The sequence below is a fragment of the Ailuropoda melanoleuca genome, chromosome 3, assembly GCF_002007445.2.
Source record: "Ailuropoda melanoleuca isolate Jingjing chromosome 3, ASM200744v2, whole genome shotgun sequence".
Lineage (NCBI taxonomy): Eukaryota > Metazoa > Chordata > Mammalia > Carnivora > Ursidae > Ailuropoda > Ailuropoda melanoleuca.
This window is the reverse complement of record NC_048220.1, coordinates 68861964-68934052: the sequence shown is the minus strand read 5'-3', so window position 1 is coordinate 68934052 and position 72089 is coordinate 68861964. Positions and strand designations below refer to the sequence as shown.

Below are 72089 nucleotides of genomic sequence, written 5' to 3'. Positions count from 1 at the left end.
GAAGTAGGAAACATTATTTTCCTCCTGTTATAGGAGAGAAAACTAAGGCCCAGAGAGGTTGAATAATTTATCCTGGGTTACACAGCTGCTAAGTGACAGTATTAGCGTTTGAATGAGATGGTTTAGTGCTTCTAAGGACTTCTCTGTATTTATTCTTTGCTACATACTAAACAAAATTTGTCATGGAATTTGGAGTGGAATGTTTGCGTATGGATGGCATGTATGATGCCTTGGGATGGGGGATTGAGATTATATTTTTTTTATTTTTTTTAATGCTTTTTTATTATATTATGTTAGTCACCATACAGTACATCCCCGGTTTCCGATGTAAAGTTCGATGATTCATTAGTTGCGTATAACACCCAGTGCACCATGCAATACGTGCCCTCCTTACTATCCATCCCCAGTCTATCCCATTCCCCCACCCCCCTCCCCTCTGAAGCCCTCAGTTTGTTTCTCAGAGTCCATAGTCTCTAATGCTTCATTCCCCCTTCTGATTACCCCCCCTTTCTTTATCCTTTTCTTCCCCTACCGATCTTCCTAGTTCTTATGTTCCATAGATGAGAGAAATCATATGATAATTGTCTTTCTCTGCTTGACTTATTTCACTTAGCATAGGTTGTGGTCCATATATACAATGGAATATTACTCAGCTATCAGAAAGAACGAATTCTCAACATTTGCTGCAACATGGACGGCACTGGAGGAGATAATGCTAAGTTATTATATTTTTAAATGAGTGATTTAATATCTGGAGTGATGAAAGTGAATCTGAGGTACCTTAGCTATCTGTTCTTCAGCCTGTGCTGGAGAATTTAAAAATAATACTAGTCAGTTACAAAATAATACTAGTCGTTGATATGAAATGTCAGAATAGGCAAATCGGTAGAGACAGAAAGTAGGGGCACGTGAGTGGCTCAGCCAGTTAAGCGGCTGCCTTCAGCTCAGGTCATGATCTCAGGGTCCTGGGATGGAGCCCCGCATCAGGCACCCTGCTCGATGGGCAACCTGCTTCTCCCCTCTCCACTGCTTGTGCCTCTCTCTCTCTCTTGCAAATAAATAAAAGATCTTTTTTAAAAAAGGCAGTGTGAAGAATCTATATATGGCATTCTAGTATTATGTAAAAATAAAAAAGATATATATTTTATGAACTTTCTATATAAACACATATGTATTTCTTGTGCCGGCTATTTCTGAAATGATACACAAAAAATTACAAATAGTGCTTGCCTTTAGGGAGGAACTTGGGAGATTAGGGATGTGAAGTGTGGAGGACAGTTACCTTTCACTTCTTTTTTTATTGTTCTACTCAGTTTATTTTTAAACACATACATAGTATTTCTTGTTCAACTGCAGTTCTAGATAACCAATAAATAAATATTATATATTAAATGCGTAACTTACAGATTAAACTTTATCACTTAGAATTCCTAAAATTTATTTATTTCTTGATTTTTGCAAGAGAGAGTGAGCACGAATGGGAGGGAGGGGTAGAGAGAGAAGCAGACTCCCCACAGAGAAGGGAGCCCAATGCCGGCTGGATCCCAGGACCCCAGAATCATGACCTGAGCCAAAGGCAGATGCTCATCCGACTGAGACACCCAGGCACCCAGAATTTCTAAAGTTTTTAACTTTGCTTTCTTGAAATAAATTATGTTTCTAGAAATCGCTTTCCAGAACTATAGGAGGGGGAGGGAAAGCTTAACTGGTGCCCAAACTCTCTGTTGTGAACTAGTCAAAGAAAAGTTGCACTAAACATACTGTCCCCTCTCCCACCATTTTCTCCCAGTAGACTATTTTTGTTTTTGTGACTGGTTTGGCTTTGCCACTGGAGGCAGCGGCCATGCTTGTGATGGGGTAGGTGAAGGGGACATTGGTTTGTTGCTGCCTGGTGCCGTATATGGAACCGTGAAGGAAGATCAACAACGCTGTTAACACCTCAGTTCTCCATACTGCAGGCTCAAAGGTACCCTTCTCATTTCGTGTCGTTATGTTGTGTGTGTCCGGTTCAGACTCCAAAGGCCTTGGTTGCACAAAATCATACACTGAGGGGGATTGTTATTCAAATCGACATAACATAGTTTTCACACAGGGAGAACGCCTTGTGTGGACATGCTGCCGTAAGCTGAGGAGCTGGGGAGAAGCTAGGACAGCCTCACACAAATGCTCCCCCGGCACCTTCAGAATGAGTGCGGCCCTGCTGATACACTGCTTTTGGACGTGTAGCCTGCAGAAATGTGACATAATAAATTTCTGGTGTTCTAAGCCAGCCTTAGCTAAAGTTGTGGCCACTCTAGCAAACTAATACACTCAGAATGGGGAATATTAAGACACGGGTAGAAAAGACCCCAGTTCAAAGTGAGCTCAGGCCTTCTCCAGTTTCTTCCTACACTAGGAAACATCCCTGGCAAATGTGAATTCCGATTGTGACATTTGGTCTAGAAAGGATAACTACCTTTTTTTTTTTTTTTTAAAGATTTTATTTATTTATTCGACAGAGATAGAGACAGCCAGCGAGAGAGGGAACACAAGCAGGGGGAGTGGGAGAGGAAGAAGCAGGCTCATAGCAGAGGAGCCTGATGTGGGGCTCGATCCCATAACGCCGGGATCACGCCCTGAGCCGAAGGCAGACGCTTAACCGCTGTGCCACCCAGGCGCCCCGGATAACTACCTTTTTGATTTAGAGTGTGTTTCCACAACATTCCTAGGAAGAAAGGCTAAAAATATCACTTTTCTCTGTGAAGGCTAATCTACCTTTTCGGTTATATTTCCCACGTGCTCAGTTTGGATTCTCTTATGAAAGTTGTTTCTTCTTCCCCTCTTTCAAAACTCACTTTCAGAACTTGTCTGAAGACTCACTTCCTCATTGGTCCTTCCAGGCTAACTCTTACAGAATACCGTCACTTGGCCACATTTGTGAAGGCCCTACAGTGTCAAGTTTATGTTTATGGTCCTGACCTAACAAAACTATTTATTTCTCACTGTGTATTGAAGCTTTAGCACTTAAGTTAGAATATTTGTATATTATTTTTCTTGAAATGGTAAAATCTTTGAAGGAGGTTTCCTTCAATAAGTGTTAATAAATGTAACAGGTGCAATTTATAGAGTACTTATTCTGTACTTCTCTGCCCTGCAAACCGGGGAAAGAAGACACACACGCACACACACACACACACGTTCATGGTCACACAGAACACAGAGCGAAGAATTCATCACAGGTCGGGGTGCCTGGGTGGCACAGCGGTTAAGCGTCTGCCTTGGGCTCAGGGCGTGATCCTCGCGTTATGGGATCGAGCCCCACATCAGGCTCCTCCGCTATGAGCCTGCTTCTTCCTCTCCCACTCCCCCAGCTTGTGTTCCCTCTCTCCGCTGGCTGTCTCTATCTCTGTCAAATAAATAAATAAAATCTTAAAAAAAAAAAAAAAAGAATTCATCACAGGTCACACTGACTCTGCAGCCTTGGCTCTGGGAATCATACTCACTGAAGCTGGCCTGTTAAGCCAAGTCTGACTCATCCAGTAGTGACTTCACCTCTCTTGCTCACTGATCTCTCCCCAGGGCCCAGAAGCGTGTCAGCACTTGGTCTTCATATTTTTGTTGCCGGAGTTGGTGGTACTGCCGTACAAGTATGGCTATGCTGTAGGAATAGAGGCAATCACAGGGGAAGAAGCCCCTTACTCTAATTAGTAGGTTGAACCATCTAAAATTGCCTATATTCAAAATTGTTGACCTACAGCGATGGCAATTTCATACAGTTTAATCTTACACAATTGCTAAAAGGATTTAAAGTTGATAGAAGTTTCAGCCTTCTGCTGCTTCGTTTGTTTTTAAAAACGGTTTGTGTGTTTCTCCTCAGCAAGCCTCAGTCGCCCCTGTAGCCCTTGGCTGCTGGCAAGAACAATGCATGACTGTGTTTCTTTCACTATGTATTCCTGACCTCAGTGGCTGTCCGATATTGCAACATTTTGTTTCAATAGGCATGGTTAAAGTTCTTCTCCCATGAAAGGTCACTGGTGCTTGGGACTGGGAATGTAGCCTCTCCCAGGATGCATTGTTTATCATGTCTCTTAAATGAAGTCTAGGGGCCAGATAGCTAACTCCTTCTCCCTCTGATCTGCTTTGTGGCTTAGATCAAGCCACCTTTGCCATCTTGGTTTCTGCCTTGATAAGTCAGTCTAAGGCCAGTGGATGATTGTGTCTGAAAAGTCCTGAGAACTGTATTATTTGATTCTATCTCCCCGCTGTTGCATGTCCTGAATTGATCCTCTAATTTTCTTATCCTCTCTCCAGCATCCTCTCTGTGAGTCTCCCATCTCATCTGAGGTTGGAAAGGTGTAGTTACCACTCTGTGTGAGGTGGAAGAAAGGGACTGAGTCACTAACCGCCACCTATGATTTTCCCCCACCTCCCTCTGTTCAGCCCATGTCCCAGCTCCAAACCCTGAAGCTACAAAGCGACATTCTGCCTGGCACACTGGTCGGTAACTTCTCTGCAGGACTGCAGGGTGCCCCTCCCCAGGCTGTGAGAGTCACTTTCCATCATTCCACCACTTGCTATTTCCCACGAATGGGTCGGTCTCAGATCTGTTCATTGTCTCCTGTTCCATTCTCTTTAACCTCGGGGGTTTATAACTTGCCTATTTGTTTTAAATTCATTTATTCTTCTTTCAGTGGGGTTTCCGGAGGGAGAAGAAATAAAGACATATGTTCAATCTCTTTGTAGATCAGGTCACTGTAACCCATTTTTAAAAATAATAGCCCTGCAAGGTATGGATTAGTGGGCTCGTTTTACAGATAAAGATACTGAGTCTCAGAGAGATTCCGTAAATTGCCTAACAGCTCACAGCTAGGTATCACAGCTGTGATTCAGACCTATATTTAACTGAGTCTAGAGCCCATGTGCTTCAGCAATACAGAATCCTGCCTGCCCTAGTCACTTGACCAGAGGTCACATGACCACTGCCAGGGATGGTCCTAAGAAGACACACCATTCAGGTCATGCAAGATCTAGACAACCTCGAGGTCTCTTCCATCTCTTGTAATGTTTCCTCTTGCTTTGTTTGACAATCAAAGCAACTGGAACACAGAGATATTTTTAAGCAAAGATAATTGGCTTAATATCATTTTAGCTGAAGCATTTCACAGTGCTCAATTAAAACCCTGGAGGAGACACATAAAACCGAAGACTGAACTGAGTGACCTAGAGTGCCTGATTACAAATCGAGCTACAGATACAACTAGCCCACAGTCACATACAAGGAGGAAAATACATGTTTAGGTGACTCCTCTCCGAAGCGTCCACTTAATGCCCTGCATCACGGAGCCTGCTGATTTATAGCATTCGGCCAAAATCACTGAAGGAATGAATTATTTATCATTTATTTATATTAAGATTCACACTGAATCAGCATGGCTTGGACATGTGATCATCTCGCTTTTATTAAAATGATAAAATGGAAACTATAAGATGTGATACTTGAACTGTTCAGAAGAAAAAAGCTGGGGACAGAAATGGTGGTCGCACGGACTCCAACGACGAAAGGTTGAATATTGCATCTTTCAAGAGTGCACACAGTTAAACATAGTAGAAACTCTTGTATGACTTTACTCAGATGTCTTCAAGAGTAAGTTAATTAATAACTTCTCATTATAGCAGAAATAAGGGAAAAGAAAAATGAAAAGTAAGAAAAAATAAGAAAGGATGACCTGAATCTTCAAGTATATCACAATATATTTGAAAAGAGAAGCTAACCTGAATAAATGAGAAGAGAACAGTTCAAGAGGACTCAAATTATGGAAGTCCTTAAAAGCCAGATCAAGGAGCTTAGACTTCTCCTCATATTATTTTTATTTTACGTTTTGTGTTTATTGTAAAAATAAGAAAACATAAACCAGGAAAATAAAACTGAAGTACAATCACCCCCAAATCCCAACACACAGTTAATTTATTGATATATAGTTTTACTGATAGTTCTGTAATGTACATGCTATTTTGTAAACACGTTTTCCACATAACATGGGATCTTGACCACGTTTCAAGGACAGTAGATATGTAGTAGAAATATTTCAAGGAGGGGCGCCTGGGTGGCACAGCGGTTAAGCATGTGCCTTCCGCTCAGGGCGTGATCCTGGCGTTATGGGATCGAGCCCCACATCAGGCTCCTCTGCTATGAGCCTGCTTTCCTCTCCCACTCCCCCTGCTTGTGTTCCCTCTCTCGCTGGCTGTCTCTATCTCTGTCGAATAAATAAAATCTTTAAAAAAAAATATTTCAAGGAGATCAGAAAAGGAAGAGGAAAAGTGTTGGGAAGTGATTGGCCAGTTCTCACAGTATGTGGGGTTATGCTGGGCCAGGAGAGTGTGCAGGGTTTAGAGAGTGAGGGGATGAGACTTCACAGAAAGAATGACAATGTGGAAAAGTGCCGGGAAGGGAAAAGAGCATGGTTCACACATGGCCCAGCGGGAAGACCTCCGCTGAGGAGACAGCTGGTTTGCAATGGAGAAGGGTGGGTAAGGCTAGGAAGGCAGGCAAAGGGAAGGTTTAGGACAACTTTCCTTCCTCTCCTCTGAACATCAAACAGGGAGGAAAGGGTTTGAATGGTAGCCCACAGCCAAATGGGGATGCCTTTCCCCATTAGGAGAATTGGTGAAAGTGACGTGTAGTAATGAGAGGAGGGGATTTTTAGTTATGCTATGAATTTGTCGAGATTCTCTTGTTGTTAAGCAAGAGAAAAAGCCCACTGTTCTAGGTAAAACAGAAAGAAGGGCAATCAGTTCCAAGGATAAAAGGGGCCTCCCAGAACTAGAGCTGAATGCAGCTGGACCTTACTTGGAACGGCAACTCATTGCTAGAGGGCTACAAGCAAGCTGGCCCTCCTCTATCTCTGTCTCACCTCTCCGCGTCCCTCGTGGGCCTGCAGCCTCTGTCTCTGCATGCTGGCCTGCTGGAATGTCAGCTCCCACAGTGAATCCTTCTTAATGCCACTTAATAGGAAGTTTTTCTCTGTCTCCTTCTTAATTTCTTTATCTGGTCCCTGCCTCCCAGTGAGGAAGGCAAACCCATTTGGGTCAGTTCAGGTCAGGTCTACCTTTGGTCCAGTCAACTGTGGGGTGGGAGGAAGAAGCCAAGTGACGGAGCCCTACTGGCCCCTGGGATTCCATTCCAGAGGAGGAAGAACTGGACTGGGTGGGGAGAATGCTCTGTGTGTGTGCTCTCAACTCTCCTCTCTCCAGAAATTATGGATCTCTTATGTACTGAATTAAAAAAAAAAAATCAGGATTATGCAAGTGCCCAGAATGACTTTGAGTATTATAACCAAAGAGATACTTTTTCTCCACAAAAGGAAATCTGGATGTACGTTGAGCTCCCAGGCCATTGAAGAGCCTCTCGGAAGGAGTACATTGCGCTCACGTGCCTATCTGAGTCTGAAACAGCAGAAACGTAGAGAAAAACAAAAATAGAACTAAACCCAACACCATTAACTATGTAATGTGAAGTGAACTGCAACAAGCAGATCACCAAAGACGACCAAAGAGAGATGGCATTAGGGACTCGATGATACACAAAATCTTGCTCTGCACGATGGCTTTACTTGCTTGATTAAACCTAATCCAAGTATCCGTCCTATCGTGGGGTTTGGGTGTGGTGGTAGAAGTCTGGGTGAGTCACGTTGATGACCAATTTTGTGGTTTTTTCCTCTGTAGTGAAGAAATATGGCTTGCTCAGCATATCAGCGCAGTCTAAATACCTTCAGGCTATGCTCCCAGGGGCAGTTATTAATGGGTGAGAGACATGCGGAGAGAAGAAATGAAGGCAAGGCCTGAGGACATTTCAGATGACTCCTTTCTGAGTGGGAGGGCTGGACTGGATACGTGGAAAGGATAAGATCGATTATCACAAGCATGTGCTACCTCTTATAAGGTTGATTCCCATGAGCCACTTAGTGTGGGTAAATTCCAGACAGAAACAACACATTAGAAGGATTAATCTGGCTGTGTTAAGCATTTGAAGTGGACGGTTTGGTGTGCAGACAATTGGGCTGCTAAGACTTCTGTGTAGACAATTAACTCAATAAAGTGGTATTTGTGCAGGGGAGAAGAGTGGAAGAGAAAAGTAGCCAGAGTTCGTAGTATAATTCGATTTTTAGAGATACACTTGCCAGGCAGAATATTAGATTGTATGACTCAGCTTCCTGTGTCGCATTCAGGTCTGAGGGGCCATAATGAACATGTCACTATCCTAGGATGAAAACAGCTATAGGACGTTGGGTCTGGCATATTTATTACCATGAGTACATCACCCCAAACTTGTTTTCTTTGTTCCCCAGCAAAAGCTGGAATTTTTTCAAATAACCGGCCTTCCTCTCAGCACAAACACACATGAAACAAATATCTCAATCACATTCAGACTTCCTAAGGAAATGGGGAAAGTACCCATCTTAGGGAACAAGCACATCAGGGTAAATTCTGGCTTCCCACTCAGTCAGAGATGTGGGTGTGGATCAGGGCTTCCCCAGAGCGCTGCTCAGCCTCGGAGCACACTAGCTCTGGGGAATGTCTGGAATCTGGCTGAAGGGGAAGAGATCGAAGACATTCATCTACTGGATAAGGAGTAAGAGCCAGCCAAAAATGGTTTTCCCTGTCCAGTGGATACTCTGGGGTAAGTAATCTCTACACCCAACATGGGGCTTGAACTCACATCCTCGAGATCAAGAGTCACATGCTCCACCAACTGAGCCAGCCAGGAGCTCCGGGAGTTCAAAATTTGTAAATCAATAGCAATAATAAATACATTATAATAATTGCATTTAAATGCAATATAATAAGGGTGCCTGGATGGCTCAGTCGGTTAAACATTCGACTCCTGATTTCAACTCAGGTCATGACCTCAGGGTCCTGAAATCAAGCCCTGCGTGGGGCTCCATGCTGGGCGTGGAGCCTGCTTGAGATTCTCTCCCTTCTCCCTCTGCCCCTCCCCTTCCACTATATCTCTCTTTAAAAACATTAAAATTTTAAAAAATTAAATTAAATAAAAAATATTTAAATGCAATATAATAATTGTAACCAGCACACTAATCATACAGGAGGTGCTATGCTAAGTGCTTTAATACATCGTTTCATTCAGCTTCAGAATAACCCTAGGAAGTACATACTCAGTTTTATTATCCACAGGTAACAGATAAGGGAACTGAGTTTCAGGGTGATTGAGTAACTCGCTCAAGGTTACATAGTCAATAAGTGGCAGAGCTGGGATTTGAACCCAGCTATGTGGCTCTAAAGCTTGATGCTTTACCCAAAATACGATGGCCTCCAGAGAATGAAAGTGATATTCACCTTGGTGTTTACTTGGCTCTGTTCTTTACTTCTCTATAGGAATTCTGATTCAAGTTTGTATTTATATAAAAGTATACTCCTAATTCTTTTTTAAAAATAAGTTTTAAATTTTAGAACAGTTTCAAATTTATACAAAAGTTGCAGAGATAGTATAGAGTTCTCATTAGTCTGCTCTAGTTTCCCCTATTGTTAACATCGTATATATATTATCATGGTCCGTCTGTCATACCTGATGAACCAACACTGATGTGTCACTATTAACTAAACTCCATACTTTATTCTTATTTCAATTTAGTTCTCCTTTGATGTCCTTTTTCTGTTCCAGGACTCCTTCCAGGATACCACATTGTGTGTGGTCATCACATCTCATTAGGCTCCTCTGTACTCTGACAGCTTTTCAGACTTTTCTTACATCTGATGACCTTGACACTTTTAAGGAATACTGCTCAGATATTTATAGAATTTCCCTCATTTTGGGTTTGTCTGATGATGTTTTTCTAGTCTGAGGGTTATGGATTTGGGAGAGGAAGGACCATAGAAGTGAAGGATCATTCTTAGAACATCATATCAAGGACATATAGTATCAACATGATTTATCACTGAGGAAGGTAATCTTATTCATCTGGCCATTGCAGTGCTAGTTTCCCCTGCTGTGAAGTTACTTTTTTACTCTTTTCCATATGCTTTGGAAGCAAGCCACTAGATACAGCCAACACTCGAAGGGATGAAGAGTTCACATCCTTGAAGAGGGACTATCTCTATAAATTAGCTGGAGTTCTTTTGTATGCTTCCTGTCTTCTTTATTTACTTATTTAATCATATATGTATATCAGTATGGGATTACGGATTTTTATTTTATATTTTGTGTTATAATCTACTACTGCATTATTTATTTTGTTGCTCTGATTTTTCCAGCTTTGGCCATTGGGAGTTCTTTCAGGTCATCTCCTGTTTCCCTTTGAACACTCCCTTACTTTCTGGCAATACAAAATGCTCCAGCCTCATCTTGTGTATGCCCTGTCCCAGCAGTAGAATTATTCATTTCTTCAAGGAGTTCTGATTCCTTTTACTGGAAAGTGCTATTAGAAACCAAGATTTGGGTGCTGGGTTTGATCATTGGTACTGGGGTATCATGGCTTCTAGGACAGAGCTCAAAGGATAGAGCTGGGAAATACATGTATGAATATGAACCCATGTTTACTCATGTAACTATAATTTTTACTGTATCCATCCATCTGTGTATTAAGCTTAACATGAGTTCGTACTCATGTCTCCAACTCTAATCCATACCACAAGTTTCATTCTAGACTTCTTTGCTTATCCGTAATTTTCCACATCAAAAGTGAAAAAACTGGCTCCTATCATCTGCTACTGTTTATTTATTCAATTCCAGTTTATACATACAGTAGTTTCAGAATTCTTAATCTTTACTACTGTGAGAAACAACTTTATCAACAGTACAGTGTTTATGTGAAGTTCCCTTTGTCTTTATTCTTAGAATCTCTAACTCTTTGGTTCTTCTTTCCTTCTCTTTCTCTATGGATGTGTGTGTGTGTATATATATATATACACATATATATGTGTATATATATATATGTATACACATATATATGTGTATATATATATTACATATATATATACACACACATATATATCAGTAAACTTATTTATATATGTATATGTATATATGTATATATATATATATATCAATACAGTTATTTATATATGTTATCTCTCTACTTGTAGTTCTCTCCATAAATGTGTATTTCTGTATATCTTTTTAAGCATCAAAGGAGCAATGAGTTAACAGTGACCATACAGGAGATTTAGAAATGATTCTACCCCCAAATCTTATGCTAAAACTTGATAAATAGAAAATAGTTCTAGTATATTTCAGTGGAGCTAAAATATTTCTAATGCATTTCTCTCTGGTGATATAAATTTGTATAACAATAGAGCTTATGTCCTTTAAGTTGTCTAGATATCAGACTAATATCTATTAATAGGGACTGAATAGCACTCACATCAAGACGATTCTGTCTACAGAATGCTGTAAGGGCAACTATCCTGCTGTATTGATCAAAAAGGATCCCTAAGCTGTAGATACCCAAATGTCAGGCAGCAGGGAGAGCATACTTCTGTAAGAATTTTGGCTCCTGGTATGTGCTTGCTCACAGATGAGGAAAACCCACTAACCCGAAAAGGTAGACTACGGAGGAAACTCCGACATGGATTCTCAAACATGGTTTCATATGTCCTTAAACACATCAATGAATGTCTGTCTGAGATTTTAAATCTCTATTACATAGAGTATAAAAGAAGTCACTGTGACCTCTATCATTTTAGGGATATATCCTAGTGCTTGACTACTTGGATCACAGGGGTGGGTTCAGAAGCTTCCCGGTAAATCCTTCACTTTACTTATACTCTCATTGACTTAGAATGATTTTCACCTTTTCAAGATGAATAGGATGTATAGGTCCAGAAATAGGAGCTGTATAATGTTAGTATTAATCTATTGATGCTAGACATGAAGCAGGACCAAGAGTCAAGATGTGGTTTGAAAACCAAAAGATGAAAAAGCTCCCAAGACACGAGCCACCTCCCAGGCCCAGTGTGTCTAGTGGCGGGCTATTACTTTTTGGTAATAATTCCTGTAGATGCTTTAGTAAAAGGGAGATGAAACGGAGAAGGGATTAAAAAATGCTGCAGTGGTAAAAGGTGTGTCTGCAACTTATGTATGCTTTACTTGGAAAGGCTCTTGGAATTAGATGGAGCTGATATAAAATATTGAACCCCATGCGCCCAAGAGGCCCATGGAAGGTGAAAGTCTCACTTAGTGTTGCTGATAATGGCCATGAATAGGTCCCTGTTGGCAGATGTAAGTGTCCTCATTGTGTTCTCATTGTGCTTCTTGTGTTCTTTTTGGGTATGCCAGAAGAGAGTGGTTTGAGCTCACTGGTCAGAAGATAAAGGAAAGAGGAAATGTAAGCTGCCTTGCATAACCCCAACCTGGTACACTCTGGCACAAAATACCCAAGGTATTTAGGGAGATCTCAAGGGTCTTCTGAAGGGGGTCAAAGGCTTTTCCAAAGAAAGAGAAGCAGTTGAGGTGAAGGGCCCAGGAAGGCCATTGCCTATAGCGGTGCGTTTTGTACAGGGCATACAAATAGCCAGACGAGGAGGCCTACCTCTCCTTTGCCAATGCTTTTGCCCTGCCTGAGACTTCATCCACTCATAGAAAATGGATTTTTCTAGTTGGGTCTCCCAGAGAGGAAGCTTTACCAAAATTTGCATTAAGGCTTTATTAAAAATAGTGGTGGCCCAGGGGTTCAGCCATTTTTCTCCAAGGCCAAGTCACACTTCTCCTCACACTGTGAACCCTGTATATAAGGCCAATCTTTAAATCTTAAATTTACTTAGATGAACAGAATATTATGTATTTCTTGCATTACAATATTTTGCTTATATAGCAACATTTATTTACATGGCAAGGTACATTATTTTATCAAAAAGAATGTTGACTAGTTACTAATAAAATTTTATTTATTTATTTATTTATTTTAAAGATTTTATTTATTTGTCAGAGAGAGAGAGAGAGCACACAAGCAGGGGGAGCAGCAGGCAGAGGGAGAGGGAGAAGCAGACTCCCCGACGAGCAGGGAGTCCGATGCGGGACTCGATCCTGGGACCCTGAGATCATGATCCCAGCCGAAGGCAAACACCCAACTGACTGAGCCACCCAGGCAACCCAAATTTTTTTGTATTTAATTGAGAAAACAGCTCTTTTTCTTTTATTGGTTTTATTTAAAACAAATTTTTTTTAAGATTTTATTTTTTTAAGTAATCTCTTCACCAATGTGGAGCTTGAACTCACAACCCAGAGATTAAGAGTCTCAAGCTCCATTGACTGAGCCAGGCAGGCAACCCTACTGCGTTTGTTTTTAAAGTTATTCTGGGGAGATACCTATGCCCTAAGTCTCAAGGGTTCATAAAGCCAGGCCAGTCTTCATCTGTTTAATGGTACTAAAATTCCTCTGGTTACTGATCCTACATCAGTTCACCTAGGTAAGTTATTTGCAAAATGTGTCCCAAAACGCTGAATTCATTTACTCATGGACGGGGATTACTTAAAATGGAACTGGGGAATGCTGGAAAGCCATATTCCAGAGAGGTAATATAAATTTGTGGTTATATACGACACTCTGGAGTTCAAAAAATCCCCGAGTAGCCGTGTGAATGTACCAGCTGAGTCCACTTAGGCAAGCTACCTGGCCTCCCTGTGCCTCAGTTCATCATTTGTGAAACAGAACTTACCGTATACAATTGCCATGAAGATTAACTGAGAAAAGAACTGGAAAATGTTTAGGCTTGCACCTGACACACAGTAAATATGTATAAAACTACGTTCATCTTACCACAACTAATGTTGGGTTGACCTAAGACAGAAGTGGCCAAGCGTTCAGCTTCTTTTAAAGATGACTTTGTTCACTTCTGCAAAAGTTCATCATTTGCATAAAGAAAGATGCTCATCTTTATACTGGAGAGAGAAAGGGCATTTATTTACTTTAATAAACTGCAATATAATTTTGGCTTTTTTATTTTACATTTTGATTCTCATTAACTGAAAGTTTATAAAAAACAGTATAAGTAATTCCTAGCAAATGAAAAGATGGCTCCTTTGCACTTATAATATGAAAAATTAAAATTAAAATTATGCTTCATTACAATTTTCTACCTCTCAGAACTGGTAAATGTTATGAATTGTATGATATGAATTGTAATTGATGAAAGGTGGAAAAACAATCAAATAATCATCAATATCTATAAAAATTGCAAATGTACGTAACTTTTGACCCAGCAAAAACATCCAGAAATGTATATGACAGACATATGTGCTCATATACAAAATGGTCTATGAGCAAGGCCATTGTTTTTAATTGAAGTATTGCTTTTAATAAGAACATTTTGGAAACAACCTAAATTTCTATCAATAGGGCATTCATTAAATAAATTTTGCTACATGCAATCATAAAAAAGAGTGAGGACTCTCTTTCTGTATTACTATATAATGCTTTTCATGGTATATTCAATAAAAAGCAAAATAATGGTATTTGGCTAACAGGACAAAAAAGAAATGTACATGCTTGAATATGTATCAAGTACCTATGGAAGATGCCCAGGAAACCAGTCACATTGGCTGTCTTTAGAGGAGGAACAGGTGGCTGGAGGATGAGAGGAAGAGCTTTTGCTGTATTTTCCTCACCTTTTTTGAATCTTTAATATGTAAATGACTAGCATATTTAAAAAATAAATAATTTAAAATATACCTCATTGGTCAAGAGATGATCCTTACTCATCCCCAATTTTGGTGGTAGTTTTAAATTTAGTTTTAAATTTGATGAAATAATAAAAAATATCTACATTTCTTGAACTGTAAGATTTTAGGTAGAAATGATTTCACATTGAACTTTTTTAACATAACATGAAACTAAAAGTTCTTACTATTTAAAACGTTCCCCATGATTATTATTTTTATTTAGTTATTTGTTTATTTGTTTATTTATTTTTGGAGAGACAGACCATGAGTGGGGGTGGGGGGAGGGGCAGGAGGAGAGGGAGAGAGAGAATCTTAAGCAGGCTCCACAGGGTGTAGAGCCCGTCGTGGAACTCAATCCCAGGACCCTGAGACCATGACCTGAGACGAGATCAAGAGTCAGACACTTAATGGACTGAGCCACCCAGGCATCCCTCTCATGATTCTTCTTGTTGGGATTTGAGCAGCCTTTCAACATTGAGAAGGAGAAAGAAATGTGTATTCCATATGCATCATGTCTAAAACTTTTAGAAAGAATATTCATGAACTTGATGTCAGTAGCCACAAATTCATCTACCCACTAAGAATCAGGCGTCCTCTGGGGCTCAGGAGGGAGAATCTGCCCACTGCCTCAGAATTGCTATTTCCTGTCCTAGTGCCACATCTGACCTGAGCCTGCAACACGTGTATATTCATAGCTCCAGCCTTGTACACAGAGAGAGGCAAATGATAGGAAGGCCCAGAGGAGGATTCTGATCTCTTCCGGGGCTGGCCCCTCCCAAGATGCGGCTGAAGCTGAGCCTTCCAAGAGTGACCTGTTGTTTGGGCATGGCCACTCTGCTCCAGAGTGGAGAACGTGTCGTTGCTCACACTTGCGCAAATATCTTACGGGGATGCCAGCCGCCATACTGGCTCCTTCTTCCTACTGGCCACAATCACCACTGCCCCAAGGTTGTACATAAAACTCTTCCTTGTAAATTCACATTTGAAAGCATTTCCAAATGCTATCCAGTCTTTCATTCCTTCAACATTTCTCTTCACTATTTTTCTTTTTTCATAGTTTGTTTTTATTTCCTTCATCCCAAATCCAACAAAATATCTTAATATTAGTTAGGGGGTTAGCAGCAATAATCTTAAGATAACTGAAGAATTCTCTCTCTTTTTTTTTTAATTCTTGCCAAACAAACTCTGCTGGGCACATTGAGGAATTAAAGAAAGCTTTAGAGAAAAATGGGAAATGCCTGTCTTTAAATCGGTTTTTGAGCCTAAATTCAGAATCATTTCCTTCAGTACAATGTAAGAATGGACAAGCTTTCACAAGTACCTGATTTCTCCTGTTAAGAATAATGCCATTCACTGAGTCCCACTGTGTTTTATTCACTTTTGTACCATGATACTCATGATCAGATGAAGAAACAGACTCAGAAAGGTTAAGTCACAGAGCTTACTTTGATGGGGGTGAGACTTGAAATAGTGAGTAATAACTATTATAGAGTGCTTACTTTGCAACAATCTCGGGGGGGGGGAGTACTTTGCATAATTTCCACACAGCAAACCTAGCAAGGTTAGTACTATTATTATCCTTTTGCAGATAAGGAAACCTGAGTCACAGAGAGATCAAGTTGGGAATCTAGGTCTGTTTGACTCTTAAACTCCTGCTCCTTCCAGATGGCTATAGACCTGGACCAAGTGGAAATTAACATTTCTAAGATTAAATGTTAGTTGTGGAAAGAAACTGCAGTTTTAAGAACCAGTAGGGAGATGGAGTTGTGATAGGGAAAAGTAGAGGGCACTTAGCCATCTAAATTGTTTATTATGAACCACACCAAAGAATCTATAAAATAACCTGAAGCAGAAACAATTTTCTAACTAAGCACAGAAGAGGGTCATTTAATGTTTGAAAGAGGCATCTGAATGGCAGTAGCCTGGTCTTGGAGTAACTAGTGAAGTTGGTGGCGAGCGTCTGTTCCTGATATCCACTAGGACAGAACAGGTGCTTGGGACTTAAGTCACAAGGAGAGATACTTCAGTGCACCGATGTGAAGGTTGCTTTGGAATTGAAAAGTTACCAAGGAGAGATTACAGACTCTCTATCCAGAAACTTTAAAATATAGCTTTAAATCAGTCTAGGATGGTTTGCACTGTATCCTGCCTCAGCCCAGAGAGCTGGAGTCTAACCATTCAAAATCCTGTCCAACCTCTTGATTCTATATATAATCCCCAATTCCCAATCAATTCTGAGAGCGATTGTATCTAAGCTTTCCTTCCATGGGTGCATAGCAGCATTTATTCCTTCCAGGCTTTCTCATCTCTCCCCCTCAAATTTTGGACTTGGAAACAAAGAGAAAAGCAAAGTCCATGCAATTTGTTCGTACGTTCTATTATTTCTCCTTATTTCCCCAAAACGCCCCAACACAATGCCTCCATCTGGTCAAGAAGTTTTAAACGTCCTCACCCTGTTGAACGTCCAGACCTATTTCTAGGTACATAGTCTGCTCACCGGGCTCTTCCTTGCCTGGGATGCTCTTTGTCTCAGGAATTCCACCAGCTACTGTGTCGGAGCCCACTCAATACACAAGGTCTCTCTCTAGTCATAAAGCCTCTGAAGGTCATCCTCTCGTCAGAATCTCTAGGATACTCAAAGTCTGAACCAGGACGTTCAGTGCTGAATCACCTTGTGATTCTTTGGCATTATGTAATATCTACCCTTCCCACTAGCTTGGGAGTTCTTTAAGTAAAGAAACCTTGCCTAATGCTTTTCTGAATCCCCAAGATCGCTGAATAGTCAGAATGCAAATATTTGTTTGTTTTTAATCACCAATAATTTTGTAAGCTTACTTTCACCCTTGTGGCCTGAGCTTAAAATCTCGAATAGATTAAAAAATGCTGGCCTGGTAGAGTATATTAGACGTGGTCAAAATGCAAACTACATTGGGCACAATTCGGAAGGAGCACTACTCAATGCTTTTTACCAATGGGATTTGGAATAGAGGTGCCCTTGACACTCAGGAAATGAGGCTGCTTCCATTCTCTCCAATCCCGGATCTCTGGTCCCTTATTTCAAGATAAGAGTCTATTCTGCTTGACTCCGTTTACCTGAAGTTTATCTGTGGAAAGCATGCCCTATACTGAAAAAGAGAGCAGAGGAGGAGAACTAACATGTCGAACATCTATTTGGCAGGGACGTTAGGTTCATAATTTCACATAATCTTCATAACAACCCTTTACTGTAGATACTGAATTTCATGAAAATTAGATAATGTACACAAGTCAATGAATAAAAGAACGAAGAACTGAACCCCTTCTACTCTCTTTGATCCCTATGGTAAAGGTTAAACTGATCTAAAAGCACAGTAAAGAGCAATATGGAATATGCATTCTCTGCTAAAGAACTGGGCACATGCTTCCGATAGCAAATCATTGCTTCATGTCCTTACAAAAGGTTATTAAGTACATAGCAGAGTCAGTTAACAGAATTATAGTATACACAGCATAAAATTTGATTTGCTCAAGGAATTTATACTAACAGGGTAGCCTGAACTCAGAAACTTATTAAGAAAATAAAGAAATAATTTCTCCCTCTTTATAAAACTGTTTGGGGGAATTAGGGGGACTCATGAGTTGTTCTAAATGTTTGGAAAATGAGAGAAGAGATATACACTGGCTGTGATACAAAGGAACAGATTTTAAGAGAGGAAAGATTGAGATATTCTCTCCCAGGGTGACCAGTGGAGAGTATGCTTCTGAGTCAAGTTGAGCCTTTTGCTACGATTACCAAGAAGACATCAGACTTTCATTTCCAGCTCCACTCCCAGAGTTTGCTACTTCTGTCCACGCTCTTGGCCTCTCAAAACTGAAACATTTAAAAGGATTTCCGCCTCTTCTTCAAATTTAAAGAGCCACTAAGTTCCAAGAATTCTAAAGTCCTAACACCTCTCACGACTCTTCCTTCTTTCCCTTTTCCACATATATTTACCTACGTCAGATTCAGTTCCTCACAACCATACCGTAGCAAGTTCCAGGTGGGAACTCTCTAGGCCTACATCTTCCCAGTCCAAATCACTTATCGCTCTTCTTCCAACATAGGTGAAATTATCCTCATGGTGCTACTCCCCTGAGTGCGGACAGGGAAATACCAGCTCTACTCTCTGCTTTACCTCTATCTCCGGCCTTATTCCCCGCCCCTCCCCCTCCCTGGCATTCCTAGCTGATAGTCTCAGTCTTACTGAAAACCCTCAGCGGTGGCAATTACTTCTTCCTTTATCTGTTCCACAAACATTTACGGGGCCCCTACTGTGTGAGCGCCCCTCAGTCATAGGGACAAAAAAAGATAAATAGAACACAGCCTCTGCCCACAAATAAGAGAAATCGACATTACACAGATTTAGGCTTTTTGGTATATTGTGGTGGGTATTAATAATAGAGGTCTCTGCCTGGGGGAGAGAGGACGTTGAATGAAGAGTTACCAGTTCTCACTTGGGTCACGGAGTTTTACATAAGAGAAAACGCTTCCTCCAAAAATCGAAAACAATTCCATTTACAATAGCATCAGTACAGAAAGAAATACAAGAAAAAAATTCAACCAAAGAACTACAAAGCTCATATACAGAAACTACAAAACATTGTTAAAAGAAATTAAAGATCTAAATAAATGAAAAGATATCCTATGCTTATGTATTGGAAGATTTACTATTATTGTTAGGGCAATACTATTGAAACGATCTACATGTTCAACGCAATCCCTCTGAAATTTCCAACTGCAAGGATACAGAATAGCCAAAACAATCCTGAAAAAGAAGACCATAGTTGAAGAACTCACATTTCCCAACTTCAAACTGACAAGTCTATAGTAATCCAGGAAATGTGGCACCGGCATACAGATAGAAATATACATGAATGGAAGAGAATTGAGAGTCCAGAAATAAGCCCATACATTTATGGTCAACTGGTTTTGACAAGAGTGATAAAGACATTCAATGAGGGAAAGAAAAATCTTTTTTTTTTTTTTTTTTTTTTTTACAAATGGTCAGGATCAACTGATTATCCACATGCAACAGAATGCCTGTGTGCTTCCTTCTCGCACTATAGAAATGTAAGTCCTCTTTAGGAAATGCAAAACCATGATATTACTTACCACCCACTAGGATGTCTATAATATACTTTAAAAAAAGGCATTAGAAAGTATTGGCAAGGATGTGGAGAAATTGAAATATTCATACGCTGCTCCTGGGGATTTAAAATGGTGCAGCTTCTGTGAAAAACACCTTGTCAGCTTCTCAAAATTTTAAATACAGAATTACCATGTGACCCAGCAATTCTACTCCTAAATATAAAGCTGAGAGAATGCTGACAGGTGTTCACAGATGTTCGCTTGTATACAAAGGTTCATAGCAGCATTATTCACAATAGTCAGGAAGCAGAAGCAATCTAAACGTCTATCAGCTGATGAATAGATAAAATTTCGTATATATACACACTGGAATATTATTTAGTCACAAAGAAAAGTAAGGTATGGATCCATGCTACAACATATATGAACCTTGAAAACATTATGCTAAATGAAAGAAGCCAGACACAAAAAGCCACCGATTGTATGCCCTCAGTTCTATGCAATGTCCAGAACAGGCAAATCCAGGCAGACAGAAGGTAGATGAGTGGTCACCAGGGGATGGGGGGGGAGGAGAACTGAGACTAACTGGTAATCGGTACTAGTGTTCTTTTTGGAGTCGTGAAAATGTTTTGGAATTGGATCATGGCGATGTTTAGTATATTCAAAACATAGTGAATATACTAAAAACCACAAAAGTATATACTTTGAAGTGGTGAATTTTATGTCATGGGAAGCTAATCTCATTTTTTTAAGTGTTCTTAAAAAAAAGAGAAGATGTTTTAAGTAAATCTTGAAGAAGTAGCAAGGAAAAGCCCTAAGAGTGGAGAGTGGAGAAATAAGTTTTAGGCTGAGGGGATCAAATGTATAACAGCAGATTCACGAAGTAATATATTCAGTTCAGGTCTCTACACGCGGTTATAAAAACAAACCAACCAACCCAACCCATAAAACCACTTGTAGGCCACAACAAACAAAACTTTTAAAGTTTTTCTTTGTAAGTCAAAATGACACTTCATTTCTTATGTGATCAGAAGTTGATTTTCTTCCCTCCTGCCTTGTGGTCCTCACCTTGGAAGTAACTTAGTTGATCAATAAATGCAGAACGTGTGGGCATTCGTCCTCTGCCTCAAATGCCCTTTCCCTGACTCTCCATGGCTCATGATTTCTTTTTTGTCAGGCCCAACTTGAGTGTCTTTTTCTGGAGAGGACTTTCCTGACCGCACCATCTAAGTGGGTTCCCATTTCTCACCTTTATTTTCCATCACTGCATTCTGTTAGTAACCTGCACAGGCAATTATTTTCGCTGGCTGGTTTTTTGGATTCTTTTCTTTTTAAAGATTTATTTATTTATTTTAGAGACTGGGGGAGGGGCTGAGGGAGAGAGAGTCTCAAGCAAACTCCACACGGAATGTGGAGCCTGACACAGGGCTTGATCCTATAATCCCAAGATCATGACCTGATTGAAATCATGACTTGGATGCTTAACTAACAGCACCACCCCGGGGCCCCGTGGTTTGTTGGATTTTTATTTCTCACCCTAGACAGTACGCTCTGAGGACAGGGAACAGGATTGTTTTATTCAGGGATATGTCCCCAGTGCTAGGACAGTGCTTCATTACTACGAGTCAAAGGTAGGAAGCTGTGATAGGCAGTGCAGACATCCTCAGGTTACAGGCCCAGAGCAGTCTGGCATTGTCTTGTTCTGAAGCTGACACTGTCAAGAGCCCAGTCCACAATATCCCAGGCTGAGGTGGTCTAGGGCTTGGCTGTGGTTTAACTCTGTGTTTGCAAAATTTATAACACTTGATAGCAGAGAAATTCATCCCTGCCAGAGTCAACAATTCATCCCGATGACTCATAGCTCAGCCCATGTTAGTCAAGGTTGGGCAGAACGGGCTTGAAAGGGCATCTCTCTAAGGCAACAGAGGATTGGGTTGAAAAGTTGGGAAGTGAGTAAACACACTGCTTGAGTGAAAGACCTGTGGGAGGCGTGTGGGGGATGAGGTTGGAACGCAAGATTGGCCCAAGTTAGAGTGTAAAATCTAACTCTGGGCAACCCTTCTATTTAGCTCTGTGTGAACTGCCAGACAGAAATTGGGCAAAGGGTCAACTCACAGTTATGAGGAAGGAGTGAGGCTTTTAGTTGCAGGCTTGGTTCTCCGAAGGAGATGCTGAGACAGAGTTTGTGGCAGGAGATATTTATAAGGAGTAACACTTGTGGCAGAAGAAGCCTTGAGCAGTGGGAGAAACTGGACTGCAATGGAGGCTTGGCCAAGCATTTGCCAACCCAGGGCGGGGGTGTTCGGGAGGAGAAATGTCAGGCAGAGTTGTCACATATCCTGTCAAATGATGGGGGCTTTATTACAGTCCCACCCTCATTCAGTGGCCTCATACAAGCTGCCCAATAAAGACATGACCGCAGGTAAAGCGATTCTCGGCAGCCGAGGCCACCGAATGGAGCTGCCAGCCGGGAGCAAGTCCTTGCTTGAAGGGATCTGCTCCATGTGTCACAGCCTTCAACCACATGAGCCCACCTCAGTGTTGGAAGTCCTGTGGAACAGGGCTTCCTTCTTTCTTTGCTTTCTTTCACTGTAGACATTGCCCATAGGCTAGTCTTCCCTCCTATCTTAGCCCATAAGAAATATTATCAAATTCTTCCTCATGAAACAAGAAGTACTAAGGAGCAGAACTACCGATCTTAACTCTTGCTAAGATGTTGTCAGGCCAAAGATTACATTTTTCTACCCCTAACCTAGGTTTTGTTTTTGAAATATAAATTTTTGGTTTTTGATTTTTAAAATCATTTAGGCTTTCAAAACCATCAACTGATAAAGAGAGACTAATGTTTCTCCATTTGGCCGGAAGCTATTTAATTCTACCTTTATTGTTACAATATTCAAGGAAAAAAAAGAAAAAAGGAAGGGGGAAATGAACTTCATTGAAGCCCAGTACCAGGCTCTTTGAGTTGACTTTTCCATATTTTATGCCATTCAATTAGGAGGAACTGTCTGTCAAAGACAGGTCACTGATTTCAAGGACTCAAAGACATTGGCTGTCTCTTACGCCTAGGGACAAGGATTATTTGTTATAAATGCTTAATTCCTCTGGTTACTTCAGGAAGAGATATGCAGTACAGAATTCCAGTTCGCCAAGAATCTCCTTCCGCAGTGATATCCTGGCCATTCCAGGGCTAAGAAGGGCCAGCTCAGATAAAAAGCAGTTGTGTAATCTTATGACAGTTTCTTTCAGCGATGAGGTCTTTGTTAATTGCTTATGTTCTAAATGCTCAGGAAACATACTTGCTTCCTGATCTGGGCTCTGAAGGTTAAACTAATTGAATAGCTTTGAGAAAGGCACGTAACTTCCCAGGTCTCTGTGACTTACATTATCTCAGAATATTATTATCCTCCCTTTACAGATAAGGAAGCAGAGTGGTGAGTGATGAATGACATCCTAAGGCTTCACAGCTGGCAAGTGGCAGAGCCAAGCTTGGGGCAGATCTGTCTGCCTGGCTCTAAACCTACATTTTTTTTTTTTTTTTTGGAGAGAGAGCAAGCAAGCACGAGCCCGGGGGTGGGGGGAGGGGTTGGGGGCAGAGGGAGAGAGAGAATCTTCAGCAGGCTCAATGTTCAGTGCGGAGCTCATGACCCTGAGATCATGACCTGAGCTGAAATCAAGAGTCAGACACTTAATGGACTGAGCCACCCAGGCACCGCAAACCTACACACTTGGAACAGCATCACCCAATCTCCTACAGAGAGGTTGGGGGTATGATTTCTGTATTTCCTTCCATTTTAAAAGTTTCATGTGCTATCGGGGCATACTTATCAAACAGAAAGAGAAACCTTATTCAGTTTATATACACAGTATTAATGCTATGTGTTTACAGAGAGGTTAAAAATGATTCTTTGAGGGTGTTTCCTCTGAGCAGCAAGATATTAGGTGACACTCTCTGATTTTCAAACATTTTAGCCATGGGAGACTCTGATATGCTAAACCAGTTTATTAACTTCCTCTTTTATAGAGCGTTTTTAAAAAAAAACAAGTTAAGGAAACCTGCCAAAACGTTTTAGTGCATACTATTACAAGTGGGGCCTTTGTGTGGTGATGGTGTTCGGTAAGTCTTTTTGGTATTTGGTAAGATAGTATTTGGTAAGTTTCTATAAAAAGATAAGTGGAGAAAAGTTTTTGTGCACTGAAATGGTCACTTTGAAAGGATGCTTTAAAAAAATCAACAATTCTTAAAAGGATTTATTTCCTTTCTAAATGTTTGTATAAGAAAGGGTAACCTTATTTCCCACTTTCAAGTAGGATTCTCCTCTAACAGAATCGCCGATGGCAATCAACTCAGCAACTAATCTTTCCTCTTCACCTTGTAAGGTAAGCGACATGTCCAGTGAACTGAAAATGAAAGTTTGGCTAAAAGGTAAGTCCCGTCTTTAGAGTTCATTCACTTTATGACCAGGACGGTCTGGTGCCTGAGGCCTGGGATTTGAAGAGGGTCCCAACGCCTCCTAGTGGTGTAAAGGGGCAGATGATCTCCTGGTTCCTCTCTTCTCTCTTCCTTTCAGAGAACCACAGGAAGCATTGGACAGCGTGGACATTTACATTTCTGGGCGCTGAGCATACCCTTCCCTTTGGAAGTTACCTCAAGAATATTCTGTGTTAAAAAAAAAGAATATTCTGTGTTTTTTTAAAAAAATATTCTGTATTTAATTAAGAAGACAGTAACATCACATTTTTTTTTTTAGTTTTGTAGCTTTCTGAGCATTTTCAGATGGTGGATTACAAATTTTGGGGTTTCACGGGCTAGTAAAATTACCAAAAAAAAAAAAGAGGAATAATAACATAGATTGTCCAACTTTGTATTTTGTCAAATAATTGATATCTCAGAGAGAAAAAAACTTATCAAATATTATCACCACCACTGATGAAAGAAAGAACATGATCTTAGCAAAGGAGCAAAGAAGTAATTTCATATTTTTAAAAAAGTCCTTTAAATAGCCTAAAATGGACTTTTTGGAAAACTTACTATACTATCTTGAATTTTCTCATTCTTCTGCAGAGCAGTGAAAACTTTGTCACAGACTTTCACAACCAACATCTGAAGGAGGCGAAGCAGGTATTAACGTTCCTCTTACCTGTCGAGAAGCATGCGCCAAGAGATGTGGAGTAAGATGGCCTGGCGAGGCTGACATTACTCATGCCCAAACCATGCTTGGGCCATTGAGGCCCTCCACTCCAGGCTAGAATCCTGGTTTAGAGACTTAAAGCTAGGAAAGCTTGGGACATTTAGTAACACCTGTAGGCCCCAGAAAAAGATTGTAATCAGCTTGACCTAAGGGGCTGGCTTTACTGTAGGGCCAAAGAGCAGATGAGTTTTGGTCAGTTCAGTTGCTTCTCCTTGGCTCACTGGCAGATTAGAGTGACCTCCTCAAGGCCAAGGCGGCTAACTAAGTGTTTTTCCTGGATTTCCCAGATTACATGTGGGGACTGGTTTGCTCAGCCAGCAGAATCCAGTTTCTGTCTCCTATTTTCCCCATTGATTTGTAGTCCCAGACAAACACAGTGTGAGTAGGCATTGCTCTTCAGAGACCACGGCCATCTTGGCAGGCCTAGGAGCTCACTGGTATCCTTTCATAATCTCCTTTTCTCCTTAAAAAAATGCTAGGGAGAGTAAAAGAATAGAGAGGGATGTTCTTTATTCGGAAAATCTAAAACTATATCCCTGAATGTCTGGGTGGCCTTGGTGGGTACAAATTTAATGGACATCAGATAAGCCGGCTTGTACCTCCCACAGTGGCATGGACTTTTTTTTTTTTTTTTTTTTTTTTGCTGGGAATACATTGCTTGAACCTAAAGTAAACAGTAATCTGAAAATTCTTTAGGGGTTCATACATGTGCTTGGCCAAAAAGAAAGTGATCTCTTTCATTCTTTCTTTCCTTCTCTGACATGACCCACACTCACAGAGGAAAAAGGAGCAGAGGTTGTACTGGAGGGGGATAGAGACAAGCCTAATTTTCTCTTTCCCATTTTTCACTCTTTTCTCAAACTACTTTTCCTTCTTTTTATTAGCTTAGATGATTTTACTGATGAGAAACTGGAAACACAGAGAGGTGAGGGAAATTGCCCAAGATCACAGAGATCATGGTAAGATGTGATCAGAATGCTGACTCCTAGTTTGCTATACAATTTTGTTGCATTTTTAAGGATTTACCAGGAAAACATTACAAGGAGAGAATACTGGACAAAATTTTGAAAATCCCGGACAATATGATGTTTGAGTAAATATTAAGAGAAAATTCATATTCTACTTTCTGTGTGTGTGCGTGTGTGTGCAAGTGAGTAAGCGTGGAAAAACCGTCCTTGTTACGCTCTACGCTAACTAGCGATCCTACAAAGAATTTTGTTTTGTGACCTTTTAAGAGAGAGTCGTCATGAAAAATGAGATGTTTTCAGAGTACTGGTACTCTTTATTGCTGCTCACAGAATTACAGTTAATAATATGAGTTCTGAGAAGCAAAACTGTATCTCACCTGTGCTTCAAATATTTGCAACAGATGAGGCAGTCTCACAGGAAAATGACCTCACATAGAAGGACATGTGCCCACAACAATAGCAAAGATACTAAGATCTCTTCCCTGAAGCCATGTGTTGCCATGGAAATAGATAACCAAAAGGATGCCATGATTTCTTATCCCTAGGAACAATCCTTGCGCAAAGGGAGTGCAAACACAAAGCCATACAAAGGGTCTGAGCATATTTGCTTATTAAATGATGCTGGTTCATAGTGATTAAGTCCATGGAAAACCTTTCGGCTTTGCCATTTTTTGAGATTAGTTTATCTTTCCAGCTAAGGAAAAAGTGGCTACAAGATATCAAAGATTTTTTATTATTAATGATGTTGATAAACAACAAATGGGTGCAATACTAAGAGGCCTCATGCTGTATGGCTGTGCCTCCAGCCACTTATTGCACAATTTGAGAACTCTCGTGCCCACTAACACTACTATTTTCAGGGGCAGCGCTTGGGTGGCTCAGTCCTTTAAGCATCCGATTCTTGGATCTGGTTCAGGTCATGGTCTTGGGGTTGTGGGATCAAGCCCTGTGTTGGGCTTTGCACTCAGGTGGGATTTTGCTGGAGATTCTCTCCCTCTCGCTTTGCCCCTCTCCTGCTCATGCTCTCTCTCTCTCTCAAGTAAATAAACTCTTTTTAAAAAATTTTAAAAAATGAAACTATTACTTTTAGGGAGTATTATACTAGCAATATCCATTTACTTTAGGTAATTATGAAAATACCAAAATGAAAAAAGAAAAATCATTTGGGATTCTGCATTCAGTGCTCTACTGCTCTAATTCTGGTATAGTTTTTTTCCAGATCATTACATGCATATATTATGAAACAAACTAGACACATGTGCATGTTTGTTTGTAAGACTGGAATCACACTCTATTTTCCCACTCTTCTAAACTTGTTCAACGCCATATGCTTAGTTGGTGGGTCGAAATGCTCTACCATCTAAGAATAGTTGCCTCTTTCCCAAAGAAGGTGTGCCTAGAAAACCCACACATAGTCTGGGCCTCAGAACACTCTTCCCTTGCATCAGTTCTGGTTATTTTCTCATTATGCCTATAAACATTTGTGGGGAGCTCCAGTATAGCACATGGATAAACGATAGGCTCAATGATAACCTAGGAAAATGTGCAGAAAGTTGTGGGTGCTACTTAGATCTGGTTGAGATAATATGGCTTGCATTTCATTGAAGAATTAATAAAATTACTGTCATCTTAAAAAAAAAAAAAGTCTTAACATTTCTTTCCTTTTCTTCCAAGAAGGTATGGTAAAATGATGTCAGAGGAGAAAGGAATTTGAATCTTCATGAAGCAACCAAATGTAGGAGAAAATAGCACGGAGCTGGATTCAGACAGACCCAGATTTAAATAATGACATGATCATTTGACATCAGTAAGACCTTGAGCTGTACTTTCCCATTCTGAAAAATGGGGATATAAATACTCCCTCAGTGTGTTGTTGGTAGAACGTAATGAGAATATGCATGTAAAGCTATTAGTAAAGTGTCTGGCTCACCGTGGCCACTTTCCTTGACTGACAGTGGCTATTATTCTTATTGAGTTGTGAGAGGATTAACTCAAGGGTCCCATGCTCAACTCCACGTGCTATACTATGACTTTAATAACGTCTGTTAACTTTAATATTCCCTTCACTACTTGTTTTAAAACTAAGGAAAACAAATGTTGTTATTGTGTTTAAGATTCTTTAAAAAAAAAAAAAAGATTCTGCAAACTGTCGCTAAGACGCAATCACAGAAGAAGAGCATCAGGTTATAAAAATTATTGAGGTACGTTGGGTCTGACGCAATTATGAAACACCAGAGACACAATCTATCTGTGGAGGAAAACTGATTTACATTCCTTGTGTAATGAGGCATTTCACTAAGAGACACAATTGGACGTGACTGACTGCTTTGAATTCAGAAAGCAGTCTGCACTAAGAGCTCTCTTCCCATCAGGGCTAATATACTCTAGCTGCTACAGTTGCTGCTGGCAGTGTATCATCTCCTTCTAGAAGGTTCCACAAAGGATGAGTCTGCACATGGCAACCGCTTGTACATTTCAAATCTTGCTTTTCTCTCTTGAGAAAAGGGCCTGTCCATTCTTATTGTTCAGTTTAAAAAAATAAACCCCCTGGTTTCCTTTGTTTTCAGAGTTTTCCCTTAATAGGTAGCTGCTCGTCAGGGCACTTCATGTTTCTTACTCTCCTTCTGGTCGGTCAGACTCACATATCTAATGGTGCTTCCATCACGGGTCATAGCTGTCATATTTGTGCGGCCAACTCTAGCACTTACTTCTCATTGCTATTTTTAGCTAAGAGGGTGATTTGGTTTATTGCCTGTACTTCTGAGATTAAACCTAAATGTTAAAGAGAATCATGTGTCCATAGACAAAGAATCAGGAGAAAACAGAGAGGGAGGCGAACCATGAGAGACTCTTAACTCTGGGAAACAAACTGAGGGTTGCTGGAGGGGAGGTGGGGGGGGGATGGGGTAACTGGGTAATGGGCATTAAAGAGGGCACTGGATGTAATGAGCACGGGATGTTATATGCAACTGATGAATCACTAAATTCTACCCCTGAAACTAATAAAAAGAGAAGAAAAGAAAAGAATCAGGGGAATACATTGGGCATTAGCTTCAGTACTATGCACATTGTATCCATCTGATGTCTTTAGTAACGTTAGCTGAGAAATCCTTGCTCCAGTTTGCAAGTAGCAACTAAGATGAAATGACTTATTCCTCCTGTGACGGGCTAGAAATTATCCCATAAGATTAATTTTTTCCGCAACAATCAGCTACCACTATATTACCAGTTCTAAGTCATGAGCTAAATGTTCATTGGCCATTATGTATTTCTTCTGTGAGTCGTGATCAATAAATGTTGGAAAAGAAATAGCCTTTGTTCTTCAGAGTTCCTGGCTGCTTTCAGAATTTAATTTCATAACACAATTGAGGAACAACCAGGAAGTTATAAATAGAATCTTAAGAGAATATAACAATCCTTAAACCCACAGAAAGTGAAAAGTTTACTGTGGTTTTTAAAATCCTCAGACGGAACATCCCTTGGAAATCGGAGCTAGTAACTAGCAATTGAACCCACCCCCCTCCAATGTTAGTATAATGCCCTTCATTCTTTCTTTTATTGGTCACTGAGGGGTGCCTAAATTTGGTCTGGTCACCAGGACTGGGGGACAGAGAGACCTGTGGCTAGCGTGACTCTGGTCCACTAGCCACCAGTGAATACAAGGACGGAACCCTTTACCAGTGCGGCCTCCCCATTTGAAAGTGCATTTTCTAGGTTGCATTCTCCTTTTCTTCCTTAGTATCTGAACCTTACTTTATGTGAGGCTGCAATGTGCCCAGAGAAGTGTCCATTTCCCCGTATCTTTTGTAACTAGTAGTGACCATGTGATTAAGCTCCGGCCAATGAGCTGCAAATCCAGGTGTCGCCGGGGCCTTTCTGGAAGACTGCTTAAATGGCACTCACTCAGGCAGCAGGTATCTTTTCTGCCCTTTTCCCTTTCCTCTTTCTTATGCCCTTAAACGATCTGTAATGACTGGCGCTCCAACTGCCTTCTGGGCTCAGAAGGCGACCCAGAGACTGGAGGCCGGCACTGGGGTGGCGGGAGGGGGGAGTGAGGATGCCGCCCCAGACCTTTTATGCGACAAAGAAACAACTTGCATCTTCCTTAAACTACACAAATTGTGTGTTTTCTCCTATGGGCAGCTGTATCGAGCCCAACTGATATAGCTATTAAAGGGTCAAAGTCTCTGGTGTATGAATTTCCTTTAAAAGGAAACAAAGCCTTTTTTCTTTTCTTTCTTTCTTTCTTCATGAGACAAGAGAGTAAAATGCTAACACTTTCAGGAGTTTCTTTTCAATCATTTGAAGTCCAGTGGACTGTTAGCAACTCCCCAGGGCAGACTCTGAGGTGGAAGGCTGGGAGTTTGAGGCGCGCCTGTGGGGAGTGTGGAGACAAGAACCCATGGGGGAGAGAAAGGACTCAGACGGGGGGGCTGAAGCTGCTGTGTGTCTGTCACGTTCCTCTGCGCTGTCCTCCTGACTCGGATGGACCTGGGCCCTGTACCTTGCCTGGAGACCCTGGGGGCTATGGGGGAGGAAGTGCCTGCCTCTGAGGAGCCCCGAGGCACCCTGAAGGCCTGGCCTTCCAGGCAACAGGAGCAGCAGCAGGAAAAGACTTCCATTCTGCTGCCCACCAGATACTGGACAATGACCGGCATCGTTCCAGGGTCATCACCCATCCCTCAAACGTGGGGTACTAGCCTTATTCTGCAGATGTGCAAACTGAGGCTCAGAGAGATGAAGCATCTCACCCAAGGTCACTCTCTGAGACTCCAGTAGGGTGACAAACTGTCCCAGTTTTCCCAGGACTGAGCGGTTTCCTGAGATGCAAGGCTTTGAGGACAGGACCAGGCAAACCGGAACGGTTGGTCAGTCTGGCCTGTCTGACGGCAAAGCTTTCTTATACCACCCGTCGCCCCAACAAAGCACACAGCTTGGATTTCCCCAAGAGCTGGCTCAAGCATCCTAAAATGCTCAACCTTGACCTCTGGCCCAGGAATCTGTTTTCCTTTCTAGAAGTAGGCCCTGGAGTGGAACTAGTAGGACGGTGTGATAGAACTAAAGTCTCCTCGGTGCTGTTTTACCATTCCAGTCTGGGATGGCCAACCCCACACACCCAGCAGCTAACACCCTGAGAGGGCCCAGGGCTGTGCAGGGAGCAGAGCCTTGCCCCCATGGGGCAGGGCCCAGGGCCTTGTCCTACTGTGCTGAAACGTTCCCCAGATCCTTTGCCCTCCTTGTTCACTAGATGTAACCACTTAAAACCATTATAATATCTTTACATTTTTCCCATCAAAATACTTTTTCCAGAGTTTTAAAAGCGCTATCATTTGTCTGCCTAAAGATGCAAAAGGTACAAATTTAAGGTGAATAACTTCCAAGTTCTATCCCTTTCTATCTTATCTCTTACTAAATGGCACCAATGGGATTTTGTGTGTCTCCATGTAAATAATGCCTAATAAGGGCCCTCTAGGGTGAATGTTCCCAGCTTGGGGTTTCTGGATAGGATCCAGGGATACATGAACCTCCCCAAAACTTTGTGCCCTGATGTGTGTGTGGGGGGCGGCGGCATGCATGCACACACACACTCTGTTATAGGGCAGAGGGTCTGCAGCTTTGACCACATCCTCAGGGGAGTCTGTGACCAATCCTGAGAAGCACTGGAGAATTACCTTGGAAGAGTTTTTTATTTTTTATAAAAGGTGTCTTTGTTTTATGAGATGATTCACAGTAGCAACTTATCACAGGGTATGAGCCCATGAATCAGGCTCTGGCCTTGATGCAGCAAAGAAAGAAGGCAGAGAACGGCAAGGAGAGGTGTGGTCGAGACAGCAGCAGGGAAGTGGCGCTGAGAGCTCTGGTCGTCTGAGCACCACGCCCTGTGGGAATAGAACGAGCATCCTCAGACCCAGAGCAAAGAGTCATGGGGTCTGGGGTCCAGAGCCAATGGCCAAAGACTTGCTTACTCTCTTTGCCACTAATCTATCTGTAGATGATAGATTTCTTATGTCTGGTGTTTTCTTTTATATTTTTGCTTGTTTTTTTGCAAAGTGCAACTTCTGTCATAAATACATTAATCCAGTAAACATCTAATGAGTACCATAGGCCAGTGTCTGAAAGCCTGCACAGTGGAGCCTGGACCTCAGTCTTGGGTTTGTAGCCCATCTCCACCCTTTGTAGACACATGACTCTGAGGTTGTAGCCTGGCCTCCCGAAGCTTCCATTTTCCTGGCCTCAGTGGCATGGACCGGGTTCCCTGTCCTTCTCTTTCTCAGCAAATTCTGAAAGTAGCAACCCTAAAATAACAGGACTACTGATAATCTGGTTGTCTGCTCATGACCACGGTCCTTCTGCCAGCCCTCCCAGGCTCCCTGCCCTGCCTGCCTGGAGTCCTGAATAGTGCCAGCAGGTCAAGCCCGCCTTTGGTGCCAGGGTCAGCCTGGCACGGTTCAAACCACCCTCTCCTGTCTGTTTCATTTTCCCCAACGCCCATCTGCCCCCCAGTGAGGCCCTCTGAGAGCCTGTGTAGTGTGCACTGGATGTCGAGGAGGGCCGTCTCCACCAACAGGAGAGCCGGTGATGGCAGAATAGGGACAGAGGAGGAGGTGGGACTTCCCAGGGCCTGCCGGAGGACACCGAACACTTCAGCCTGCTCCAAGTACGCTGGCCTCCACTGCTGGGGCCTCCGCCACTGGGGCCTCTCTAAGGCACAGGCTTAGGCTTGGGAGGTTTTTACAAACGAAAAATCAAGAGTCTGTGATCCTTCTTAATGAGGCTGAGGTGTTTTCACCTCACCAAGCTCACAGTGGGAACATTAGGAGATGATGGATTCCTTTTTATGGTTAAATTTTTTTTTTTAAATTTCCAGGCTCAGAAGACAAAAAAGAACTGAGCAAGAGGGATGGCCTGAGGCCCCTCGGGGCACGCGGCACCTGTAGCTAATGGTCTGACAGGAGGCTAATGGTCCACGAGAACACGCCTCGGGTTTTCCCGGAATCTTTGGACTCCGATTCAGGTTTATCTGCCTGAACAGTTTTCCCTTCCCCCACAGCGAATGAATCATTTCCTCCTCTCATATCCTGCCAGACATCTCAAACCATGCCTCCCGTTCTTGGTTAAGTGCCCACACTGAACTCACGGTGATGAAAAAGCAACTGCTGGAGAACAATTTTTCATTCTCATTTATAAGCCTCTTGAAAGCGGCTTTTTGGGAGAAGCCGGTGGGCACGATTCCCCGTGCCGGCTGGATGCCTTGATGAACACGCAATGTCAGCACTGAAGTGCTACAGCGGCTCGTAAGTCATGGAGCCCCGGGAGTGAGCGAGCGGACCGGATTCATTTCCCTGACACAACCGAACAAGTAGAACAAGTCGGGCATCTGCCAGTGTCGGGTAACTTCATCCAGAGCTAAGCGGAAAGTCACTTTACATAAAATGATGAGCTTCTGCTGCCATCTGGTGGAGTTCTCGCCTTTAATCATTATTAATTAGAGTCACTTGCCAGACACTAGCAAGCAGGGGTTCTCAAAGTGAGTTCCTAGGACTAGCAGGATTGGCATTACCTATCGTTTACTACCTATGGCATTTCGCCAGTTACTTAATCTTTCTAAACCTTGTTTCCTTAGGGATACAATATCTAACTCAGAGTACTGTGAAGATTGAAACAGATAGGTAAGTGACATGAGCAGTAATAATAAAAATGCAAGGTGCCTCGCATTAAATTTAACTAAGGATGTGCATTTATGAAAAAATGTAAAACCTTTGTTTGAAAGCTATTTGTGGATACCTAAATGAAAGTGTTCATTGGGAGAGCAGAATCTCAGGCTGTATTTTAGACCGACTGGATAATAGGATCTCCAAGTTAGTTGTACAGACATTAAAATTTGGAAAGCACTGCTTTTGATAAGATAAATGCTTATTCTTATTATTCCTAGTTGTGACCATAAATATCCTTATGTTGTTTTGATAAAAAAAAATTGCGTCATTGAAGACATCCGTCACAAGACAAGAGTATAAAGTGGAGGTTAAGAGCGATGGGTTTGGGGTTAGACCGCACTTATTTTTTATTCCACCTCTGACCACTTACTACCAAGGACATGTGGTGGGTTACCTATTCTTTCTGAGCCTTAGTTTGCTTAGTTGTGAAATAGTCATGAAAATATCTGACCCATAGCACTGTGAGGATTTAAATAGAAAATGTAATAACATAAATAGTAGTAATAAAAAATATAAGGTACCTAGTATTAAAACTAACAAAAGATGTGTGATTATGAAAAAGAGTATAAAATTTCATTGCAAGGCATTTGAAAATACTTAGAGAGAAAGAAGAACCCACGTTCAAGGAGAGGAAGACTCAATGGTGTAACACCGTCAGTCTTCTTTATAGTAATCTCTTCTAATGCAATTCAAATTACAACCTCAACTGGGCTCTTTGTTGAACTTGACAGGCTGATCCTGAAATTTATGTAAAAGAAACAGACTAAGAATAGCTTAGACAGTTCTGAAAAAGAATCACATGGGAGAGTCTCTCTCCCACGTACCAAGACTAACTATAAAACCCTAACAGTTAAGGTGGTGTAGTGTGATACATGGAAGGATTAGTGGATCAGACTAGAGCTCAGATTTGGGAATTTGATAAATGACAGTGGTGGTTTTACCAATCATTGGGACATGCCTGAGCTACTTGATAAATGACTCTACAATAATTGGCTATATGGAAAAATTCCTCCTCCAAATACACAGAGACCTCTTCTTTATAGTATAAACTAAATTAAATTATTTCCTGATTGATTGACTATCTAAAGGTATACAATAAAACTTAAGAATTTTGAAGAAAATAGAAAAGAATTTTTTATAATCTTAGTACAAGAAAAAACATATTAAGCAAACCCCTGTGCCAAAACTATAAAATGAAAGATTCTGAAACATTTGATTACCATAAAGTTGGAAATTTCTGTGCATGAAAATACACAATAAACAAAGTGAAAAGACCAGACACGCTTTGGGAGAAGATATTTTCATACATAATTGACTAAATATTTGTATCAGAAAACATAAAATAATCCCACAAATGAAGAAAACAAAAGATAACCCAATGAAAAGATGGACAAAATATACGAACATACCCTTTCCCAAAGAAAAAATACTGGTATGTGTTAGATACATGGCAAAGTGTGCAGCCTCAGCACTTAACAGTGAAATGCAAATTGACAAGTGAGATGGCATAAACAATTAAAAAATAGAGCTACCGCGTGATCCAGAAATTCCACTCCTGGGTATTTATCCAAAGAAAATGAAAACATTAACTTGAAAAGATATCTACCTCCCCATATTCACTGCATCATTATTTATAGATTCCAAGATATGGAACCAACCTAAGTGCTCATCAATAGATGAACAGATAAAAAAAATGTGAGATATATATATATATATATATATATAGATATAGATATATATATATATATGCACAGTGGAGTATTATTCAGCCATAAAAACAAATGAATTCTTGCCATTTGCAAAAATAATGTATGGCCCTTGAAGGCATTATGCTAAGTGAAATAAGTCAGACAAAGACAAATATCATATGATCTCACTTATATGTGGAATCTAAAACAAATAAGCAAAAAACTCATGGGCAGAACAGACTGGTAGTTGCCAGAGATAGGGGGTGAGCAAAATGGGTAAAAGAAGTAAAACAGTTTCTCAAGGAAGGGAAGATGGCGGAGGAGTAGGAGACCCCATTTCAACTGGTCCCCTGAATTTAGCTGGATATCTATCAAACCATTTTGAAAACTAAATCAGCTTGAGATGTAAGAATATATATCTAGATCTTTACAAGCAGAAAAGTGACTGCTTCTTGCAAGGGAGGACATGTGGAGTCGTGAATCTGCGGGGAGATATGGGAAGATAAACAGAATGAGGAGGGAGCCTCCATAAGCTGGATAACACTGGAGTGCAAAATCGGAACCCTTAGAAATCTGCTCTAGTGAGAGACATCCCTCTCTGAAAAGGGGTTTGGAGATGAAAAGACAGAATTCTTGGTAGGGCATTGTGGCCTCAGGATCCGAGGAGCCATAGAACAAACAGGGTGCCTTAACTGGTAGAGTGCCTGAGCAGTGGGCCAGGAAGCAAGCGTGGTAAGCGAGCCCAGGAGCGGACTCACAGCTTGGATGGCCATAAACTGCAAGCTGGACTATGAAATATAAGTGGATATAATAAGCATCTGGTTGAAATGAGAAAAAAGTAAAAAGGAAAAAAATGAGAAAAAGCATAAGAAAAAGAAAAAAAAAAAGAAACGGAGAATTTCATCTGAAAACTAAATGAGTTGTGAGGCAACACCTGGAGCTCAATATACTATTTTCCCCTGTTTGAATTTTATAGTCTTGTGGGCTCTATAAGCTTATCATCCACCGGTTCTTCCAGACTGTCTTCTGGGGGAGGGGCCTGCTGTTTCTCAGGTAACCCTGCCTGGGTAGAGTTGCCCCGCCCCCTGTCAGGGGAATGGGCTCAGTGGAAACTGGTTTTCTCTGTGGCTTTTGTTCCCTGGAGGCTTTTTGCACCTCTTCAGAGGATCAGAGCAAAAATGGCCATGCCCAAACCTCTGGCCCAGAGCAGAAAAGTACATAGCCATCCAAGCCTCTTTCAAAAAATTGGAAAAATCCCAAATGCACCAGCTAAGCTTATACCTAAAGGACCTAGAGAAAGAACTGCAAATAAAGCCTAAACCAAGCAGAAGAAGAGAAATGATAAAGATTAGAGCAGAAATCAATGAAATAGAAACTAGAAGAACAGTAGAACAGGTCAATGAAACAAGAAGCAGTTCTCTGAAAGAATTAATAAGATCAATAAACCTCTTGCCAGACTTATCCAAAAGAGAAGAGAAAGGATCCAAATTAATAAAATCATGAATGAAAGGGAAGAGATCATGACCAACACCAAGGAAACAGAGACAATTGTTAGAACTTATTACCAGCAGCTATATGCCAACAAATAGGCAATCTGGAAGAAATGGATGCATTCCTGGAAACTTATAAACTACCAAGACTGAAATAGGAAGAGGTAGAAAATCTGAACAGACCAATAACCAGTAAAGAAATTGAAGCAGCCATCAAAAACCTCCCAAAAAACAAGAGTCCAGGGCCAGATGGCTTCCCAGGAGAATTCTACCAAACATTTAAAGAAGAAATGATACCTATTCTACCAAAGCTGTTTCAAAAAAAATAGAAATGGAAGGAAAACTTCCAAACTTGTTTTATGAGACCAGCATTACCCTGATCCCAAAACCAGACAAAGACCCCATCAAAAAGGAGAATTACAGACCAATATCCCTGATGAACATGGATGCCAAAATACTCAACAAGATCCTAGCCGATAGGATCTAATAGTACATTAAAAGGATTATTCAACGCAACCAGGTAGGAGTTATTCCTGGGATGTAAGGGTGGTTCAACATTTGCAAATCAATCAACATGATAGATCACATTAACAAAAGAAGAGACAAGAAACATATGATCCTTTCAATTGATGCAGAAAAAGCATTTGACAAAATACAGCATCCTTTCTTGATTAAAACTCTTCAAAGTATAGGGATATCACAAAAGCCATCTATGAAAAGCCCACAGCGAATATCGTTCTCAATGGGGAAGAATCGAGAACTTTTCCCTTAAGGTTAGGAGCATGACAGGGATGCCCATTCTCACCACTATTGTTCAACATAGTACTAGGAGTCTTAGTCTCAGCAATCAGACAACAAACAGAAATAACAGGCATTCAAATGGCAAAGAAGAACTCAAACTCTCTCTCTTCACAGATGACACAATACTTTATGTGGAAACCCCAAAAGACTCCACCCCCAAATTACTAGAATTCATACTGCAATTCAGCAACATGGCAGGATATAAAATCAATGCACAGAAATCAGTTGCATTTCTATACACTAACAATGTGACTGAAGAAAGAGAAATTAAAGAATCAATTCCATTTACAATAGCACCAAAACCATAGGATACCTAGGAATAAACCTAACCAAAGAGGTAAAGGAGCTATACTCTAGAAACTACAGAACACTTATGAAAGAAACTGAAGAAGACACAAAGAGATGGAAAAACATTCCGTGCCCATGGATTGGAAGAATAAGCATTGTTAAGATGTCTATGCTGCCCAGAGCAATCTACACATTCAGTGCAATCCCTATCAAAATACCATTAACATTTTTCACAGAGCTGGAATAAAGAATCCTGAAATTTGTATGGAACCAGAAAAGACCCCAAATCACCAGGGGAATGGTGAAAAAGAAAACCAAAGCTGGGGGCATCACAATGCCTGACCTCAAGCTATATTACAAAGCTGTGATCATCAAGACAGCATGGTATTGGCACAAAAACAGACACATAGATCAATGGAACAGAAGAGAGAACCCAGAAACGGACCCACAACTCTATGGTTGACTAATCTTCAATAAAGCAGGAAAGAACATCCAATGGAAAAAAAGACAGTCTCTTCAATAAATGGTGCTGGGAAAATTGGACAGCCACATGCAGAAGAATGAAACTGGACCATTCTCTTATACTATACACAAAGATAAACTTAAAATGGATGAAAGACCTAAATGTGAGACAGGAATCCATCAAAATCCTAGAGGAGAACATAGGCAGTAACCTCTTTGACATTGGCCACAGCAACTTCTTTCAAGACATGTCTCTAAAGGCAAGGGAAACAAAGGCAAAAATGAAATTTTGGGACTTCATCAACATAAAAAGCTTCTGCACAGCAAAGGAAACAGTCAACAAAACTAAGAGGCAACCCACGAAATGGGAGAAGATATTTGCAAATGACATTACAGATAAAGGGCTGGTATCCAAGATCTGTAAAGAGCTTATCAAACTCAACACCCAAAAACCAAATAATCCAGTCAAGAAATGGGCAGAAGGACATGAACAGACACTTCTCCAAAGAAGACATACAAATGGCCAACAGACACATGAAAAAATGTTCAACATCACTAGAAATCAGGGAAAACCAAATCAAAACCACAATGAGATACCACCTTACACCAGGTAGAGTGGCAAAAATTAACAAGACAGGAAACAACAGATGTTGGCGAGGACGTGGAGAAAGGGGACCCTCTTTACACTGTTGGTGGGAATGCAAGCTGGTACAGCCACTCTGAAAAACAGTATGGGGTTTCCTCAAGACATTAAAAATAGAGCTACCCTATGACTCAGCAATTGCACTACTGGGTATTTACCCCAAAGAAACAGATGTAGTGAAAAGAAGGGGCACATGCACCCCAATGTTCATAGCAGCAATGTCCACAGTGGCCAAACTGTGGAAGGAGTCGAAATGTCCTTCAACCCATGAATGGATAAAGAAGATGTGGTTCACGTATACAATAGAATATGACTCAGCCATCAGAAAGGATGAATACCCACCATTTGCATTGACATGGATGCAACTGGAGGGAATCATGCTAAGTGAAATAAGTCAAGCAGAGAAAGACAATTATCATATACTTTCACTCATATGTGGAACATATGGAATAGAACTGAGGACCACAGAGGAAGGGAGGGAAAACTGAGTGGGAAGAAATCAGAGACAGAGACAAATCATGAGAGACTCTGGACTCCAGGGACCAAACTGAGGGTTACAGAAGCGGGGGGGGGGGGAAGATGGGTATTAAGGAGGGCACGTGTGGTGATAAGCACTGGGTGTTATATGCAAATAACGAATCGTTGAACTCTACATCTCTTATCAAAAAAATAAGAGATGGTTTCTCTAGAAAAAAAAAAGAAGTCCAATGTACAAACTTCCAGTTACAAAATAGTCATGGGGACGTACTGTAGAACAAGATGATTATGATTAATAATACTCTATTGCATATTTTAAAGTTTCTAGGAGAATAGATCTTGAAGGTCCTCATCACAAGAAAAAAATTTGTAACTATCTATGGTGACAGATGTTAGCTAGACTTGTTTTGGTAATTGTTTCTCAATATATACACATATCAAATCATTATGTGATACACCTGAAACTAATACAATGTTACATGTGAATTACACCTCAATAAAATTTTTTTTAGAAAAGGAAAAATGAGATAGTGTTTTACAATAACCAGTTTCAGTATGATGACACCAAGTGAAGAAGCAGTAGAGACTCTCTGCTACTGTTGGTGGGGCAGGAAAACCAGCCCAGAACCATTTTATCATCATGGCCCTGGAGGACGATTGGGCATGACTCTGTAAAGTTAAATGCACCACCTTATAAAGCCACCAATTTCACTCCTATGGGTTTGTCCTGGAAATGCTTAAGCACAAGTTCCCAAGGAGACATGTCGAGGACTTTACTGAAGCTCTCCTTGTAAAAGCAAAAATGTGGAAACGGCTAGCAGTATACTAACACAACAGAATAAATGAATACATTTTCTCATAGTACTGAACGCTATACAGCAGTTAAAACAAATGGATTAGAGCTGCACCTGACAATACATACCTCCAAACACAATGTTAGGCAAAAAAACCAAAAAAAAACCAAACCAAACCAAAACAAAACAAAACCAAGCAACTCTCAAATATATATGAACAATATAATGTCATTTATAAAATTTTCAAACCTGCAAAATATTTTTAAAAGTGTTTCTGTATATGTTCATAAGAACTAAAAAATAATATAGGCATATGAACAATAAATATCAAATTCAGGATAGTAGCTCCTTCTATAACGGGAGAGATGAAGGCATTCTAACAAGGATACATGGTTTCAATAAGATCTGTAATGTTTAATAATTTAAGGTCAGTGGTGGAAATATTTTTTATAATCTCTGAAATTTTTATATGCTTGAAAGAGTTTAGAAAGAATGATAGTGTCCATAAAGTGAATGGTACCTATTAACATATGGCTGTGACTATTAAGGAGGATTGAAAGCCTTCTAAATAAATGATTCTGATATTAAATATTTATCTCTGGGAGGAAATTTTTAAAAATAGTGCACTTTGAAAGATCTCCCTCACCAGCTTAAATCTATTTTTTGTAATCAACATGTCTACAGAGCAAATGAATCAACCAGTAACTATTTTTCTGGGCACATTTCAGGGGACTGGCCAGTAAGTTACTTAGTGTGTGTGTGTGGGGGGGACACAAAGGGGGAAGAATATCCAGCCTCTCAAGTATTTGAAATAAGGAAGAAAAAGGAGAAAGAGAAAGATAAGGAGAAAAGAACAGGAGAAGGAAGAGAAAGATAATTATTCTAGGCAGAATAGAGTTAATCTGCATAATAGGATGATATGGCTATTTTTGCTTTTTTTATATTTATTTGAGTACAGTTGACATACAATGTTACATTAATTTCAGGTGTACAACACACTTCGAGATGTGTATACACACACACGCACGCATGCACACACACGAATATTATGCAGCCATAAAAAAGGATGACATTGTGCCATGGAGACATGTATGACCCTAGAGAGTATTACGCTAGGCGATACTTCTATTTTAACAAACACACTATTGCAAACATAAAAATGAAGCCTACCCCTTTCAAAGTATGCCCTAATGGCTTGTAACATTTATCCTGGAAATGCCACTAATAATTACAATATTTTTGGAACTTTTTCTAGAATTACCTTCAGAGTATATAGCACTCTAGTTTGAATTTCTAGAGTGGGGATGATATCTGGGAAGCAAATTTGATTTTGAAGAGGAGCCAAGAATAGTGGTCAAGTCAGGTGATTTGACTTTTGGTCAATGACTAGATATGACCACATAGTAGGGCTTCTCTTTGTTTTCCATAACATAATATGTCACGCTAGCATAAAATGGATGAGACTGTTTATGACCAGTGTGGGTGACCTGGGGAGTCCTCCCAGCTGCCATAATCTCCGTCTAGCCACCCTGAGAGCTGAAGGAATCAGCATCCCTGACCACTGCACACAACTTTGCCTCAGACACTTGCTGAGAGCTCTTTAACACAGGGAGGCTGACCTTCCTCATATCCTGCCATATGACTCTGTGTGGCAGAAACTGGCTGTTGCTCACCAGGACAAATTCGTCTAGCAGGGCATATAGATCTGCTGGGTCCTGCTCAACATGAGCTTGGGGTCGCTTGATTGGATTTTGGCCAGCAGCATATGGAAGCCCCTTCCAGTCCTGACCATAGATCTCCTGAGCAATTGTCCATGTTCTTCCTCAGCTCATAGCCAAGCATTCCAAGATGGCAGACTCACATAACGGAAGGAGCCTTAATTCCTGAATCATGATTTGGAGCACAGCCTCCCCTAGAGCTCCCTGACCTACATTAGAATATGATGAGTGAGAAATAAACTTTTATTATAACATTAAGTTAATGAGATTTTGGAATATTTTGGTCATGCAGCATAGCCTAGTGCATTGTGACTAATGCACAAGCAATTCCAAAGAACAAATTCCAAAACTATTCTAAGCAGTGGAAGCAGTGTCATGAACCCAGAGTTTCTTAAATTGGTATTGAGGGACAACATTCATTGTCAAGGACATTGGTATCGGTGGTTTTACTTGAAACATGGTATTATCATTTTAGAGTCACACGATGCAATGCTGTATGGTAAATATGCACGTGCTGAGAGCTACATTTCTCCTGAAAGAGCTGGATCTTGAGGTCAGGTGAGGGTTTGAATGGATAAGAGAGAGAAGGGAGGGCATTTCAAGTAGAAGGGAAATGGAAGCACAGGAAGAAAAGTCTCTGAGTGAGTGCAGGGAGATAGAAGCAGCTCATTAAAAAGAGGAAAAGATACCCCTCCCTACTGTTTAACCTACACCAAGTAATTAAGTACAGATCGTGTAACATCTCCTGGTTTTGACATATGCAGATCCCACTTAATGCTTGTCCATGTACTTCAAACCTCTGAAAGTATTTCAAATTGTTATTCAAGGCATAGAGGCTTCTGGAAGTCACAATACTGATAGCTAATGTTTACTAAGTATTTTACATGTTGCAGGACACGAGCTCAGCGCTTTAAATTGGAACACACCACATCAGTATTCCCCGGGAGCTTGCTGGAAATGCAGACTGTCAGACCCCACCTTGGACACCCTGGATCCATATCCGCATTCTAACAAGATCCCTGGGCGATTTGTATGCACGTTAAGGTTTGAAAAACCCTGCTTCGAATGCTTCATTACAAAACCTACACAAGCCCTGTGATTCCACTCATGTCATTTTACCTCAAACATCTCTGAGTATTTCATATCATCATTAAAAGCGAAGACTTCTAGAAGTCATATTACCAATAGGTGGTATTTACTGAGTATTTTACTTGTTCCTCAAAAGTTCTATGAGGCAGGCACAGGTATTGTTATTAACCCCATTTCAGTAGATGGAAATAAGGCCCTCAGAGATTAAGTAATTTACCTCCCAAATACAAACTAGTATTAAATATCATATATGCGGAGGGGATTCAACCTATGACCAGCTAACTCCAGAATCTAAGCTTTTATATCCCACAGTAGTGGTCTCCCCTTGTGCTGTGAAGAGCTTCGCGGCCATAAATGAGGCTCACCCGTGACAACCCACTTGACTTGAGGAACACACTTAACTGGGAAGTGTGGCAGAGTAAGCTGAGACATCTGGAAAAGCAACTGTGAAAGGACATCTTTGCAAAGGTGAATAGATGAATAAATACATAGTTAAACACATGAAAGAACACCCATTCACACACAGGTAGATATACCAGTATTAATATGTAACTGTAATTTTAAGTGTTGCCTGAAAGCTTTAGCAAGTAAAGTCTAAAGGATGATTTTATCTTTCTTTCTGAGGGAGAATTCAATTATTTGGATAGCTCCTCATTTATTAAATTTATTAGGCCAGGAGGATACAAATTAGGAGTTGATTTAACAGGACCCAATGGTGACCAAGATGAAAAGTGCTGTGGTTTGATTCATGGCTAACCATTTTAATTGCTGAGGGCACCTGCTATAATACTTTCTCACAGTGCTTCTCAAAACTGATTGCATCCTGGGGCACCTGGGTGGCTCAGTCAGTTGACCGTCTGACTTTGGCTCAGGTCATGATCCTAGAGTCCTGGGATGGAGCCCCCATGTTGGGCTACCCGCTCCTCCGGGAGTCTGCTTCTCCCTCTGACCCTACCCCCTCTCATGCTTTCACTCTCTCATTCTCTCTCTCCGTGTCTCTCGCTCACTCTCTCTCAAATAAATCTTAAAAATCTTAAAAAAAAAAAAAGTGATTGCATCAGAACCACCTGAGGGGCTTAGAATACAAATTACTGGGTCCTATCCCCAAAGTCAAATTCAGTAGATCTGGGGAAGGGCCCCAGGATTTTGCATTTCTAATACATTTCCACATGTTGCTGCTGTTGCTCTGGAGACTATGTCTTGGGGAACACTAGACAGTATAATGTTCTAGGGCACGCGTTAGACCCCAAGAGCTGGGTTTCCAGGTGTGCACAGGTAAACCTTCCCGTGGTTGGGGAAAATAAAGAAGGGTGATAGGGAGCATTGGTTTTCTCACACTGCAGGCCTTCCGCAGGGTAAAATTTCTCATTCTTTCTGAGCCAACCTCTTGCTTTTGGCTGGATTTCAAGAAACATATGAGAAGCATGAATCTTTATATGGTTGAGGCAGGCCAAAGATGGCTTTGTAGGGCTCTTTCTGGCCTCTCTTCTCAGCTCTCACTTTTCTTCCTCCTCCAGGCCTTCCCTCTGACTCAGCCCCTCACCCTGGCTCCCAGCCATCCCCCCAACATTTACTGCATCGCATAGCTGGCACATCTTATCCCTAGTAACTCAAAAAGCAGGTATTATTCTTGCTGTACAGACGGAAAACCTGAGCCCCAGAGAAGTCAGATAATTTACCAAAAATGTTGAAGCCAGGAGATAGTGAAGGAGGGTCAAATTCAGGTTTATATGTCTCCAAAGCTCTTTTTCATTTCTCTGCACTGCTCACTTGGGGGCTGATTGTCCCTGTTGGCTGCCTATTAGGATCACACTGATGCCTGGGCCCTGGGTGGTGGGATTGTTTTAAAAGCCCCCCTGGTGATTCAAATGTGCTGTCAGGATTGAGAACCACTGCTTTACGAGCACCTGTGTGACTCCATTCGGTGTGTGTGTGTGTGTGTGTATATATATATACATATATATATATACACACACACATATATATATGTGTGTGTATGTGTATATGTATATTAAATATAGACATTATTTAAAAGACATTATATATAACATATTTTTATATTTATATATAATATAAAGATATACATACTTTAAGTATGTATATATTTTGATAATTCTGTCCCCACAACCCTTTGACCCTTCCCCCCCAATGGTGGAATGATCTCCTATTTGAGAGATAATTTAAAATCTCACCATCAGAAGTAGCTTTGTCTAAGACAACCAAGAGTTTCTCGAAAACACAGCTCCCACAAACTGTATTAACAGGTAGGGAGATTATGATTTTGAAATACTGAATTTTCACAACACAGTAACTAGATTTAATAGCAGAAGCAGAGCCTCAAACTCTAAACTGAGTCTACTATTTACATAGACCTGATGATGATGGTTACTCCATTTTCTGTAAATAATGGTTTCTTATTAATAAAGCATCCACTTAAACTTGTTGGATGGTATAATTGTTTCTAGGGCTCAGCTCAAAAAACTATGTTCTGTTCACATATCTTTGATGGATTACCATTGCTACGGAATAAAATCTAAATCCTATGTGTGGAAATTGAATAGCCTACAGTCTGCCTTCTATGACTTTTAGCCTAATTTCTCAGCAATCCCACATTCTTTGTCCTCCGACCATCCGAATAGACTTAGTGATTCAGTCTCAAAAATGAATCCATATTCTCTGAGTGGATCCTTTCTCATTCTGCTCCAGTCTTTTTACATACTTAGAATGTCTTTCCTTCTTTACCTATTCAACCTATTCAAGTCCTACAAAGGTCAGTTCCATTACTATGACCTCAGTATCTTCTTCCCACAGATTTCCAATCACAGTGAATTGTTTCCTCCTTGATACATCTTTGTCACACTGTTTAAAAATTGCCATATGCTGCCTAGCCTGGTCATTATGTGCACTCATTTATCTGTTCCTGTCCCAAATTTCTCAAAGATTTTGTAGACCAAGACCTAGGGTTATTTATCACCTTATTCCAGACATGGTAGAATCCGGGTGCTATTGGGAATCAAGTGATTACAGGAGAACTGGGATTCTGCCTGCCTTACTCACTGTTGTATTCACAGTGCATGGCACATTGTAAGTGTTCAAAAAACATGCCTTGAGTCAGTGAGTAAATAAATGGGGAAAAAGTTTAGAAAGAAACCCTATGCTATCTAGAATGGTATTTCATATTTTGCTTTTGATTTTCATTGTCATTCCTAATTTTGTACAACATTGGATCTGTTTTCAGCAAAGCTTATGTTACTTTTTATGTCCAAAGCAATGGAACATAAAACCTTCTCCAAAAAGGGGAATGCTGATCACGCAGAAGACAAAGCAGCTAAGAGCCAGAGGGACACACACACACACACACACACACACACACACACACACAGAGCTGAGCTGTGGTATCATGCAAATGGAAGGAGAAGCTATTTTCCTATAACGAGTCACTAGCAGGAGAGCATTTTGTAGAACACTTTAGAGAGAAGTAAAGTTTTCTTGGCAGAAAAGATGGGAAATTTTATGTGAGCTGACAGTGACAGTTGATGCAGTCGCTTAGATTTTCCTATTAACAATATTACAAGAAAGAAAAATCTCATGTGAACTGGTGTGGGACACAGAAGCTCATGAACAGAACCTGAATCATGAAAGAAGAAAGGAAATGAAGACTCCCTGGCTACGGTGAAGCTTCGTACGTTCCTCAGCGAGGACATACCTCAAATTAATATTGGAAATTCCATAATGTCAAATTAAGATGGGATGGGTCACAGAAGGGCTAGCTCAGAGATAACCCCTGGCTCAACAGTATACCTTACCGTGGGAACCACTGGGTAAGGCTCCCTCTCCCCTGCAAAGAATTTGGGTGAGAATCGCCAAGGTTCACCTCATTGACTTTCCTCTTTCCGTATCTGAATGGCTGGTCAAGTCTTCAGAAGGACTCATTCTTTCTTTGGATAGTGTTAGTGTCCTTCAATAGCTTGTTGTTCCTTTTCCTTTTTAACCTAAGAAACATCTTACTGGCATGTTAGCCTTGATACAATTTAATGTATCTTTTTTTCTCATCTCTGATGGACGAATTAAAGTGACATCTAGAGCCCAGGGGCCATATCTGAGCGTTACCACATCCTTCGCCTCCATTTGTAGTAACTGACCTGACCACAGGGAGGCGCACATGATTGCAAGCTACGTGCGTCCTAGCTCCTCACTTCCCTTGGTTGGTACTGGTCCGAGGAGGGAGCGCAAAGTCAGGGTGATCAGAGTCCTTCCCTGGCTTTCCAAACTGAGATAGGAGAAAAGAAAAAAGGGGTCGGGATGCTGTATGTAAGCTCAGAACTGTCAGCATCCATGGCTCTAGTGGGAAGAGAGACTGAATTCAACACTCAAAGATAAGCAGACAAAGAGGAGGCAGGAAGAGAGTCTGTGCTTCCACAAAACCCAGATACACTGTGTCCTTTCTGTGACAGAAAGCACTAAATTCCTCTCCCTCTCCCACAATATGACTTAGTTTCCTCGTAATTTGGTTTGATTTAAAGAGTCCCAATAAACATACGTTTCGTTATGCATTGATTTTGAAATTTAAATCTCAGAGAACATTTTTATTCTTTTTAGGCCCTGAATCAGCAACGTTTAGAGCACGAACACGACTCTACCTCATTCATCGCACTCCAGCGGCCTTGTCCCTCAGCCCAGCCCACAGACATGCCGGGCCCCTTTCTTCTCCCAGGCCCTTGCACCTGCTGTTCCCTGCAATGACCTTCTCTTGCTACTTTGACACTTGGCACATTCTCTGTATGTGAGTCTCACTCAGTGCCACTTTCTCAGAAATGCTGTCCCTGACTACCTTTAACAAAGTCATCTTCTCCAATAAGCTTATTTCACGGCCCTGTTTGTTTTCTTTATAGTATATACCCTGATGTGTACTAATCTTGTCATCCTGCTTGCTCCGTAACACACAAGCTTTATGACAGCAGGACCAATCTCTAACACTCACGGCCTCCTTCCCAGTGCCTGGCATGGTGCCCAGCTCGTAGGAGACACTTAAACATTTGTGAAATATTAAATTAAAATGTCATGGCAATTGCTACATATAATTCTCGTTAACAGTATAACATTAACTGTGTGCACTTTATATGCTTTTTATGCCATGGCACATTTCAGCCATTCTCAATCATCCTTTGTTCTCTCATAAAGTTCTGAGTCAGAGCATTCCTTTGGAGAGCCTCACCTATAGACCAGGGGGACCCCACCCAACTGGTGGGGTTCTGATGTTCAGAATGGAAAGGTCTTTCATCGAGAAAGCCTCTCATAGAGAAAGCTGCCTGCCATCAGAAAGGGCTTGAAGCTAAACCCTAAGAGTTCAAAGAGGATATCGGAGGGAGCCCAGAAGAGCATTGGCGAAAGGCATCATTTGCTGCAGTTTTTTATTAAGACACTAGGTGGCAGGTGACTATGCTTTTGGGTACAAACAGGAGACCTTGGCATGATAGTGCTTACCCAATGCCGGATAACTTTCTCTGCTGACATTAGATGTCAACAGGGATTTTAATCATTTGACAAGAGGGTGAGAACTGTGGTAAGGGCTTTGCATTTGGTCAATGAAGAGAAGAGTAAGAGGTATTCTGAAACTTTCCTTTCAGATTCACAAAGGATATTTGCAACGTGGGAACATTAAAAAACTAATCTAGTAGAAAAATTAATGTCAGCTCCAGAGTACCGTCAAGAGAGATAACTTCTACACAGTGAAACTAAATCACTATTTTTTCTGCAATAATATCTCTGTACCTTTCAGATTAATAATCTAATTCAGTAAATAACTGTAACTTTCTTTTCTCTTTTCAGGTTAAACATCAGGGAGATTAAAAAAAAATCTTAACAAGTAGAAACTGATCAGAGAATCTATTGTTTCCTTGGTAACCTTCTATGCAGAGTCCTGGGCTTGAAAAGCCTTTATTTTCTGCGGAGGCCACAGAATATTGGCGAAAACAATCAACTGGAGGACACATGCAAAAGCAGATAGTTTAGGTACTCCCTTTTTGTTTAATAAAAGTTACCTGCTTTAAAAGTCACCTGCTATGAAACAAAGAAAATAGAACACAAAATGTGATAAGCATAATCAATTCTAATGAATATATTTCCTTTCCATTTTGTGGTCTTTAAAGAGTGGTAGTAAGGAAAGTAAGAAGACGAGGATGGGAGGAGAGGCAACTAGAGAAGGAAAAGAGGGGAAAAGGAAGCATAAGGGAATGAGCTATTGAAGAGGAATGGAAGAGAGACATTCGCATGGAATGGAGAGATCAGAGAGACAAAGGAAAGGGAAGAGGTGAGAGAAATCAAGAGAGAATCACGCAAAGATAAATGGTAGTAGGGGAGATGGGAAGTAAGTACACAAAAAGAAAAGCCAAAAGAAAACAGAGATACCAAAATTTAGGGAAGAAGGAGCAGAGAGCGAGGGTTAGCTGTTTAAGATGTTTTCATTGGTGGCCGTTTATCTGGGACTGCTTCACCTTCAGACTTCAGAGTAAAAGCACCTGTTATTTGCTGCCCTTTGAAATATTTATCAATCTGTGAGTCACTGTTTACTGCTCTTTAACTGATGTAATACTTAAACCTTAGAAGGTTTTCTTCAAATAAATGTGAGCGAGCATCTTCTGATCGGAAGGACCAGAGAGAGGCTCAGGTTTGCCCAGATGATTGGATTGTGTGGAAAAGACATACAGAGAAAGAGGGAAAACAGGAACCACATACAGCCAGGCCTTTCAGAAAAATAGGAGCTGGAAGATCTTTTAAGTGAGAACACAGCCACAGCCACTGCGTGTCCTGTCACTAGGTCAGTGCCAGAAATCTATTGTTCTTTCTTTGGTTTTTCTCCATTCCTGGCACTTTAGTTTTCCATCTCTGCTTCTGCGGATCCTCCGACTATCAATGATTTTCTTCCTGCCTCTGAACTCACACTTGGAAAGACAGAGGGTCCATGCTTGGTGGATCGTCATTCATACTCTTACTGGACAGAGCTCTTGCTTGAGGCCACGTGAGTGATTGGCTAGCCTTAGGTTGGGTCTGATCAGGGTGGAAGGACCATGGGGTACAATGCGTACACGCGAGACCTTTCTATATTAGACTGTGTGTATGGCAGGTGTTCACAAAGGGAGAGAATAAAACTGAAAGGCACATTCGTTGGTGGGACCAACGCATTCCACCCTTGCCCATCAGGTCTATCATACCTTTTCATCTTGGACATATGTTTCGGGAATAGCCACACAACCTAGTTAAACCACTGCATCTATACTCACCTACTCAAAGTCGAAGTTAGTCGCTACACCCAGAAGAAATTTATCAGTCACTTCAAATTTGCAGTCTGAAGTCAATGGCCTTTGAATATTTTTTTTTTAGACCCATGCCCGATAAAGCACTAATGTGCAATGTTTTGGGAAGAGAGGAAGGGGAAATGCGGGGAATGAATAAGTTCTATGAGGGAAAGGAGAGAAGGAGAAGGAAAGGCAAAAAGTTTCCGTGTTGGGAGAAAGGGAGAGAGGTCTGTGGGCGTGGATGTACTTGCACCCAAATCTGAACTCCGGGTGGGTGGCAAGATATCAAAAAGATGAAGGTGAGGTACTTAGGGAAGGGTATTTCCAGCCCCCACAAACTTTTATGTACCTCCCATGTGACTTGACTTAAAGTTATCAGACTTCGGGGGACCACTGTTGGCCTTAGGCAATGTCAGTGGTGGCCATGATGGATGGAAGAGTGCAGATGCCAGAGAGCCAGGTGGAGGACAGAGGTGTTTCCTGGACAGATGGTAAGAGTTCCAGGTTCTTATCAGACCTGAACAGGGAGTTTCAATATTACCTCTGGATAACTTGGTTAGATGTATGCTTGAATTTATATTTCATCTAAGTTACAGAAATGGGTACTTCTTAAACCCTGAGTTTGTGGATTAGAAATCATACACTTGCACTGGTGTGAGCACTGGAGATAACAGTGAATGCAGTCAGCTGAGGGCATATTGGGACCCTGAGCACCGGATCCCCTTTTCTTCAGCCTCATAAATTAAGATACTTTTTTTTAAAAAAATATTTTATTTATTTATTTGACAGAGATAGAGACAGCCAGTGAGAGAGGGAACACAAGCAGGGGGAGTGGGAGGAAGAAGCAGGCTCATAGGCGGAGGAGCCTGATGTGGGGCTCGATCCCATAACGCCAGGATCACGCCCTGAGCCGAAGGCAGACGCTTAACCACTGAGCCACCCAGGCGCCCCAAGATACGTTTTGATAAAATTATAGTTCTCACATTGTATTTTTTATAACAACTTAAAAGTTTTCTGTAAACATAAGCATAGCTTGACAAGTCTCACCAAAGTTATCTATCAGTGATTGGCTTAATCATCTCAGGGGAATAATACAGACTGCGTCGATTTTAAACAACAGAAATTTGTCTTCCACAATACTAGAGGCTAGAAGTCCAAGATCAGGGTGCCAGCAGGGTCAGGTTCTGATGAGGGCACTCTGTTAGGTTGCAGACAGTCGACTTATGTATCCTCATGGGGCAGAGAGGACTCTTACAAGGGTACTAGCCCCATCATGGGATCTCCATCCTATGACCCCATCTAATCCTAATTGCATCCAAAAGCCTCACCTCTTAATACGATCACCTCCTAATACCATCACAGTGTAAGTTCTCAGCATATGAATCTGGGGGGCGTGGGGGGACACAAGCATTCAGTCTCTAACAGAAACCATCTTCCTGTCTTCTCATAGAAAAACAGAGACAGGGCAAAGTTCATTGGTTTGTCATGTGGCATCCCGCCCATGTGGCCCAGCTCAGAGGCCGCAGAGAGGAAGAAAGGGGGTAGAAGCAGGCTGTCGCATGCCTTCTTGAAGAAGTCAAGGTTGTAGCCCCAGACAAAGGGCAGCTGAGGGAAGAGCTTGTTTCCTGCAGTGCTTAGATGGGTGGAACCAAGAAGGACCTGGTCATAGTGGAATGGCTGCAGCCTAGCTGGCCTGTGGGCAGATTTGGGACCCTGTCCCAACCTGGATAGAGAGAAGTCTATGAAAAAAAGGCTTAAAAAGTATCTTTTCATGCATTCAGGACGAAAGGAAATGAACAGCAGAGATAGATGCTATCTTCCCTTCAGGCTGATTGTAAGCTCTCATTAGGCATTGGAGCCAGGACTTATTTATAGAATTGCACTCCAGTTTTGCTGTGTCTGGGCAGCAGGACCAACCAATTCTAATCAAGCAGGTTATACAAGTTCCTCTTATGATAAATTCCCATAAAATTAGTCTCTGGGTATAGAGCCTCTGGGGCATGGGAAGGGTCAAGTTGACCCCCCAGGATGGTAGAGGGGAGGCTCATCTGACTGTACTACTGCTCTCCCCCGCTCCTGAAGATTCTTCCCCTGCTCCGCTTCCCCCATCCCCCTTCCCCTCTTTCCTTCCCCTTCCTTCCCTCGAGATGCCCACTGCGATGTCTCAGGACTGGTGCCAAACCACAGAACCACTTTGATCCTCGCTTAACCCATTTGCAGTTACAGGGTTACAACAAGGCCAGAATAAACCAGAACGTATGAATATCCGTGCATGGCAGAGACACTCAGTAATTATTTGGTAGGAACTAAAGAAGGAAGAGAGAAGGCAGTGGCTTAAGTGCTACCCAGTACATGGAAAGAGAAATCACTCCACGGAAGGTTTGCTGGGTGGCAGGAGGTGAGGAGGGTGAGTCAGAGCCGACTAATGAAGAAGTGTGATGTTGCAAGGTGCAGGCTGTCGCGGCTGCTGCTGACGTTATTTGAAAGAGATAGAAGACTACATCTCTAGTCCGTGGTAATTAGAGGAGCTCCCTAGGCACTTTATATAGCTGGGATGGTAACCTTCGTGTCTTGCTCGAGACCAGTTCCACTTTGTATAATTATATCCTGACAGCAGGCACCCAGCTGCATGGTTTTTACAAAAAGATAATATTTTCTTCGCTGTACTTTCTGAATTAGCATTTCACTTAGGTGAACGAGGAAAAGACGACAGCATGCAAGCCTGCTTTCCTTCTCTTTCTTTGGGCAGATGGGCAAATTCCCGGGCAGATTGTGGCATTAGGAGAATCTTGAAAGTGCATGAAAATTAAAAGGTGTTCTGGAAGTATCTTCATAATGGTTCCTGATACAGTCTTCATAACATGATGAATATGAGGTCATGGACCGTAAAAGGAAAAGATGGTGCATTCCTAATGGTCATCTGATTTGGACTGAATCTCATCCTCCCTAAATTTGTATACTGAAACCCTAACTCCTAATGGGACTGTATTTGGAAATAGGTTCTTTAAGGAGGTAGTTCAAGTTCAATGAGCTCGTATGGGTGGTAACCCTGATCCAATAGGACTGGGGTCCGGGGGAGACGTGGAAGAGACACCAGCGATCTCTCTCTCCATGTGCGCACACACAGGAAAGGCCATGTGAGGACAAAGCAACAAGACAGCTGTCGGCAAGCCAGGCAGAGAGGCCTCACCCAGAACCAACTGCCCAGCGCCTTGATGTATGCAAACCCTTGGGCATCCGACGGCTCCCACAGATGCGCTGTGGGCTGAGGGGGCGGAGCCTCCTCTCTGCAGAGCTTATCTCAAGGCGTCCCCGGTGATGGATTTGGAACACAGAAGAAGGCAGTGTCGTGCAGCAAGTTCTATCCTTTGCTTGGCTGTGTTCAGTTTCTACTGGCACCGCCACAGGGACCACAAATAGCTCTGCAGCTTAGTCCACATTTCCTAGTGTCTCTGTTGCTTTCCTGTTGCCACTGCAACAAATCGCCACACCCTCAGTGGCCTAAAATAACAGTTTTAACTCTTAGCGTTTTGGAGATCAGCAGTCCGAAATCATTCTGCTTGTGGTCAAGTCCAGAGTTTGATAAAGAGATTCCTGCTGGAGGCTCTGGGGAGACAATCTCTTTCCTTGACTTTTTCCGCTTTCATGGTTGCCTATGTTCCTTTGGCTTGGGATGGCTTCCTCCATCCTCAGAGCGAGTCACTCCGGTCCCTGAGTCCATCGTCAGGCCACCTCCGCTGATTCCAACCCTTCCTGCATCCTTTTTGTAAGGGCCGCCGGGATTACAATGGGCCTGCATCATCCAGGATACTATCCACACCTCAATCATTTGCTTTCATGGGCAGTTCCTTTTGCCAGATAAGGTAGTCTCTACAGGTTCGGGGAATAAGGCATGGACATATTTTGGGGGCATTATTCTGCCTATCACACTGTTTCCTACATCCCGTATACCCAGGCACAGACCCTTACAGAGACCATCCCCATTTGCAGTTTCCTGTAGGCTCGTTATTACCGAACTGAGTCTCTCCTTCTTGAACGTCCAGGTCTCATGCTATTTTGTCCAGGAAGCCTTTTCTCATTTCTCCAACCCACTTTGACTCCTCAGGGTACTTAAAATATGAACTCCATTATTTGCCTCTTTTGTGTCATGCTAAATTCAATTCTACTTTGTTTGACATGCACTTGTCTTATGACAAATTACAAGTTTCCTGTCTAAGTCTTACGTGTTTTCCTCTCCATTCCTCTGAAATAATTTCCTTGGCTTTCTAGGTCATCTCCTCCTTATTTGGACTCACGGATCCCACAGGTTTGGTGTCACTCCCCAACTAAGTGACTGAGCCCATCAGTGTCCCTGCTTGTTTGTGCCCGTTCCACCCCTGGCCTTGGTCGTGGGTCAGGTTCCTGCTCTGGTCCTTGGTCTTTTTTTGGGAAAAGACCTCTTTTACTCTAACACCCTCCAGGACTGGGGTCCTTCCCTGTCCTTTGGATTGTCCTTCTGTGGGGCCCGGAGTTCTGCTTCTGATTCCTGCTTCACTGGTGACCAGGGCCTAGGTCCGTGCACAAACTCTCCAGACAACACCTGCGTGCTAGGAATCTGGGGACCTAGGTCACTGCCTGGTCTTGTGGCTACATCCGGCCCTTATGTTAAGACCCTCCTACCTTACTTTGAGCCACCGGAGTTGTCCAGGCAGGAATTAGGCTTTTATTCTCTAAATAAATATGCACTTTGGCATCTGATGCAATTCTTCCAGCCCTTGGTATGGCCTCAGTGTACTTGTCTCCCGTGAGCACTCACCATATTNTAGTCCGTGGTAATTAGAGGAGCTCCCTAGGCACTTTATATAGCTGGGATGGTAACCTTCGTGTCTTGCTCGAGACCAGTTCCACTTTGTATAATTATATCCTGACAGCAGGCACCCAGCTGCATGGTTTTTACAAAAAGATAATATTTTCTTCGCTGTACTTTCTGAATTAGCATTTCACTTAGGTGAACGAGGAAAAGACGACAGCATGCAAGCCTGCTTTCCTTCTCTTTCTTTGGGCAGATGGGCAAATTCCCGGGCAGATTGTGGCATTAGGAGAATCTTGAAAGTGCATGAAAATTAAAAGGTGTTCTGGAAGTATCTTCATAATGGTTCCTGATACAGTCTTCATAACATGATGAATATGAGGTCATGGACCGTAAAAGGAAAAGATGGTGCATTCCTAATGGTCATCTGATTTGGACTGAATCTCATCCTCCCTAAATTTGTATACTGAAACCCTAACTCCTAATGGGACTGTATTTGGAAATAGGTTCTTTAAGGAGGTAGTTCAAGTTCAATGAGCTCGTATGGGTGGTAACCCTGATCCAATAGGACTGGGGTCCGGGGGAGACGTGGAAGAGACACCAGCGATCTCTCTCTCCATGTGCGCACACACAGGAAAGGCCATGTGAGGACAAAGCAACAAGACAGCTGTCGGCAAGCCAGGCAGAGAGGCCTCACCCAGAACCAACTGCCCAGCGCCTTGATGTATGCAAACCCTTGGGCATCCGACGGCTCCCACAGATGCGCTGTGGGCTGAGGGGGCGGAGCCTCCTCTCTGCAGAGCTTATCTCAAGGCGTCCCCGGTGATGGATTTGGAACACAGAAGAAGGCAGTGTCGTGCAGCAAGTTCTATCCTTTGCTTGGCTGTGTTCAGTTTCTACTGGCACCGCCACAGGGACCACAAATAGCTCTGCAGCTTAGTCCACATTTCCTAGTGTCTCTGTTGCTTTCCTGTTGCCACTGCAACAAATCGCCACACCCTCAGTGGCCTAAAATAACAGTTTTAACTCTTAGCGTTTTGGAGATCAGCAGTCCGAAATCATTCTGCTTGTGGTCAAGTCCAGAGTTTGATAAAGAGATTCCTGCTGGAGGCTCTGGGGAGACAATCTCTTTCCTTGACTTCTTCCGCTTTCGTGGTTGCCTATGTTCCTTTGGCTTGGGATGGCTTCCTCCATCCTCAGAGCGAGTCACTCCGGTCCCTGAGTCCACCGTCAGGCCACCTCCGCTGATTCCAACCCTTCCTGCATCCTTTTTGTAAGGGCCGCCGGGATTACAATGGGCCTGCATCATCCAGGATACTATCCACACCTCAATCATTTGCTTTCATGGGCAGTTCCTTTTGCCAGATAAGGTAGTCTCTACAGGTTCGGGGAATAAGGCATGGACATATTTTGGGGGCATTATTCTGCCTATCACACTGTTTCCTACATCCCGTATACCCAGGCACAGACCCTTACAGAGACCATCCCCATTTGCAGTTTCCTGTAGGCTCGTTATTACCGAACTGAGTCTCTCCTTCTTGAACGTCCAGGTCTCATGCTATTTTGTCCAGGAAGCCTTTTCTCATTTCTCCAACCCACTTTGACTCCTCAGGGTACTTAAAATATGAACTCCATTATTTGCCTCTTTTGTGTCATGCTAAATTCAATTCTACTTTGTTTGACATGCACTTGTCTTATGACAAATTACAAGTTTCCTGTCTAAGTCTTACGTGTTTTCCCCTCCATTCCTCTGAAATAATTTCCTTGGCTTTCTAGGTCATCTCCTCCTTATTTGGACTCACGGATCCCACAGGTTTGGTGTCACTCCCCAACTAAGTGACTGAGCCCATCAGTGTCCCTGCTTGTTTGTGCCCGTTCCACCCCTGGCCTTGGTCGTGGGTCAGGTTCCTGCTCTGGTCCTTGGTCTTTTTTTGGGAAAAGACCTCTTTTACTCTAACACCCTCCAGGACTGGGGTCCTTCCCTGTCCTTTGGATTGTCCTTCTGTGGGGCCCGGAGTTCTGCTTCTGATTCCTGCTTCACTGGTGACCAGGGCCTAGGTCCGTGCACATAAACTCTCCAGACAACACCTGCGTGCTAGGAATCTGGGGACCTAGGTCACTGCCTGGTCTTGTGGCTACATCCGGCCCTTATGTTAAGACCCTCCTACCTTACTTTGAGCCACCGGAGTTGTCCAGGCAGGAATTAGGCTTTTATTCTCTAAATAAATATGCACTTTGGCATCTGATGCAATTCTTCCAGCCCTTGGTATGGCCTCAGTGTACTTGTCTCCCGTGAGCACTCACCATATTCACCTTTTCTCCTATGCTTCCGTGACGAAGCAGTCATACCTCGCGAATGACTCCAAGATACAACGTGAATCTCCCACAATGCCTGACACGGACCTAGCAGGTCCGTGGAGGATTAGTCGCTTTGAGGATTAGTTTTATTCTCCTTATTCTGTATCGGCACATTCGAGGCAAATATACTTCGTTAGGGATACGTTCTGGAAAGAGAGCTGCTTCTATTGTCTATCCTTTCTGGAAACATTAAAATTAACTGCAATTGCCATGTGAAATTCATCTTTTGAGAGCCTGCTATTTATAAACAGTAGGGATACCAAGATAAAAAACAAAGTCCCTGCCTTCAAGAAACTCCTAGTCTAATATGGGGCACAGACAAGTAAAACAAATAGTAATTAGGGCGAGCTACAAAATTTGCAGGGCCTACTGCAAAATGAAAACACGGAGCCTCTTGTCCAAAATGCCAGGAAAAAAATGTCTTTAAAAACACAAAAATCATAAATTTCTTTCTTCCGTAGCTTCTCTTGATTTGGAGTACCATTTTTAATGTGATGTTTAATATCATCGTAAGTAAAGAAAAATTAAAAATTTAAATGGTTAGCATAAATTTTGTTATCTATCTTTATGTGGTGCAATGCCAGCCTTAAATTCAAATATGAAAGCATTTGACTCATAGGCAGAATCACTGAAATTATATAATTGTAGTATTTCATTTTTACCAGGACAGTGGAAATGTTGCACAGAACTAACTCAACTGTTTTTATTTTACTTCCTGATATGCCTGGATTCTACCAACACTTCTGCCACCAGTAGCTTACTGAACGAGGAAAGACTAAAAGTAAAGAGACTATGACTGCCCTATCTTTCCCCTTCTCCTGTGTTATCATTTTCAGCGTGTTTGGCTAACATAGGGAAGTAATAAGAATAGGAAAGAATGATAGGGTTCCTTGCTTATTCTTAGAGCATCACTGTTTTTTAGAATATCATTGTCTTCTTTCTGCATTCCAAGCAAGTTCTAGTTGGAATAGAGAGTATGTTCTCTTGGAGTTGTAAGTGTTGCTTCTTGGTAGTAGATATAACATGCTTTTCTTGTACTTGTTTTCAATCTTCTTGAAATCGCATGCATTGTGGACCTACTGGAATTCTGTGCTCTTGGAGCATTGTGAATGTTTTATGGGAATGGGGTGGTCAGAAATACTGACACAATTATTGCACGCATCTCCTCTACTCAGGGGCACGCTCCCTTGTCCCATTGGACTTGATTTGCAAGACATACGTTCAAAGATAAAATCAAGAATTTCCAGATGGTGACAACAGAATATTAACTAGAGTATGGGGTCCTTCAAAGCAGAGCTCTATGCAACTGCACAGGTCACACACCCATGACGCTGGTCCTAATGACAATCCTTTGAGAAAGTTCCATGATACTGTTGTCTGTTCCATGATAGAGACAGCACAGGGTTCCATGGGAACACTAGAAGGGAAGAGAGGGGGACATTCTACATACAGGAGCTGACCCTGGAGTTAAAGCTTCAAGGATGAGAAAGGTGGCCACGTCAACAACAAAGGAGAAGAACATTATAACAGGAGAAACAGCAGGTACAAAGGCACAGAGGCATTATAAAGCACTGTGTGGTGGGGAACGACAGCTGTTTGAAATGGTTGCCATGCAGATGGACATGGGCTCACAAAGGAAATTGACTCGAGGAGTCCTAAACTCCAGGAGTCCTAAAGGAATGTGAATGCCAAGGAAGGAATTTCAACTATCCAGGAAGCTATGCAATGTCATCAGAACAGTAGAAGCATAAAAGTNACTCGAGGAGTCCTAAACTCCAGGAGTCCTAAAGGAATGTGAATGCCAAGGAAGGAATTTCAACTATCCAGGGAGCTATGCAATGTCATCAGAACAGTAGAAGCAGAAAAGTGACATGAGGGGCGCCTGGGTGGCACAGCGGTTAAGCGTTTGCCTTCGGCTCAGGGCGTGATCCCGGCGTTATGGGATCGAGCCCCACATCAGGCTCCTCTGCAATGAGCCTGCTTCTTCCTCTCCCACTCCCCCTGCTTGTGTTCCCTCTCTCGCTGGCTGTCTCTATCTCTGTCGAATAAATAAATAAAATCTTTAAAAAAAAAAAAGAAAAAAAAAGAAAAGTGACATGAAGGGATCTGCATTCTCAAAGGGTCTCTGTGATAATTACGTGGATGATGGGCTTGAAGGAGGGAAACGAGCAAGAGAAGCCAATTGGAAGCCATTGCTGTGCTATAAGAGAGAAGCTAAGACTGGGGTTCATTAATTTTGTCCTTTAAAAAATGTTAATTGAGAAATACAGACCCATATTAAGGAATGAGAGTTAAAATAGTAACTGAAAAATTAACCAAAGCACAATGCCATGTATAGTAATAACAATTGCTAGAGGGTTGGGTTCTTATATCAACTTGAAGCCACTTTCTTCAAAACACTGGACAAATGCTGTGACAAATATGGATAAGAAAACAATTTTTTTTCTAATATGGTCTAAAAATATTATTATTCAGTGATCCTTCTGTTGCCATTGCCAAGGGTTTACTGCTGAACAGTTCTGCTCATGTTTTAGGCTGTGCTGGTTTATCTTAAGGCAAAAGCTATGAAAACAACACCACCACCAACAATAAAACAACACTGCCAGCCAGGAATTACACTTCCAACGTTGCTTGGTTGTTGCATAAATTCTACTTATGTGACTTTGCACGAGCTGGGGAAATGAAGCAAATATCCAAACTCATTCTGGCCTCCTTTTTTTTAAGATTTTTTTAAAAATTTTACTTATTTGACATAGAGAGAAAGAGAGAGAGAGAGAGAGACAGAGAGTGAGCACAAGTAGGGGGAGCAGCAGGCAGAGGGAGAGGGAGAAGCGTTCCCCGCTGAGCAGGGAGCCTTACATGGGGCTCCTGGGATCATGACCTGAGCTGAGGCAGGTGCTTAACCCACTGAGCCACCCACCTTCCCCTGGCTTCCTCACTTTTGATTTATCTGCAGGCAAAAAGCTTTGATTTCCCCCTTCTATTTACTTTCCCTCTTTAATCCCTCCCATTAAATGTAATTCATCAGAGTGGTGCATTGCTGCCTTTTTCCACGTAACAGCCCACGTAGAAAATGATGATATTGAAAGGCACTCTGGGGTTAATGGATAAGATCACTTGCAACTGTGGCAACTGATCTGAGGGTTCTGGCTGAGTCAGTCTCCAGCCATCCACGGCTGAGGGGGTTGCTACGTGAGTGCACCTGCAATCCGTCTGAGCCCAGCAGCCTACCTCAGCCCATCCACCGGAAACTGTAATGAAGAGTCTTTGGCCCTTCCAAGTAGCAATGTTAACTAGTTCAGTGCTTTTTAGGCTTTTTTATTTTAGTTTACTTTTAAAGATTTTATTTGTTTATTTGAGAATGAGCGAGCAAGTGAGAGAGAGAGCACACGAGTGGAGGGAAGGACAGAGAGAGGGAGAAGCAGACTCCCTGCTGAGCAGGGAGCCCCTAACGGGGACTCTGGGATCATAACCTGAGCCAAAGGCAGGCACTTAACCAACTGAGCCACCCAGGCGCCCCTAGTTCAGTGCTTTTTAAACCTTAATATGCTTATGCAACATCTGGGGATCTCATTAAAACTGCATATTAAAAAAGTACATATTCTGCTTCGGGTCTGAGATTCAGTATTTCCAGCAAGGTCCCAACCAATGCCAGCGTGGTTCATAGACCATACTTTGTGTAACAAGGAACAGGATGATTCAATAATTCAACTTGCTCTGGAAAAATTATAATTTCTTTCTTTTCTTTCTTTCTTTCTTTTTCTTTCTTTCTTTCTTTTTTCTTTCTTCTTTCTTTCTTTTTCTTTCTTTCTTTCTTTTTTCTTTCTTTCTTTCTTTCTTTCTTTCTTTCTTTCTTTCTTTTCTTTCTTTCCTTCCTTCCTTCCTTCCTCCCTCCCTCCCTTCCTTCCTTCCTTCCTTCCTTCCTTCCTTTCTTTCTTTCTTTCTTTCGAGACAGAGTGTGTGATCTGGGAGGGGGGAATGGCAGAGAAAACTCAAGCAGGCTCCATACCCAGTGCTCAGCATGGAGCCAGATTTGGGGCTCAAGCCTACAACCCCAAGACCATAACCAGAGCCAAAATCAAGAGTGGGATGCTCAGGGGCGCCTGGGTGGCGCAGTCGTTAAGCGTCTGCCTTCGGCTCAGGGCGTGATCCCGGCGTTCTGGGATCGAGCCCCACATCAGGCTAATCCGCTGTGAGCCTGCTTCTTCCTCTCCCACTCCCCCTGCTTGTGTTCCCTCTCTCGTTGGCTGTCTCTCTCTCTCTGTCAAATAGATAAATAAAATCTTTNATCCCGGCGTTCTGGGATCGAGCCCCACATCAGGCTAATCCGCTGTGAGCCTGCTTCTTCCTCTCCCACTCCCCCTGCTTGTGTTCCCTCTCTCGTTGGCTGTCTCTCTCTCTGTCAAATAGATAAATAAAATCTTTAAAAAAAAAAAAGAGTGGGATGCTCAACTGACTGGGCCACCCAGACATCCCAAAATTGTAAAATTTTAAAAAATTAATATAATTTTGAAAAATTATAATGCTTTTAAAATTTCCTGACTTTTAATATCTGTTACCAGAACACCAGAAACAGTGTTAAACAGCCTCTTTAAAGTTATAGGAAAAGCTCAACATTCCTGTCTGACCAAACCTGTCTAAGCAAAATATCCTTTTTTCCCTCCAATGGTGACTAAAACTTTTTGCTCTTGAAATTGTTACTCTTTCTTTCCAATAGTCAGGAATGCAGACTCAGAAACTATAGGTATTATGTTCTATTTTAAGGACAAATGGAAAAAGAAATTAAGGCAAATGTAAAAATGACTTTCACATAAAGCTGAAAGTGGCATTTAAGAGAAGCTCGGTGGCATTATAATTTCTTTGAAAGAGAAAGTGAATTCCCAAGATTCAAGACATTTTGGAAATAAAAAATTAAGCTTTCTATTTTTATCCATACCAGTTTTTGAATAAGAGAAACCACCAAGAAGCTGAGATTACAAATGAAACATACCTCTATTCAAATTGAAATCATGAAAATTTGGGACATGTTACAAAAATATTTATTTATATAAGATCCAAATGCTTTTTTCAGTCTCTCTCTCTCTCTTTTTTTTTTCATTTATTTGACAGAGATAGAGACAGCCAGCGAGAGAGGGAACACAAGCAGGGGGAGTAGGAGAGGAAGAAGCAGGCTCATAGCGGAGGAGCCTGATGTGGGGCTCGATCCCAGAACGCTGGGATCACACCCTGAGCCGAAGGCAGACGCTTAACCACTGTGCCACCCAGGCACCCCTTTTTTCAGTCTCTTTGAAAAGCTTACTGAGCATTCCGCAATTTAATCTATGAATGCTTGTAACATAAGCATCGAGTAAGACATTTGAATGTACATTGATTGGTAGGGAGTGAATGTGACATTATTCAGAAATCCACTATCCTTAAAATAATGTAAATGAAATAATTGTTTTCTGAATGAAAATGACTTGGGAGGAAGGGTAATTGCAGTAATAAGTTGAAAAGCTGGGAAAAGTGTCTAACTTTACAACCCAGGGGAAAAAAAAGATATGAGGGAAGACAAATTAATGATTCTGGGGGCCTAAAAAATTACTAGACATTTGAAGGAAATAAATCATGACCTGAACTTCAGAATTCGATTAACAATTTATGGAGGTCCCCTTTCCAAGCAGAGATTAAAAAGGTGGGCAGAATTCTCTATACGGAGTCGATAGTTGATTTATTTCACATCCATCCTTTCTTTGAAGATTGCATAGAGAAATCATGGGACAAAATGCTTTGACTCTGGGTGAGTAGTTTTATGGTCAATAAATTGTAGTACATGGTGTTTTACATTAGAGAAAAGGGCAATCAGATTTCATGCTCCAGAGTGTAAAGTGATTACTCTCCTGGGATCAGAACATAAATCATTTCTCTGGCTTTCTTACTGTAATTTCATCCAGTTGGTAAAAAGCACCATTTTGGTTTTTTTTTTCTTATAGGTATCAAAAAGATTAGACTTAGACCATGATAGTTAACAAATGACAAGGCCTGGGGAACTGATACCTTATTTTTATGAAGAAAATATGACTTTAACATGGGTTATAGAATCTACTCCAATTGTATATGTTTTGGTTAATGAAAGAAATAACAACACTCCAGAAGCTGGTATTTCCTCTGAAGTGATTACAGTTCAGGTGATTACACCTGGGTGGAGGCTGTATCCTGGAACCAGTCTGAACAGCTAGAGGTCCAATAAGGGGAAGAAAGAAAAAAAAAAAAAGCTGAGCTATATACCTTTGGCAGGTGTGGGCTAGGCGCTGTGCGTATTCAATCTCATACGAATGAGTATCTGTAAGAAAGACTATTTCTCATCAAAATAACTCATCTGAAACAGCTAAGCAGAACTTCCAGAAATATTCCTTATTTTATTAATACCACACACTATTAGAACAAAAATGATGAATGCTCTCACCTTAGTAGTACGGGGACTTTATCGTCAATGTTTCTCACTCGGCAATTTCCTCCTGACTTGAGTATAATTATTTCTTGAAGTTAAAATCCCTTGGAATGTGTACGTAGAGCTGAAATTGAATTTACAATTTATAATGATTAATTATGTTCAGAATTATTAGTTACCCATTTTCTCCCCATCTTTCTGCCTAAGACACAAGTTCCGAAGAAACAATCCTTTTTCTTCAGTGTGCCAACAATTCTCCACTCACAAAGATGACACTCAGCATATGCACACACTTACATGAGTAGCAACCAATCAAGAAATATTTCTTATTCTTTTTTTTCCCCATACTTAGGGGCGTGACTATCCCTCCACTAGTCAGGAAGTCTTTATTTGTTCTCTGTGGTGAACCACTTTTAATCCTAGCTGTTTACCTGTTGAATAATACATGCATTATTACAATGCTGTGTGGGATTTGCAAACTCCATAGACCCTTCTAAGCTCTAAGAGTCAATAACTCCGGAAGCTGTAATGGGTTACTGTTAAGTATAGGTCAGTTTTGCTTTTTGTAGCTATTTTACACGCCTTTCTAGCTGATGTGGAAAATTGAGAATAAGGGTCTTATTATTATTTGGTTTTTTTTTAGAGAGAGGGAGAGCACGTGTGCGCTTGAGAGAGGAGGGGCATGGGTGGGTGAGGAGGGGCAGAGGGAGAGGGAGAGAGAGAATCTTAAGCAGGCTCCACGCCCAACGTGGAGGCCCATGCACNCCATGCAGAGCGAGAGCTCATGATTCTGAGATCATGACCTGAGCTAAAGTCAAAAGTCAGTCTTAACCAACTGAGCCACCCAGGTGCCCAGAGGGTCTTATTTTCTGAAAACAAAACTCTATTGCTTAAATAACCAGGGCACTTCTAGAAACAAGTAAGACCGCTATTTCAGACTCTTACTCAGGAATAGCTGAGTAATCTTGATGAAGTAGAAAGACCACAGGCTTCAACTCTACAAAGACTGGGCTTGAAGGAAGTTTTACCATCTCGGTGGTCTTGCTCATGTTAGATGGTCGAATGTGAGTCTATTTCCTCATCTGTAATATGGAGATAGAGCCCCAGGGTGTCACCTGCAGTTTACATGGAATAACTTACAGACAGGGCTTCACGGCGTGCTGGCTAATGCCTGGGAGGTGCACGAGAGTAATGTTGTTACTCCTCTTCTCCACCTTTTCTGAACTAACCCCTGATTAACTCTAGTAGGCCCATAACTTACTACTGCTTAGGATCAGCAGTCTTTCGTCCTTCACTTGGGTCCTATTGTAGGGTCAGGGCTATCCGTGATGTGGCCGCCTTTAGGACATGGCTGTTGTACGGACTGCAGTCTTCTGGTGAGTGGTTACCACATTCCAACTGACTCCCATGAGCTGCCTTCCTCACCACACTGCCGGTGCAGCAAGCTCTTGGGTCTGATCCCCCTAAGTACCTGGATTCTAACCCACATTGAACTCCCAGGCTAGCAGATGTGACTTCTTCTTCCACATTGTGGCTATACCGTTTTTTGTTTAATCGCATTTATATTATGGTACTTTTTTTTTTAAAGATTTTATTTATTTATTTGACAGAGAGACAGCAGCGAGAGAGGGAACACAAGCAGGGGGAGTGGGAGAGGAAGAAGCAGGCTCCCAGCAGAGGAACCTGATGTGGGACTCGATCCCAGAACGCCAGGATCATGCCCTGAGCCGAAGGCAGATGCTTAATGACTGCGCCACCCAGGCGCCCCTTATATTATGGTACTTCTTATCAGCCACTCAGTTTAAAACTCCCCTGCCATTGTTATATTATGGTATGACACAACCCAGTGAAAAGATTTTTTCTGGGACCTTAAAGGAGCCATTTAAAGAAAAATAATTTTTTTTTTTTTTTAAGATTTTATTTATTCATTAGAGAGAGAGACAGCCTGCGAGAGGGAACACAAGCAGGGGGAGTGGGAGAGGAAGAGGCAGGCTTCCAGCAGAGGAGCCTGATGTGGGGCTCGATCGCAGAACTCCAGGACCACGCCCTGAGCCGAAGGCAGACGCTTAAGGACTGAGCCACCCAGGGGCCCCAAGAAAAAGAAGTTTTAAAACAGACATAAAAAATTATTTCCAGACACAGGGAAAAACTTCCTGAGAAGTTGCCAACCTGTCTTCTTATTGGTTCTCACAGAGTTAGCGGTGTTACCACCTGATAGCTGTGCGAGCTTGGGCAAGCTAATTCACTTCTCAGTGCCAGAAATTTCTCATTCGTAAATTGGGTTGATGAAAGTGTCCACAGGAAGCTAGTGAGGTTAGTCTGTTAAAACATTCGGTGATTTTGTTTCGTTTTCCTGACGTAACATCCTTCTCTGTGAAATTCTTTCCTCTTCTGTGTCACATGGTGTGGGTATTGCCGACTGTCTTATATACTTACACCAAATAAACATGAGGGAAGAGACTGAATGGTGAGTGCTATCCTCAAGGGGACATCAGAATTCCATAGTACCAAAAATAAGGACGAGGGGCGCCTGGGTGGCACAGCGGTTAAGCGTCTGCCTTCGGCTCAGGGCGTGACCCCAGCGTTCTGGGATCGAGCCCCACATCAGGCTCCTCCGCTAGGAGCCTGCGTCTTCCTCTCCCACTCCCCCTGCTTGTGTTCCCTCTCTCGCTGGCTGTCTCTATCTCTGTCGAATACATAAATAAAATCTTAAAAACAAAATGACGAGAAAAAAAAAATCAGCCACCCATTATTAACTTTCGTCACTCTGTCTTGCTGCTACAACAGAAGGCGTTCCATAGAAGAAAGAGCACCAGATTCGGATTAAAGATGGTGGACCTAGAATTTGAACCTAGGCACTCAAACTCCAGATCCTATGCTGGCAAGTTTCCAAGCTCATTTAATTTCTCAAAATATGTTTGCAATAGAAAAAGAAATGAGAAGGCTCTCTCCCTTGAATAGAAACTGTCATATAAGTCATCACATAAACCCTTATCACCAACATTCAACTCAGCTCCAGCTCCCGGTACCAACTTCCTCTCCCCACAAAATGAGAGTAAAAAATAATGAGGGAAGAAGACTACCAGATTCTGAAAAGATAAAAGAAGGTTGCTCTAAACTACAATAGAGAGCTTTTTGTTTAAGGTGGGATGTTCTGAAGGAGGTGAGGACCATTTCAAGATTTGAAAAATATATGAATTAACCATTCTAATAGTAATTACTCAGGCTTTACTCATTCTACATTTACTTTTTGGTCTTCTCTAATTTGTGATTTGCGGCAGTGACTGTCAGAAATTTTAGTGGCATAACTTCCTATTTTCCAAATGAAATATTATGTTGCACCATAAGACAAACAAAACACTTTTTATACAAACTTGGGCATTGACGTTCACAGTATTCACTTATTAAACAGACAATGAGAATGTACATTAATATTTTGGTGGTTTCCAGTGTGTTAACATTTTGGCATGTATCATATTTTAATGTGTTTGCTAGTTAGGATTTAATTACAGTTTTAAAAATAACTGTTTAAACATATTTTAAACACTTGTAACAAATGCTTGCTGGGCCACATAAGCACCTCTGAGGAAGTGTCACAATTTGCAAGCTGCTGCTGGAGGGAAATGCATGCATCCAGCCACTCACCCGTCCCAATACGTAATGAGATGCTGTTCTCCCGTCCCCGAGTGCATTTATGCCAGTCCACGCTCTTGGCAAAGAAGCGGGCATCAGGCTCCATTGATTTTAGACACACAGAGAGTCGCTTATCCATATGCTCAGGGTGTTTGACGTTGTGTTCCTGCCCAGTCACATATTAGTCACTTTCCGTTAGTGACTATGAATATAAAGGAGGCATTTTCTGAAATATGGATCTCATTTCAACAATTAGGGATAGAGAAACCAATAACCATTTTTTCTTCATTTAGCATGTATCCAAACAAAATAGCTTCAGTCTGGGGCCTCTATACATGCGAATGAAGTATTCCGCTCCTTAAACCAGCTCCCGAGGTCCCAGTTCTAAACTGAGGGAAGCAGATAAAAATAAGGTGGGAACCTTGTCTCTCTTCCTCTTCTTCCTTGCTTTTACTGAGGGTCACTGTACCCAATTTAGAGAGTCGTAGAATTTTAGAGTCAGAAGGAAACTGAGAAATCACACAGATTGATGTCTTGCCTCTACAAAACTTCCTCAAATAGCATTTCTTATGGCCTCTGATTGAACATTACAGCGCCAGTTGCTTACTAACCCATCAGTCCACCCTTGGAAGGCAGGAATTTACAGCAAATGCTCCCTTACATTGCATAAGCCGCAATATGGTCAGTCACTCGTTGAGGACATTCAGGTAGTTTCCAAGTGTTTTTCACAACAATGTTGCAGCAAGCATCTTTGTAAGTAGATCCATAATTCTGGGTTTATTTCATTAGTATAGACTCCCACAAGTGGAACTGCTGAGTCAAAATATATGTGCACATTTTTTTTTTAAAAAGATTTATTTACTTGAAAGAGAAAGAGAGAGCGAGCTCAGGTGGGGGGAGGAGCTGAAGGAGAGAATCTCAAGCAGACTCCATGCTAAGTGCAGAGTCCAAGGTGGGACTCGATCCCACTGGGTTTATTTCATTAGTATAGACTCCCACAAGTGGAACTGCTGAGTCAAAATATATGTGCACATTTTTTTTTTAAAAAGATTTATTTACTTGAAAGAGAAAGAGAGAGCGAGCTCAGGTGGGGGGAGGAGCTGAAGGAGAGAATCTCAAGCAGACTCCATGCTAAGTGCAGAGTCCAAGGTGGGACTCGATCCCACTCCCCCGAGATCCCGACCTGAGTGGAAACCAAGAGTTGGTCGCTCAACTGACTGTGCCACCCAGGTGCCCCTGCACTTTCTTTATTTTATTTTATTTTATTTTATTTTTTTTATTTTTTTATTTTTTTAANGAGCCTGATGTGGGGCTCGATCCCATAACGCCGGGATCACGCCCTGAGCCGAAGGCAGACGCTCAACTGCTGTGCCACCCAGGCGCCCCATATTTTAGTAAATAATGCTGGATTACTTTTCAAAAAGTTGTGGTAATCCATATTCCACCAACAATGCATGACAATCCCTATTTTCCATCTGGATTGCGTGAAGCTTTTATTTTTTTTTTTAATTTTTTTTAAAGTAAATTTTTTTTTAAAAAATTTTTTTTATTTATTCGACAAAGATAGAGACAGCCAGCAAGAGAGGGAACACAAACAGGGTGAGTGGGAGAGGAAGAAGCAGGCCCATAGCAGAGGAGCCTGACGTGGGGCTCGATCCCATAATGCTGGGATCACACCCTGAGCCGAAGGCAGATGCTTAACCGCTGTGCCACCCAGGCGCCCCTGCGTTGAAGCTTTTAAATTGCTGTCTACCTACTAACTGAAAAAATGATATCTCATCGTTGTTTGATTTTGCATGCCATGATCACTGCTGAGGCCAAACATCTTTTCAAATGTTAATTGGTTGTCTGTGTTTGGTCGTGTGTGATTTTTGTTGTTATTGTTAAATTGTTTGCCTGCTTGTCTGTGGATGGTTTATATTAGCAATTTGAAAGAGCTCTTAGTTGATTAAGGGTTGACCTTTCTACTGTTAGTCATGACCCTTAGTTTCTAACTTCTAACTATACTGCCTTATCTTCTCTGAACAAATTCATTTCTCAGATTCTCTTAAGATGTACTGCTTGCCTGGAAATGAATATCGCATCTTACAAGTGATCTGCAGAGCACAGGGCCTGGCTCCTCAAAACGTGGCCCAGTGATTGACAGAACCAGCAGGGCCTGGGGCTGGTTAGACCGCAGATTCTCAAGCCCTACCTCAGTCCCGCTAAATCAGAACCTTTGGTTTTATGAGATACCCAGGTAATCTGCATGTACATTAAAATTTGAGAAACACTGAAAAAGAGACGAAGGGACTTTAACTCTCGATTCTGGCTCTGATATTTATACTAAGACTACCATAGCTTTTTAGGTCACACTGAGACCTTTATCCTACCTTTGAATAAACTGTCATTAAACTATTTCCCATCTATGTGTTTATTAGTGAACATTTTGTACCTAAATAAAATATTTTATCCTTATTCCCAGTAAATTTCATTACATTCATTTCAACCCATAATTTTGATTTATCATACGCTCTTTGAATACTGAATCGGCATTTTAATGGAGAAGCTCTCGTTACTCAGTTTTGGGGGAAACTAATCTAAAACTTTGACTGAAGAGGTGTGGTAAGACCCCAGATAAGTCCCTCTCTAGTCATGTTCTTTTGTCTCATGGAAATATTAAATCCAGTTAAGATGAATTTTAAGACAAACCTTAAGGGGAAAGAGAAGGAAGACATTTAGCTGAAGATAATGATACATGTGGTGGTACTTGAGTGACTTTGTTCCTTTTTTCAAAACAATCACCTGTTGACTCCTTCTCCTTACCAGCTGCTTCTCTGACAGAGGCATCAAGTCCCAGAAGAAACTTGCGAGTTGTGCTGTTGCCTCAAAGCAGCAATGCCTGGGAACTATGACTCTGGCCCCTAAAATGAATAAGTGTCTAAACGTACAAAGTAGACATTTAAGAACCAAAGACAATTCCTCTTTGAAAGGTATACTTGACTTCCAGTCTTGACAAAATGGTGTAGATCCGTTTCTCTTTGCTTATCCCCACAAGGTACACTCTAAGCCCTGGAAATAACTCAAGAGACAGCCAAAGGATATTCTGAAAGGTGATAAGAAGAAGGCATGCTGGCTGGGGAGAAACAGCACAGTGGCAGGGTGTCTTGCAGGCTCTACCCGACAGAAGAAAACGACCAAGACTTGTTATTTCCTGGACACCAGCTTAGTAATAGAAGGCAGCCCAGGTTAGCTCATTTACCCCTCTAGACTAAAGGAAAGTCCCTGTGAAAACAACCTTCTGAAACCAGCCCAATATCATTAGCAGACAGAATAGAGCTAGAGACAACTGCTAACAATATTTACCCACCAGGCTGGACACCATCTACCCCTCCCGCCCCCGCCCAAATACCAAGGTTAGTGGGAGGCACTGGCAAGAGGGACTCCACCATAATGAGTGGTCCAACCAGAAATCCTCTTTGACCCTGCCCAGAGACTCCATATCAACTGGGGGTTACCTGTAGGGAGATCCTGCCACAAGTGCCTGGCTATGAAAGAAGTTCTCCACCTTCACATGTCTGAAACTCCTCTTCCCCTCTGGAAGGCAGTGGGACAGTTACCGATATTAGGAATGAAACAGAGGCTATCCCTACAAATCCTACAATTATTAAAAAGATAATGGAATACTGTGAACAACAGTATGATCATAAATTTGACAACTTAGGAGAAATTAATCTCTTGACAAACCACAAACTATCAAAATTCAACCGAGATGAAACAGATAATCCAAATAGCCCTACAATAATTAAAGAAATTGAATTCATAAAGTGAAAGTTTATGAAAAAGAAATCTCTAGGCTCAGATGGTCTTACTGGAGAATTCTACTGAACATGTAAAGAAGAATTAAGACCAATTTTATACAACTTTTTTCTGAAATAGAAGAAGGAACACTTTCCAACTCATTTTATCAGGCTAGTATTACCCTAATACCAAAACCAGACAAAGACAGTACAAAGAAACCACAGACCGATGGCTTTAGACAAAACAACAAAAAACAAAAACAAAACTCCCCCCAAAAATCCTAGCAAATCAAATCTAAAAATTATTTAAAAGAATTATATACCATGACCAAGTGGTTTTATCCTGCGTATGCAAGGCTTGTTCCTTATTCTGAAATCAATCAAAGTAATCCATCATATGAACAAGGTTGATAAAAATCAAGAAAAACCATATAGTCTTATCATTCAACACAGAAAAAGCATTTGACAAAATCCAACACCCACTCGTGACAAAAACTTTCACTAAGTTAAGGAACTACCTTGCCTTGATTAGTAGCATCTGTAAAAGTCTTACATCATAGCTAATGTTGAAGGACTGAAAGGTTTTTCCTCAAGCTCTGGAACAGGGCAGGATACTCTTGCCACTCTTATCCAACATGGTATTGGAACTTCTAGCCACTTGCTAGAAGTTGAGAAAAAGAAATAAAAACATATAAATTAGGAATAAATAAAACTGTTTTTGCT

General features: G+C 41.6%; 2 long non-coding RNA genes across 4 annotated transcripts in view; both read left to right on the top strand.

Moving 5' to 3' along the window:
• LOC117801536 overlaps positions 1 to 2511 on the top strand; it is an 8435-nt gene extending 5924 nt beyond the window's left edge. The window contains exon 3 of the long non-coding RNA XR_004624157.1: positions 1790 to 2511. This is a non-coding gene — a long non-coding RNA (uncharacterized LOC117801536). The remainder of the gene's footprint in view (positions 1 to 1789) is intronic.
• Positions 2512 to 23368: 20857 nt separating this feature from the next.
• Positions 23369 to 48060, top strand: LOC117801535. 3 transcript variants are annotated; one of them, XR_004624156.1, is made up of 7 exons: positions 23369 to 25908; positions 27595 to 28118; positions 32786 to 33445; positions 33542 to 33587; positions 42887 to 43037; positions 43395 to 43550; positions 47682 to 48060. It is a non-coding gene; the product is annotated as an uncharacterized LOC117801535 (long non-coding RNA). The 3 variants fall into 3 exon arrangements; XR_004624155.1 differs by lacking the exons at positions 42887 to 43037; positions 43395 to 43550; positions 47682 to 48060 and having other exon boundaries at positions 27595 to 27724; positions 28054 to 28118; positions 32786 to 35331; XR_004624154.1 differs by lacking the exons at positions 42887 to 43037; positions 43395 to 43550; positions 47682 to 48060 and having other exon boundaries at positions 32786 to 35331.
• The last annotated feature ends 24029 nt before the right edge of the window (positions 48061 to 72089 follow it).